Source organism: Pseudophryne corroboree, chromosome 1 (genome assembly GCF_028390025.1).
Source record: "Pseudophryne corroboree isolate aPseCor3 chromosome 1, aPseCor3.hap2, whole genome shotgun sequence".
In the NCBI taxonomy this organism is placed as follows: domain Eukaryota; kingdom Metazoa; phylum Chordata; class Amphibia; order Anura; family Myobatrachidae; genus Pseudophryne; species Pseudophryne corroboree.
Genome location: NC_086444.1, coordinates 565,469,683 through 565,541,771, shown reverse-complemented (window position 1 = coordinate 565,541,771; position 72,089 = coordinate 565,469,683). Strand labels below are relative to the sequence as shown.

The 72,089-nt window shown below is 48.0% G+C and overlaps 1 protein-coding gene across 2 annotated transcripts; it reads right to left on the bottom strand.

Moving 5' to 3' along the window:
* Positions 1-51,456: 51,456 nt before the first annotated feature.
* Positions 51,457-60,653, bottom strand: PLIN2 (perilipin 2). 2 transcript variants are annotated; one of them, XM_063914176.1, is made up of 9 exons: positions 60,538-60,653; positions 60,388-60,430; positions 59,593-59,788; positions 57,845-57,927; positions 57,489-57,741; positions 57,157-57,341; positions 56,507-56,641; positions 56,105-56,395; positions 51,457-52,423 (listed from the first exon to the last, which is right to left on the bottom strand). In XM_063914176.1, the coding sequence occupies exons 2-9, from the start codon at positions 60,412-60,414 to the stop codon at positions 52,298-52,300; spliced, it is 1,296 nt and encodes a 431-aa protein (XP_063770246.1). In that variant the 5' UTR covers positions 60,415-60,430; positions 60,538-60,653; the 3' UTR covers positions 51,457-52,297. The 2 variants fall into 2 exon arrangements, with proteins under 2 accessions (XP_063770246.1, XP_063770247.1); XM_063914177.1 differs by lacking the exon at positions 51,457-52,423 and having other exon boundaries at positions 55,754-56,395; positions 60,538-60,647.
* Positions 60,654-72,089: the final 11,436 nt, after the last annotated feature.

The window sequence follows — 72,089 nt, the reverse complement described above, 5'->3', positions numbered from 1 at the left end:
TGGCTGGAACCAGACTGTTGTTAGCACGGAGTGGATACTGGCTGGAACCAGTTAAATAATAAATGAACTTGGGAGCGATGAAATATGAACTGAAATGGAGAACTTGAGAGCGGAGAAATAATAATACCGGTGGAGAGTGGTAAAGTGTAGAAAGGACACCGGCCCTTTAAGGGAAGCTGTACTCTGCTGGAAGCTGAGCTGGAAGCAGGTTATGTTGTAGCTGGAAACAGATGAATCCACAATGGATTGGAGAGTCAGGCTACACCGCAGGTGGAATGCTGGTGCGGGTCTCTATGGTGGAAGTCTTGAGACAGGAGCTGGAACCTGGAAGACAATCACAGGAGAGAGACAAACAGGAACTAGGTTTGACAACCAAAGCACTGACGCCTTCCTTGCTCAGGCACAGTGTATTTATACCTGCAGCAAGGAAGGGATTGGCTAGGCAATTATGCAGATTATCAATACTGAGAACAGATTGGTGGAAATGATCAGCTGACAGAATCCAAGATGGCTGCGCCCATGCAGACACTTGGAGGGAAGTTTGGTTTGTAATCCATGTGGTAATGAAAACAGTAATGGCGGCGCCGGCCACCGGAGACAGGAGGCGCCAGGCTGACAGATGCACATCCAACCACGCGGACACAGCGGAGGCCGCGGCCGACGTAATCGCCACTCAGACACTCTGCATGCAGAAGTTCAGGGACGGCGGCGGAGGCCGCGGGAGACGCCATGCCAGGTGTAATATGGCGTTTACTGTGACAGCGTCCCAGAGTGACAGGAGAGGATACAGGAATGTACACATCAGGATAACAGATGGGATCCGGTCCTGGAGCGCTGAGCCAGCCTTAGGAGGCATCTGATGGGTAAGAAATGGCGTCCAGATACCCGGATCGTGACAGCACCCCCCCCTTTAGGAGTGGCCCCAGGACACTTCTTTGGCTTTTGAGGAAACTTGGAATGGAATCTCCGGACCAAGGCAGGAGCATGGACATCAGAAGCATTGGTCCATGAACGTTCCTCAGGACCATAACCCTTCCAGTCAATAAGATATTGTAGTTGACCGTAACGGTGACGTGAGTCCAGGATCTTGGCCACTTCATACTCAACGCCTCGTTGAGTTTGGACTTTCGGAGTTGGAGGAAGTGAGGAATGAAACCGATTCAAGATCAGCGGTTTCAACAGGGAAACATGGAATGTCCTGGGTATTTTTAAGAAGGGAGGCAACTGGAGTCTGTAAGCAACAGGATTGATGACTTGTTCAATCTTGAAAGGACCGATATAGCGAGGTGCAAACTTCATACTGGGAACTCTTAACCTCAAATTCTTCGTGGATAACCATACCCGATCACCCACCTTGAGAGCAGGAACTGCTCGACGCTTCTTATCCGCAAACTTCTTGTACCTGAACGATGCCTTGAGCAGAGCTGATCGTACGCTCTTCCAGATATTGGCAAACTGATGCAAGGTGATATCCACTGCGGGAACAGAAGTTGCTGGAAGCGGTTGGAACTCAGGGACTTTAGGGTGGAATCCAAAGTTAGTGAAGAATGGTGTTGAAGCAGATGAAGAATGATACTGGTTGTTATGACAGAACTCGGCCCAGGGAAGTAATTGAACCCAGTCATCTTGAGAGGAGGACACATAGATGCGGAGGAAGGCCTCCAAGTCCTGATTCACCCTCTCGGTTTGACCATTGGTCTGAGGATGGTAAGCCGTGGAAAACTTTAGCTTGACTTGGAGGACTTGACATAAACTTCGCCAGAATTTGGCTGTGAATTGAACTCCTCGATCTGAGATAATTTCTTCAGGAAGACCGTGGAGTCGGAAGATCTCTTGTATGAATACTTGAGCCAACTTGGAAGCTGACGGAAGACCGGTGAGAGGAATGAAGTGTGCCATCTTGGTGAACCGGTCAACTACCACCCAGATGGTATTGAACTTGTTGCACATGGGTAAGTCTGTAATGAAATCCATCGACAAGTGGGTCCATGGTCGACGGGGAACGGATAGTGGAACCAGTTGCCCCGCAGGCGACTGGCGGGATACTTTATGTTGGGCACACTTTGGGCAAGATGCAATAAACTCCAAGACGTCCTTTTTCAGAGTTGGCCACCAATAGGACCTAGAGATAAACTCCAGGGTTTTTTGGATACCTGTATGTCCGGCAAAACGGGAAGCATGGGCCCAATGCATGAGCTTCTTCCTTAGTATCGGCTTCACAAAACTTTTCCCTGATGGGGGCGTAGAGTCCATCCCTACCGTGGAGAATGCCAACGGATTTATAATAGGATGCTTGTCTGAAGACTCTGACTCATTTTCTTGCTCCCATGAGCGGGAAAGGGCATCGGCCTTGCGATTCTGAGAGCCCGGACAGAACTGGAGTTTAAAGTCGAACCTGGAAAAGAAAAGTGCCCATCTGGCCTGACGAGGGTTGAGACATTGTGCGCCCTTCAGGTATAAAAGGTTCTTGTGGTCTGTAAGTATGGTGATTGAATGAGAAGCTCCCTCCAACAGATACCTCCACTCTTCTAGAGCGAGCTTGATGGCTAGCAACTCCTGGTCGCCAATGGCATAGTTGCGCTCAGCTGGGGAGAACTTCCGGGAGAAGAAACTGCAAGGGTGTAAATGGCCATCTTTAGCCCTCTGAGATAACACCGCTCCTACTCCAACGGAGGAGGCATCCACCTCTAAGATGAAAGGAGAGTCGATGTCAGGCTGTTTCAGAACAGGCGCAGAGATGAACCTTTGTTTTAAAAGATGAAATGCTTGCATGGCTTCTTCAGACCACTTGGACGGGTTAGCACCCTTCTTAGTGAAAGCAGTAATAGGCGCCACAATGGTGGAAAAGTCTCGTATAAACTTTCGGTAATAGTTGGCGAACCCTAAGAACCTCTGGACCCCTTTGAGGGTTAAGGGTACCGGCCAATTTTGGATTGCTTGTAGTTTCTCAGGATCCATCTCTAGTCCGGAACCGGACACAATGTACCCTAGAAACGGAATGGACTTGACTTCAAAGACGCATTTTTCTAATTTGCAATAGAGATGATTGACACGGAGACGGGACAGAACCTCTTTAACCCAAAAACGATGTTCCTCTAAATCGTTGGCAAAAATGAGGATATCGTCTAGATAGACCACGACATGACGGTATAGAATGTCTCTGAAGATCTCATTGACAAAATGCTGGAAGACAGCTGGAGCATTGCTCAATCCGAAGGGCATGACGAGGTACTCATAATGTCCGTCACGGGTGTTAAAGGCGGTCTTCCACTCGTCACCCTCACGGATCCGGATGAGATTGTATGCACCTCGCAAGTCCAGCTTTGTAAAGATGGTAGCTCCGCTAACTCTGTCAAAGAGCTCAGTAATCAGGGGTAAAGGATAACGGTTCTTGATGGTAATGTCGTTCAAACCTCTGTAGTCGATGCACGGCCGCAGACCACCATCTTTCTTTTTTACAAAAAAGAAGCCTGCGCCGGCTGGAGAAGAAGAAGGTCGAATGAACCCCTTTGCTAGGTTCTCTTTAATATATTCCTCCATAGAATGCGTCTCAGGCAGAGACAACGGATAAGTTCGGCCTCGAGGTGGAACCTTCCCTGGAACGAGATCAATCGGACAGTCCCATTCTCTATGAGGAGGAAGGATATCAGCAGAAGCTTTACTGAACACATCCGTGAAATCTTGATATGGAGGAGGTGGAACATCAGACGACCTGGGGGAGGAAGAACAGACAGGCAATACTTTAAACAAACATGTCTCAGCACAGGAGGAACCCCATGCCAGGATTTGCGTAGTCGTCCAATCAATTGTAGGATTGTGAAGACGGAGCCATGGAAGGCCCAGGACCACAGGATGTGTGGCTCTTGGAATCACTAAAAGTGAAATAAGTTCGGAATGAAGAACTCCCACTCTCAGACGAACTGGTAGAGTCCTTAGAGCAATAACTGTATCAAAAATTTTACTGCCATCCACGGCAGTTAAGGAGATGGACGAAGGAAGTCTCTCGGTGGGTAGGGACCACCGTTTAACATAGGCTTCGGTAATAAAGTTCCCAGCTGCTCCGGAATCAAGGAGGGCAATGACGTTCCAATAACGTTGAGCAATTTGGAGCGACACTGGGAGATTACAATCATGAGGAGATGGAGAGGAGATCATTATTCCTAGCCGGCCCTCTCCTGGGCGAGCTAGGGTTTGGAGTTTTCCCGGACGTTCGGGACAGGCATTGATGGTGTGAGACGGAGCTGCACAGTAAAGGCAAAGAGACTCAGAGAGACGTCTTCGGCGCTCAGCAGGAGTTAAACGGGAACGGCCAAGTTGCATGGGCTCATCTTTAGATGGTGACAGTTGACGAGGAGGAGGAGCAGAAGATTTTGGAGCAGATGATCTTCCACGCTCAGTTGCTCTCTCTCTGAAACGTAAATCAACTTTCGTGCAGAGTGAGATTAGCTCATCTAACTTAGAAGGTAAGTCTCTGGTAGCTAACTCATCTTTAATACGCTCAGATAAGCCATGCCAGAATGCAGCATACAGGGCCTCGTCGTTCCATGCCAGTTCGGATGCCAGGATCTGGAACTGTATCAGATATTGTCCTACAGTACGTGACCCCTGGCGTAAACGGAGAATCTCGGATGAAGCTGAGGTTACCCGGCCTGGCTCGTCGAAGATGCGCCTTAATGTTGACACGAAGGCAGTGTAGGAAGATAGCAGGGTGTCGGACCTCTCCCATAACGGTGATGCCCAATCAAGGGCTGAGCCACTGAGAAGAGAAATAATGTAGGCAATTTTTGTACGGTCACTGGGAAAATTGCCAGGTTGTAGCTCAAACTGAATCTCACACTGGTTGAGAAATCCCCTGCAGAATCTTGGAGATCCGTCAAATTTTGCTGGCGTTGGAAGATGAAGACGTGGAGCAGAAGTGGGTAAGGTGGGTGGGGTTATAGCTGGAGTCACTGTGGTTGACGCACCAGACGCGCCTGATCCACGGAGAGTTGTCTGAATCCCATCCAGCCGAGTAGAGAGATCCTGGAGACAGCGGATGATGTGGCCCTGTGCAGCCTCCTGATGTTCTAGTCGGGCTGCCAGTTCTTGCATCGGCCTGGCCGCTTGATCCTGGTCTCCGGCTGGATTCATTAGGTCAGTGCTTACTGTCACAACTGAGGGCCTGAGCTGACGGGAGGCAGCCTCAGTTGTAGGGGCTGAGATGTACCGGAACCTGGGAGGTTGTATCAGACCCCTGGACATGTAAGTAACATGAATAATAACTGCCCGAAGGCGTGACCACGACAACTTGGATAAAAGTCAATGATGTTTATTATGACAACTCCGCAACACAGCAGCAGTAAAAGAAAACGTAAAAAGTCAGCAAAGAATAAATACAGTTCCTGGGTACTACAGGATGGCAGGAGCCACAGGGCACTGGTAGTGTGAGATAGTTCTTATGATCTTCTAGATGGAAAGTCCTTACCAGGCCCGACTGTAGCAATGGAGATAACCCAGGATTGTGCCAGCTGGTGTTCCAGGAAAAGCTGGGTTGCTGAAGATAAAACAGCTGCTGTGGATACTGGCTGGAACCAGACTGTTGTTAGCACGGAGTGGATACTGGCTGGAACCAGTTAAATAATAAATGAACTTGGGAGCGATGAAATATGAACTGAAATGGAGAACTTGAGAGCGGAGAAATAATAATACCGGTGGAGAGTGGTAAAGTGTAGAAAGGACACCGGCCCTTTAAGGGAAGCTGTACTCTGCTGGAAGCTGAGCTGGAAGCAGGTTATGTTGTAGCTGGAAACAGATGAATCCACAATGGATTGGAGAGTCAGGCTACACCGCAGGTGGAATGCTGGTGCGGGTCTCTATGGTGGAAGTCTTGAGACAGGAGCTGGAACCTGGAAGACAATCACAGGAGAGAGACAAACAGGAACTAGGTTTGACAACCAAAGCACTGACGCCTTCCTTGCTCAGGCACAGTGTATTTATACCTGCAGCAAGGAAGGGATTGGCTAGGCAATTATGCAGATTATCAATACTGAGAACAGATTGGTGGAAATGATCAGCTGACAGAATCCAAGATGGCTGCGCCCATGCAGACACTTGGAGGGAAGTTTGGTTTGTAATCCATGTGGTAATGAAAACAGTAATGGCGGCGCCGGCCACCGGAGACAGGAGGCGCCAGGCTGACAGATGCACATCCAACCACGCGGACACAGCGGAGGCCGCGGCCGACGTAATCGCCACTCAGACACTCTGCATGCAGAAGTTCAGGGACGGCGGCGGAGGCCGCGGGAGACGCCATGCCAGGTGTAATATGGCGTTTACTGTGACAGCGTCCCAGAGTGACAGGAGAGGATACAGGAATGTACACATCAGGATAACAGATGGGATCCGGTCCTGGAGCGCTGAGCCAGCCTTAGGAGGCATCTGATGGGTAAGAAATGGCGTCCAGATACCCGGATCGTGACACCCCTCTTCCAGGCTTGCAATGACCGCTCTGAGCGATTCCATTTTGAACTTGAATCTTTTCAGATAAATGTTCAGGGATTTTAAATTCAATATGGGTCTGACCGAACCGTCCGGTTTCGGTACCACAAACATTGTGGAATAGTATCCTCTTCCTTGTTGAAGGAGGGGAACCTTTACCACCACCTGCTGGAGATATAACTTGTGAATTGCTGCTAACACTACTTCCCTTTCTATGGGGGAAGCTGGCAGGGCCGATTTGAGGTAACGGCCCTGCCAGCTTCGGTCACTTCGAATTCCAGCTTGTATCCCTGAGACACAATCTGTATAGCCCAGGGATCCACCTGTGAGCGAACCCACTGGTGGCTGAAATTTCGGAGACGCGCCCCCACCGCTCCTGGCTCCTGTGGAGCCCCAGCGTCATGCGGTGGATTTAGTGGAAGCCGGGGAGGACTTCTGTTCCTGGGAATTAGCTGTATGGTGCAGCTTCTTTCCTCTACCCCTGCCTCTGGCAAGAAAGGACGCACCTCTGACCTTCTTGCTTCTCTGTGATCGAAAGGACTGCATTTGGCAATACGGTGCTTTCTTAGGCTGTGAGGGAATATATGGCAAAAAGTTTGACTTCCCAGCCGTAGCTGTGGAAACTAAGTCCGAGAGACCGTCCCCAAACAATTCCTCACCCTTGTAAGGTAACACCTCCATGTGCTTTTTGGAGTCGACATCACCTGTACATTGCCGAGTCCACAGGACCCTTCTGGCAGAAATTGACATTGCATTTATTCTAGAGCCCAGTAGGCAAATGTCCCTCTGGGCATCCCTCATATATAGGACAGCGCCTTTTATATGCCCCAGGGTCAGTAAAATTGTATCCTTGTCTAAGGTATCCATTTCCTCAGACAGATTATCTGTCCATGCTGCTACAGCACTACACATCCAGGCCGACGCAATTGCCGGCCTCAGTATAGTACCTGAGTGTGCATAAACAGACTTCAGGATACTTTCCTGCTTCCTATCTGCAGGATCCTTTAGGGCGGCCGTATCCTGTGACGGCAGGGCCACCTTTTTAGATAAGCGTGTCAGAGCTTTATCTACCCTAGGGGAGGATTCCCAGCGCATCCTGACCGTTGGCGGGAAAGGGTACGCCATAAGTAACCTTTTGGAAATCAGCACTTTCTTATCGGGGGAATCCCATGCTTTTTCACATAATTCATTTAACTCATGTGAAGGGGGAAAAGTTACCTCTTGCTTTTTCTCCCCATACATATACACCCTTTTGTCAGGGACAGGGTTTTCCTCCGATATGTGCAATACATCCTTTATTGCTATAATCATGTATCGGATGGCTTTAGTAATTTTAGGCTGCAACTTTGCCTCATCATCATCGACACTGGAGTCAGAATCCGTGTCGACATCTGTGTCAACCAACTTGGATAGTGGGCGCTTTTGAGACCCTGACGGCCTCTGAGCTGTAGAATCAGACACGGGTTGAGACCCTGACTGATTATCCAACCTTTTATGCAAGGAGCTTACGTTATCATTTAACACCTTCCACATATCCATCCAATCAGGTGTCGGCGCCGTCGTCGGCGACACCACAGTCACTTGCACTTGTTCTGCCTCCACGTAACCGTCCTCGTCAAACATGTCGACACAAACGTACCGACACACACACACAGGGAATGCTCTAATTGAGGACAGGACCCCACAAGGCCTTTTGGGGAGACAGAGAGAGAGTATGCCAGCACACACCCCAGCGCTATATAACCCAGGGATTACACAGTAACTTAGTGTTTACCCAGTAGCTGCTGTTTATGATAATTTGCGCCTAAATTTATGTGCCCCCCTCTCTTTTTACCCTTTTTCTACCTTGATACTGCAGGAGAGAGCCTGGGGAGCTTCCTCTCAGCGGAGCTGTGAAGAGAAAATGGCGCTGGTTAGTGCTGAGGAAGAAGGCCCCGCCCCCTCAGCGGCGGGCTTCTCTCCCGGGTCTGTGTAATAAAATGGCAGGGGCTCGTACATATATACAGTGCCCAGCTGTATATATGTGTCTTTTTGCCAAGAGGTATCCTAATTGCTGCCCAGGGCGCCCCCCCCTGCACCCTACAGTGACCGGAGTGTGTGGGTAGTGTGGGCGCAATGGCGCACAGCTGCAGTGCTGTGCGCTACCTCATGTGAAGACAGGAGACTTCTGCCGCCGATTTCGATGTCTTCTTGCTTCTGCCGGCTTCTGACTTCTGGCTCTGCGAGGGGGACGGCGGCGCGGCTCCGGGAACAGACGACAAGGTCAGGTCCTGTGTTCGATCCCTCTGGAGCTAATGGTGTCCAGTAGCCTAAGAAGCGCAACCTAGCCGCAGTTAGTAGGTTTGCTTCTCTCCCCTCAGTCCCACGTAGCAGAGAGTCTGTTGCCAGCAGAAGCTCTCTGAAAATAAAAAAACCTAACTAAAATACTTTCTTATTAGCAAGCTCAGGAGAGCTCACTAAAAGCACCCAGCTCTGGCCGGGCACAGATTCTAACTGAGGTCTGGAGGAGGGGCATAGAGGGAGGAGCCAGTGCACACCAGGTAGTACTAAATCTTTCTTTAGAGTGCCCAGTCTCCTGTGGAGCCCGTCTATTCCCCATGGTCCTTACGGAGTCCCCAGCATCCACTAGGACGTTAGAGAAAATCTATTGTTCAATTGCCATATATACGCCGGCCACCTGCATTCTGAAGCTATTCTTCCAACGGTTTAACATCTCAGAGCCTATATTGGCCACACACTTAGCAACTGTGTTTTGTTCAATAATTGAACTTCTACATATAGCAGTTTTGGCAACAGTGGCCCTCATTCCGAGTTGTTCGCTCGGTAAAAATCTTCGCATCGCAGCGATTTTCCGCTTAATGCGCATGCGCAATGTTCGCACTGCGACTGCGCCAAGTAAATTTGCTATGCACTTAGTAATTTTACTCACGGCTTTTTCATCGTTCTGGCGATCGTAATGTGATTGACAGGAAATGGGTGTTACTGGGCGGAAACAGGCCGTTTTATGGGCGTGTGGGAAAAAACGCTACCGTTTCCGGAAAAAACGCAGGAGTGGCCGGAGAAACGGAGGAGTGTCTGGGCGAACGCTGGGTGTGTTTGTGACGTCAAACCAGGAACAACAAGCAGTGAACTGATCGCAGATGCCGAGTAAGTCTGAAGCTACTCAGAAACTGCTACGAGGTGTGTAATCGCAATATTGCGATTACTTCGTTCGCAATTTTAAGATGCTAAGATTCACTCCCAGTAGGCGGCGGCTTAGCGTGAGCAACTCTGCTAAAATCGCCTTGCGAGCGAACAACTCGGAATGACCTCCAGTGTTCCCTAAGCATTGTAACAGATTGTTACACCTGAACTTTTTATTAGCTACTCCAGTCAGCTCCATTGCTTATAGTAATTATTGCAACAATTTATGCATCTTATGTGATTCTTATGTTTATACATGTGGCAACTCAGTGAGGATAGGGATTATACATTTGAATTACTTATGAGCTTGTTCTTAATAAGTTGTTTTTATTGATTCATCGTGATAATTAAACATTAATTTTATAATCCATTTGACTCTTCGGTTGGAATAGAACTCAGATTCCTACACTGGCGTCGACACTGGGGATTTGAGGGGGTAGATCCCAAACTGGCTAAGAGCATTCAATGTATGATAGTTGCTATAAAAGAGGTGTTAGAATTTCCTGACACAACACCTCCACCTGAGGAAAAAGATTATTTTAAATTAAATAAAAAACAAGTGGTGACTTTTCCTCCGTCTAAGGACTTAAATAAATTTTTTCAGGAATCCTGGGCTAACCCAGAAAATAAATTTGCTATCCCCAAAAGGTTTCAGGTAGCGTACCCTTTCCCAGAAGAGGATAGGCGTAAGTGGGAGTCACCCCCAGTGATAGACACCTCAGTTTCTAGGTTGTCAAAGAAAATCATTTTACCTGCCCCTGGGTCAGCTTCATTAAAAGAACCTGCTGACCGCAAATTAGAGACGACTTTAAAGTCCATCTATGTTGCTATGGGTACGTTACTCAAGGCCCACAATTGCTTCTGCGTGGGTAGGTAACGCATTAATTTGATTATTAATATTGACACGGTCGATAAAGATGACATGCTGCAAATTCTAGGTCATATAAAAGATTCTGCAGGTTATTTGGTTGAGGCTATGAAGGACGTAGGCTTACTGGGCTCACGTGCCTCTGCTATGGCGGTTTCAGCCCGCAGGGCACTCTTGAAACGCCAATGGAATGCTGACGCAGAATCCAAAAGAAATATTAAGGCACTCCCATACAATGGTGAGGCCCTCATTGGAGAAAAATTAGATGCCATGATATCAACTACTACAGCATTTCTGCCGTCGGCAGCTACACCGGCTAAAAAAGTATATCATTCTCATACTATGCAGTCCTTTCGGCCCAACAAGTACAAAAAGGCTAAAAGTACCCCTTTTTCACAGGAAAAGGGAGAGGAAAAGGTAGAAAAACTACAACACCCTCAGGCTCCCGAGAGCAGAAGTCAGCAGCTACTTCTGCAAAAACAACAGTATGACGCTGGGGCTCCTCTGCGGGAGTGCGATCGGCTGGGGGCACGTCTACTATTTTTCAGCCAGGTCTGGCTTCGCTCAGACCTGGATCCTTGGATTTTACAGATAATATCCCAAGGTTACAAGTTGGAATTTCAAGACCTTCCCCCATGCCAATTTTTATAATCAGCCTTACCAGTTTATGCTCAGGAGAGCGTAAATGTCCTGAATGCAATACACAAATTATGTCAGGACAACGTAATTGCCTTGGTTCCTGCTGAAACAAAGGAATCAAGGTTTTTATTCAAGCCAGTTTGTAGTACTGAAGCCGGATAGCTCGGTCAGGCTGATTTTAAACCTAAAATCTCTGAATCTTTATTTAAAAAGATTCAAATTCAAGATGGAATCCTTGAGAGCGGTGATTTCCAGTTTAGAAGAAAAGGAATTTCTGGTGTCAGTGGACATCAAGGATGCTTACTTGCATGTCCCCATTTACCCACCACATCAAGCATACCTGAGGTTTGCAGTTCAGGATTGCCACTACCAATTCCAGACATTACCGTTCGGGCTCTCCACGGCTCCGAGAATATTCACCAAGGTGATGGCAGAGATGATGGTTCTCCTTCGCAAAAAAGGAGTCAACATAATTCCATACCTGGACGATCTCCTCATAAAAGCGAGATCCAGGGACAAGCTAATCCAGAACATAGCGTTATCCCTGACGATACTTCAACAACATGGTTGGATCATCAACTTTCCAAAATCTCAGTTGGAACTGACGATGAGGTTATCATTTTTGGGAATGATACTGGACACCGAAGTACAGAGGGTATTTCTACCAGTGGAAAAGGCTCAGGAGATCCAGAGCTTGGTCAAACAACTTTTGAGACCAAAAACAGTATCAATTCATCAGTGCATTCGCCTGTTGGGGAAAACGGTAGCGGCTTACGAAGCGTTACAATATGGCCGATTCCATGCCAGGGTCTTCCAGTGGGATCTACTGGACAAGTGGTCCAGGTCGCATCTCCACATGCATCAAAAGATAATCTTATTAGCAAAAGCCAGAATTTCGCTCCTGTGGTGGCTACAAATGTCTCACCTCCTGGAGGGACGCAGGTTCGGGATTCAGGACTGGATCCTAGTGACCACGGATGCCAGTCTCTGAGGATGGGGAGCAGTCACACAAGGCGAAAGCTTCCAAGGAAAGTGGTTGAGTCAAGAAACTCACCTTCAAATAAACATTCTGGAGTTGAGACCTGTGTACAACAGTCTTCATCATGCGGCACACCTTCTTCAAGGTCGTCCCTTACAGATCCAGTCAGACAATGTGACGGCAGTGGTTTACATAAACCGTCAAGGCGGAACAAAAAGCTAGGCAGCAATGGCAGAGGTGACAAAGATACTCTTCTGGGCAGAAAGACATGCAAAAGCTCTGTCGGCACTTTTCATTCCGGGAGTGGACAACTGGGAAGCAGACTTCCTCAGCAGACACGATCTCCATCCAGGAGAATGGGGCCTCCACCCAGAAGTCTTTGTGGAGGTGGCAAGTCATTGGGGCATTCCTCAAGTGGATATGATGGCATCACGCCTCAACAAGAAGCTTCAGAAATATTGTTCCAGGTCGAGAGACTAACAAGCAATAGCGATAGATGCACTGGTGACCCAGTGGGTGTTTCAGTCGGTGTACCTGTTTTCTCCACTTCCACTTATTCCGAAAGTTCTCAAAATCATCAGAAGAACAAGAGTTCGAGCAATATTCATTGCTCCAGACTGGCCAGGGAGGGCTTGGTATCCAGATCTTCAAGAGTTATTACTGGAAGATCCTCGGCCTCTTCCTCTTCACGAACACCTGCTTCAGCAGGGGACGTTAGTTCATCAGGACTTACCGCGGCTGCGTTTGACGGCATGGCTGTTGAGCGCCAGATCCTAGCCCGTAAGGGTATTCCCAATGAAGTCATTCCCACACTTATTCTGGCCAGGAAAGGGGTAACATCCAAACATTACCATCGTATTTGGAGAAAATATGTATCTTGGTGTGAATCCAAGAAGTCTCCTGCGGTGGAGTTTAAATTAGGATGTCTTCTCCTATTTCTACAGGTGGGTGAGGATGCTGGCTTGAGATTAGGGTCTATCAAGGTCCAAATTTCAGCCTTGTCCATTTTCTTTCAGAAACAGTTGGCTTCCCTTCCTGAGGTCCAGACGTTCGTGAAGGGGGTTCTGCGCATCCAACCTCCCTTTGTGCCTCCTGCGGCGCCATGGGATCTTAATGTGGTGTTGCAGTTCCTTAAATCGGACTGGTTTGAGCCTCTACAAAGGGTAGAGTTGTAGTTTCTCACTTGGAAAGTGGTCATGCTGTTGGCCTTGGCCTCAGGCAGACGAGTGTCTGACTTAGGGGCTCTGTCACACAAGAGTCCTTATTTGATTTTTCATGAAGATAGAGCTGAACTGCGGACGCGTCAGCATTTTCATTCAAAGGTTGTGTCTTATTTCCATATAAACCAACCTGTGGTGGTGCCAGTGGCTTGTGACACCTCAGCCGTTTCAAAAGTCCTTGTATGTCGTCAGAGCATTGAGGACGTATGTTGCAAGAACGGCTCGGATAAGGAAAACAAATCTTTGTCCTCTATGACCCCAATAAGAATGGGGGTCCTGCTTCTAGGCAGACTATTGCACGCTGGATCGGAGGTACCATTCAGCACGCTTATTCCACGGCAGGATTGCTGTTACCAAGTTCGGTAAAGGCCCACTCTACAAGGAAAGTGGGTTCTTCCTGGGCGGCTGCTCGGGGTGTCTCGGCGTTGCAAATTTCCAGAGCAGCTACTTGGTCAGGGGCACACACGTTTGCTAAGTTTTACAGGTTTGACACCTTGGCTGCTGACGACTTTTAGTTTGGTCAGTCAGTTCTACAAGAACATGAGCACTTTCCCGCCCATACTGGGAGCTTTGGTAAATCCCCATGGTACTAAAATGGACCCCAGCATCCTCTAGGACGTAAGAGAAAATAGGATTTTAATTACCTACCGGTAAATCCTTTTCTCGTAGTCTGTAGAGGATGCTGGGCGCTCTTGAAATTCCAGCCTGTACCCTTGGAACACTATATCCTGTACCCAGGGATCCAGGCCGGATGATACCCAGATGTGACTGAAAAGTCTGAGTTTTGCTCACACCTGTCCGCTCTCCAGGCTGGGAGGTCCACCGTCATGCTGAGGATTTTGAGGAAACAAAATAATAAGATTTTACTCACCGGTAAATCTATTTCTCGTAGTCCGTAGTGGATGCTGGGGACTCCGTAAGGACCATGGGGAATAGAATGGCTCCGCAGGAGACTGGGCACTCTAAAGAAAGATTTAGTACTACCTGGTGTGCACTGGCTCCTCCCTCTATGCCCCTCCTCCAGACCTCAGTTAAGGAAACTGTGCCCGGAAGAGCTGACATTACAAGGAAAGGATTTTGGAATCCAGGGTAAGACTCATACCAGCCACACCAATCACACCGTATAACTCGTGATAAACTTACCCAGTTAACAGTATGAACAACAAACAAGCAACACTCAACTGATGCCACATAACATAACCCTTTAGTAAGCAATAACTATATACACGTATTGCAGAAAGTCCGCACTTGGGACAGGCGCCCAGCATCCACTACGGACTACGAGAAATAGATTTACCGGTGAGTAAAATCTTATTTTCTCTAACGTCCTAGTGGATGCTGGGGACTCCGTAAGGACCATGGGGATTATACCAAAGCTCCCAAACGGGCGGGAGAGTGCGGATGACTCTGCAGCACCGAATGGGCAAACTCAAGGTCCTCCTCAGCCAGGGTATCAAACTTGTAGAACTTTGCAAATGTGTTTGAACCCGACCAAGTAGCAGCTCGGCAAAGCTGTAATGCCGAGACCCCTCGGGCAGCCGCCCAAGAAGAGCCCACCTTTCTTGTGGAATGGGCTTTCACTGATTTTGGATGCGGCAACCCACCCGCAGAATGAGCCTGCTGAATCGTGCCACAGATCCAGCGAGCAATAGTTTGCTTTGAAGCAGGAGCACCCAGCTTGATGGATGCATACAGGACAAACAGCGAGTCAGTCTTCCTGACTCCAGCCGTTCTGGTCACATAAATCTTCAAAGCCCGGACTACGTCAAGCAACTTGGAATCCTCCAAGTCACCAGTAGCCGCAGGCACCACAATAAGTTGGTTCAAATGAAAGGATGACACCACCTTTGGCAGAAATCCGCAATTCTGCCCTATTCATATGGAAAACCAGATAGGGGCTTTTACATGACAAAGCCGCCAATTCTGACACACGCCTAGCCGAAGCTAAGGCCAACAGCATGACCACTTTCCACGTGAGATACTTTAGCTCCACGGTCTTAAGTGGCTCACACCAGTGGGATTTCAGGAAACTCAACACCACGTTAAGATCCCAAGGTGCCACTGGTGGCACAAAAGGGGGCTAAATATGCAGCACTCCCTTAACAAACGTCTGTACCTCAGGCAGTGTGTTAGGGTCTCCTGCCCTGTGCTGCCACGTCGTCATGGCAACCGGGAGACAAGTGCTAGCGGAGTGACCTGAGCGCAGCTGATACTCCGGTTCGGGTCTTTTGCTGTGCAGTGGTTATAGGCTCTGTGCATGGCAGGGGATCCGGTGCTGGTTTTTGTGCTCACAGTCTGTGAGGTCTGAGTGGGGCGTGGACAGCACCTGCTTTATAAGGCCTCTTCTCAGGGTAAGCAGATGCTGCTGAATCTTTTTTGGTTAGTCAGTTTCTGAAAGTTAGCCAGTACTGTGTAGCTTTGTATTTGTTTGTTGCTTACTGCAAATAGGCCTGGGGATTTGGTATTACACTCTGCCAATCCAGACCTAGCAGTAAGACTGGAGTCAGTCGTTTAGCTTGCTGGGGTTCTGTTACTACTCTGTGAACTTAGCAAGTTTGCGGCTGTATTCTAAGACTTGCCTGTCTAATCCTGTCTCACTGTGCTAGGTGTCAGGGGTCAGTTTAGTGGCAGTAAGCTGAACCTGTGCACTGCAAGTGAGAATTAGGATTGTGGAGACTCTCCTTGTGTCTATCATTCCATCTCTGACCAAGGAGTTTACTGCCACACCCGTTGGTAACCCTTTAGGGTTTTGCTGTTGCCCTTAGCAACAGCATTTCGGGTTCTCTACGTATTAAAACACAACATCTTGCTTTTCCCATCTGAGCAGTTCTAATACAAGGGAGATACCCAGTTCCTTAGCCTCTGGGCTTCTCTGTTCACTTTGTGTGTATTTTGTTAACCTATCACCTTTTGTGTACGTTATGTCATATTCCCCAGTCTGTCTGTAAGTCCATTTGTTTTGCATAACAGTTCAAACACCAGTACATTCCTGCAGGCACTGGAGTGCATAACAGTCCTGACACCAGTACTTTCCTGCAGGCACTGGTGTGCATAACATATTCAGCAGCCTAATACTCCTGTTGAAATTTTGTGGGAATATGGAGCATACCCCTCAAAATACGTTGCAACAGGTGGTCGATCAGGTGCAGGTCCTGACTCGACAATTTAATGATTTGTCCATTAAAATGCACACCTCCCAGGCTGCTGGCGGAGCTCCCGCAGCAGCAGCACCTGCAGGGGTTAAGGAGCCGAAAGTAAATCTCCCGGATCGTTTTTCTGGAGATCGCTCGCAGTTCTTTTGTTTCAAGGAGAGCGGCAAGCTATACTTCCGGCTTAGGCCTCAGTCTTCTGGGTCGGAGATTCAGCGGGTGGGCATAGTGATTTCCTTGCTACAAGGAGACCCACAGGTCTGGGCATATGGGTTGCAGCCTGACTGTCCGTCGCTTAAAAGTGTTGATGCTTTTTTTACGGCACTGGGCATGTTGTATGATGACCCTGACAAGACGGCCTCAGCCGAGGCTCAGATTTCGATCCTTAAGCAAGGGCGAAGGCCAGTTGAGGTTTACTGTACGGAGTTTCGGAGGTTGGCCCATGATACCCAGTGGAATGACCCAGCCCTGAGACACCAGTACCGAAGAGGTCTTTCTAACCAGATAAAGGACCAACTGGTACAATATCCCTTGCCTGATAGCTTGGATCAGCTCATGCAGTTGTCCATCCGGGTGGATAGACGGCTGAGAGAGCGTAGGCTTGAAAGGGAGACTGAGATTTCCTTCCTTCCCAAGGGAACCTCAGACTCTGAGGAATTTTCAGAGGAGCCTATGCAGATTGGGGCTACCCGCCTCTCCTCGCGTGAGAAGACGCGGAGGAGACAGCAGGGGTTGTGTTTGTACTGTGGGAATAAAGGTCATGTGGTAGTATCATGCCCAGAAAAGCCGGAAAACTTCAGGGCCTGAGGGTGATGGGAAATATCCTGTCAGGCCAGAAGTCAGAATTTCCCAAGAAGACTTTTATCATTCCGGTGACCTTGAAGATCCTCGGTCAAACTGTCAAGACTGAGGCCTTTGTGGACAGTGGGGCCGACGGGGTTTTTATGGACCGCCAATTCGCCCTGAAACACTCTGTTCCCTTAGTACCCCTGGCATCGGAAGTTGAGATTTGTGGGTTAAACGGGGAACCATTATCCCAAGGTAAAATTACCTCTTGCACTAGCCAGATTTCTTTGTTTATTGGAGCCACACACTCTGAAAAATTGTCCTTTTATGTGACTGTCTGTACTTTTGCCCCATTGGTGTTGGGGTTACCCTGGTTAAGGGCCCACAATCCTCAATTTGACTGGGTCTCTGGGGAGATTCTTAGTTGGGGTACTGATTGTTTCAGGAGTTGCTTGAGCCTTCCAGTCAGGCTCTCGCAGCTAAGTTTGCCAGGATTGCCAGGGTGTTATGCAGATTTTGCGGACGTGTTCTCCAAAAAAGTTGCAGAGGTACTACCTCCCCATCGCCCCTATGACTGTGCCATTGATTTGTTGCCAAATGCTAAGCTTCCCAAGAGCAGGTTGTACTCCCTGTCACGTCCTGAGACTCAGGCTATGGCAGAGTACATTCAGGAGAACTTGGCTAAGGGATTTATCAGACCTTCACAGTCTCCAGTTGGGTCGGGGTTCTTCTTCGTGGGTAAAAAGGACGGTTCGTTGCGACCCTGCATCGACTTCAGGGAATTGAACCGTATCACGATTAAAAACTCATACCCACTGCCTCTCATTTCGGTCTTGTTTGACCAGCTTCGTACTGCCACCATTTTTTCTAAGATTGACCTACGCGGTGCGTACAATCTAATCCGAATAAGAGAGGGGGATGAATGGAAGACTGCCTTTAATACCCACTCAGGGCATTATGAATATTTGGTGATGCCTTTTGGGCTCTGTAATGCCCCGGCAGTCTTCCAGGATTTCATGAATGATGTGCTCAGGGAATATTTGGATAGATTCTTAGTTGTATACTTAGATGACATCCTAATCTTCTCCCATTCCCTGGAGGAACATCGGAAGCATGTACGCTTAGTCCTCCAGAAACTCAGAGACCACCGGCTTGGGGCGAAGCTGGAGAAGTGCGAATTTGAAGTTCAGCAAATCGCATTTCTAGGATATATTATCTCCCCAGAAGGTTTCCAAATGGAGGGTTCCAAGGTACAGGCAGTCCTGGATTGGGTGCAGCCCACTAGTTTGAAGGCGCTTCAGCGTTTCCTGGGCTTTGCGAATTTTTATAGACGATTTATCACTGGATTTTCGTCTATAGTGGCGCCCTTGGTGGCACTCACTAAGAAAGGGGCGGATGTTGCTCACTGGTCTTGTGAGGCTAAAGCGGCTTTTGCCCGTCTCAAAAGGGCATTTGTTTCGGCCAAGGTGCTGCGACACCCAGATCCAGAGCGTCCTTTTGTGGTGGAGGTGGATGCCTCTGAGATGGGTATTGGGGCAGTGCTTTCTCAGATGGGAGTGTCTGATAATCGCCTTCATCCCTGTGCTTACTTTTCCCGTAAATTTTCGCCTGCCGAGATGAATTATGACGTGGGTAACCGGGAATTGTTGGCTATTAAGGATGCACTCGAGGAGTGGAGACACTGGCTTGAGAGGGCTAAGTTTGTGGTCTCAATTCTCACTGACCATAAGAATCTGTCATATTTAGAGTCAGCGAAGCGTCTCAATGCCAGGCAGGCATGATGGGCTTTGTTTTTTGCTCGCTTTAATTTTTTGATAACATATCGCCCTGGGTCAAAAAACATCAAGGCTGATGCGCTCTCGCGGAGTTTTGCTCCAATCCAGGAGACCACCGAGGAGCCGTTGCCCATTGTTTCCCCATCATGTATTAAAGTGGGCATTACCCAGGACCTCTTATCATTAGTCCTTAGAGCACAGGAGCAGGCTCCTCCAGACCTTCCGGTAGGTCTTTTGTTTGTGCCTCCTAGGTTAAGACAGCGAGTGTTCCTGGAATTCCATGCCAAGAAGTCTGCAGGTCACCCGGGTATTGCCAGAACTCGGGAGTTGCTATCTAGGGCGGTGTGGTGGCCCTCGGTGGCTAAGGATGTGGATCAGTGGGTTCGGGCATGTGACATCTGTGCCCGAAATAAGACTCCTAGAGGGGTTCCGGTTGGCCCATTACATCCACTCTCTATCCCATCTAAGCCATGGACCCACATTTCAATGGATTTTGTGGTGGACTTGCCCAAATCCTCGGGGATGACAGCCATCTGGGTTGTCGTTGACAGGTTTTCGAAGATGGCGCACTTCGTTCCACTGGTTGGGCTGCCATCGGCCAGACGCCTGTCTGAATTATTTATGCTGCATGTTGTGCGTCTCCACGGGTTGCCACTTGATGTGGTCTCTGACCGCGGATCCCAGTTTGTGGCCAAATTCTGGAGGGCATTTTGTTCCGATCTCCAGATTTCTGTCAGCTTGTCGTCGGGCTACCATCCGCAGTCTAATGGGCAGACTGAAAGGGTGAACCAGTCCTTGGAGCAGTTCCTCAGGTGTTATGTCTCCAAGTGTCAGACTGACTGGGTTGCTCATCTGTCCATGGCGGAGTTTGCCTATAACAACGCGGCTCACTCTGCTACAGGGATCTCTCCATTCCTTTGTGTGTATGGGCATCATCCTAAGGCCAATTCTTTTGACCCCCTGGACTCCACGCCTGGTGGTTCCTCTGTGGTTTCGGTCCTTAGAGGTATTTGGCGGAAAGTGAAGAAAGCCCTTGTGTCTGTGTCATTAGTGACCAAAAGGGTTTTTGATAAGCGGAAAAGACCCTGCAGCTTCACATTAGGAGACTTCGTCTGGTTGTCTACCAAGAATTTGAAGTTGAGACAGCCATCTCATAAGTTAGGCCCCCGGTTCATCGGCCCTTATAAGATCACCAGGGTTATCAATCCGGTGGCATTTCAGTTAGATCTGCCCCGTTCTTTGGATATCAATAAAACCTTTCATTGTTCCCTTTTAAAACGGGCGATTAGTAATCCTTCTTCCAGTGGAAGACCTTCCCCTCTTCTGATACGTGGCCAGAGGGAGTTTGTTGTTGAAAGGATTCTTGACTCCAAGGTGGTTCGGGGTCGGCTGTCATTTTTGGTGCACTGGAAGGGGTATGGCCCGGAGGAGCGGTCGTGGGTGCGCAGTTGTGATCTTCATGCCCCCAGACTGATACGCTCTTTCTTCTCGCAGTTCCCCGATAAACCCGGTGGTAGGGGTTCTTTGACCCCTCGTCAGAGGGGGGGTACTGTTAGGGTCTCCTGCCCTGTGCTGCCACGTCGTCATGGCAACCGGGAGACAAGTGCTAGCGGAGTGACCTGAGCGCAGCTGATACTCCGGTTCGGGTCTTTTGCTGTGCAGTGGTTATAGGCTCTGTGCATGGCAGGGGATCCGGTGCTGGTTTTTGTGCTCACAGTCTGTGAGGTCTGAGTGGGGCGTGGACAGCACCTGCTTTATAAGGCCTCTTCTCAGGGTAAGCAGATGCTGCTGAATCTTTGTTGGTTAGTCAGTTTCTGAAAGTTAGCCAGTACTGTGTAGCTTTGTATTTGTTTGTTGCTTACTGCAAATAGGCCTGGGGATTTGGTATTACACTCTGCCAATCCAGACCTAGCAGTAAGACTGGAGTCAGTCGTTTAGCTTGCTGGGGTTCTGTTACTACTCTGTGAACTTAGCAAGTTTGCGGCTGTATTCTAAGACTTGCCTGTCTAATCCTGTCTCACTGTGCTAGGTGTCAGGGGTCAGTTTAGTGGCAGTAAGCTGAACCTGTGCACTGCAAGTGAGAATTAGGATTGTGGAGACTCTCCTTGTGTCTATCATTCCATCTCTGACCAAGGAGTTTACTGCCACACCCGTTGGTAACCCTTTAGGGTTTTGCTGTTGCCCTTAGCAACAGCATTTCGGGTTCTCTACGTATTAAAACACAACATCTTGCTTTTCCCATCTGAGCAGTTCTAATACAAGGGAGATACCCAGTTCCTTAGCCTCTGGGCTTCTCTGTTCACTTTGTGTGTATTTTGTTAACCTATCACCTTTTGTGTACGTTATGTCATATTCCCCAGTCTGTCTGTAAGTCCATTTGTTTTGCATAACAGTTCAAACACCAGTACATTCCTGCAGGCACTGGAGTGCATAACAGTCCTGACACCAGTACTTTCCTGCAGGCACTGGTGTGCATAACACAGTGAAGCCAGTTCTTTTTGGAAGAAAATGGATAGGGCCGAAATCTGGACCTTTATGGACCCTAATTTCAGGCCCATAGTCACTCCTGACTGGAGGAAGTGCAGGAATCGACCCAGCTGGAATTCCTCTGTAGGGGCCTTCCTGGCCTCACACCAAGCAACATATTTTCGCCATATACGGTGATAATGCTTTGCTGTCACATCCTTCCTAGCCTTTATCAGCGTAGGAATAACTTAATCCGGAATGCCTTTTTCCGCTAGGATCCAGCGTTCAACCGCCATGCCGTCAAACGCAGCCGCGGTAAGTCTTGGAACAGACAGGGCCCTTTTTGTAACAGGTCCTGTCTGAGAGGCAGAGGCCACGGTCCTCTGTGAGCATTTCTTGCAATTCCGGGTACCAAGTCCTTCTTGGCCAATCCGGAACAATGAGTATTGTTCTCACTCCTCTTTTTCTTACAATTCTCAGCACCTTTGGTATGAGAGGAAGAGGAGGAAACACATAAACCGACTGGAACACCCACGGTGTTACTAGTGCGTCAACAGCTATCGCCTGAGGGTCACTTGACCTGGCGCAATATTTTTAGCTTTTTGTTGAGACGGGATGCCATCATGTCCACCTGTGGCAGTTCCCATCGATTTGCAATCTGCGTGAATACTTCTTGATGAAGTCCCCACTCTCCCGGGTGGAGGTCGTGCCTGCTGAGGAAGTCTGCTTCCCAGTTGTCCACTCCCGGAATGAACACTGCTGACAGTGCTAGTACATGATTCTCCGCCCAACGAAGAATCCTGGTGGCTTCTGCCATTGCCACCCTGCTTCTTGTGCCGCCCTGGCGGTTTACATGGGCCACTGCCGTGATGTTGTCTGACTGAATCAGCACTGGTTGGTTTCGAAGCAGAGGCTCCGCTTGACTCAGGGCGTTGTATATGGCCCTTAGTTCCAGGATATTGATGTGCAGACAAGTCTCCTGACTTGACCACAGCCCCTGGAAGTTTCTTCCTTCAGTGACTGCCCCCCATCCTTGGAGGCTTGCATCCGTGGTCACCAGGACCCAGTCCTGTATGCCGAACCTGCGGCCCTCGAGGAGGTGAGCACTTTGCAGCCACCACAGAAGAGACACCCTGGCCCTGGGGGACAGGGTGATCAGCCGATGCATCTGAAGATGCGATCCGGACCACTTGTCCAACAGATCCCACTTAAAGATCCTCGCATGGAACCTGCCGAAGGGAATGGCTTCGTATGACGCCACCATCTTTCCCAGGACACGCGTGCAGTGATGCACCGATACCTGTTTTGGTTTTAGGAGGCCTCTGACCAGAGTCACGAGCTCCTGAGCCTTCTCCTCCGGGAGAAACACCCTTTTCTGGTTTGTGTCCAGAATCATGCCCAGGAAGGGCAGACGCGTCGTAGGAATCAGCTGCGACTTTGGAATATTCAGAATCCAGCCGTGCTGTTGCAACACTTCCTGAGAGAGTGCTACGCTGATCAGCAACCGCTCCCTGGACCTCGCCTTTATGAGGAGATCGTCCAAGTATGGGATAATCGTAACCCCTTGCTTCCGAAGGAGCACCATCATTTCCGCCATCACCTTGGTAAATATTCTCGGTGCCGTGGACAGGCCAAACGGCAACGTCTGGAATTGGTAATGACAGTCCTGTACCACAAACCTGAGGTACTCCTGATGAGGTGGATAAATGGGGACATGCAAGTACGCATCCTTGATGTCCAGAGACACCATAAAATCCCCCTCTTCCAGGCTTGCAATGACCGCTCTGAGCGATTCCATTTTGAACTTGAATCTTTTCAGATAAATGTTCAGGGATTTTAAATTCAATATGGGTCTGACCGAACCGTCCGGTTTCGGTACCACAAACATTGTGGAATAGTATCCTCTTCCTTGTTGAAGGAGGGGAACCTTTACCACCACCTGCTGGAGATATAACTTGTGAATTGCTGCTAACACTACTTCCCTTTCTATGGGGAAGCTGGCAGGGCCGATTTGAGGTAACGGCCCTGCCAGCTTCGGTCACTTCGAACTCCAGCTTGTATCCCTGAGACACAATCTGTATAGCCCAGGGATCCACCTGTGAGCGAACCCACTGGTGGCTGAAATTTCGGAGACGCGCCCCCACCGCTCCTGGCTCCTGTGGAGCCCCAGCGTCATGCGGTGGATTTAGTGGAAGCCGGGGAGGACTTCTGTTCCTGGGAATTAGCTGTATGGTGCAGCTTCTTTCCTCTACCCCTGCCTCTGGCAAGAAAGGACGCACCTCTGACCTTCTTGCTTCTCTGTGATCGAAAGGACTGCATTTGGTAATACGGTGCTTTCTTAGGCTGTGAGGGAATATATGGCAAAAAGTTTGACTTCCCAGCCGTAGCTGTGGAAACTAGGTCCGAGAGACCGTCCCCAAACAATTCCTCACCCTTGTAAGGTAACACCTCCATGTGCTTTTTGGAGTCGGCATCACCTGTACATTGCCGAGTCCACAGGACCCTTCTGGCAGAAATTGACATTGCATTTATTCTAGAGCCCAGTAGGCAAATGTCCCTCTGGGCATCCCTCATATATAGGACAGCGCCTTTTATATGCCCCAGGGTCAGTAAAATGGTATCCTTGTCTAAGGTATCCATTTCCTCAGACAGATTATCTGTCCATGCTGCTACAGCACTACACATCCAGGCCGACGCAATTGCCGGCCTCAGTATAGTACCTGAGTGTGCATAAACAGACTTCAGGATACTTTCCTGCTTCCTATCTGCAGGATCCTTTAGGGCGGCCGTATCCTGTGACGGCAGGGCCACCTTTTTAGATAAGCGTGTCAGAGCTTTATCTACCCTAGGGGAGGATTCCCAGCGCATCCTGACCGTTGGCGGGAAAGGGTACGCCATAAGTAACCTTTTGGAAATCAGCACTTTCTTATCGGGGGAATCCCATGCTTTTTCACATAATTCATTTAACTCATGTGAAGGGGGAAAAGTTACCTCTTGCTTTTTCTCCCCATACATATACACCCTTTTGTCAGGGACAGGGTTTTCCTCCGATATGTGCAATACATCCTTCATTGCTATAATCATGTATCGGATGGCTTTAGTAATTTTAGGCTGCAACTTTGCCTCATCATCATCGACACTGGAGTCAGAATCCGTGTCGACATCTGTGTCAACCAACTGGGATAGTGGGCGCTTTTGAGACCCTGACGGCCTCTGAGCTGTAGAATCAGACACGGGTTGAGACCCTGACTGATTATCCAACCTTTTATGCAAGGAGCTTACGTTATCATTTAACACCTTCCACATATCCATCCAATCAGGTGTCGGCGCCGTCGTCGGCGACACCACAGTCACTTGCACTTGTTCTGCCTCCACGTAACCGTCCTCGTCAAACATGTCGACACAAACGTACCGACACACACACACAGGGAATGCTCTAATTGAGGACAGGACCCCACAAGGCCTTTTGGGGAGACAGAGAGAGAGTATGCCAGCACACACCCCAGCGCTATATAACCCAGGGATTACACAGTAACTTAGTGTTTACCCAGTAGCTGCTGTTTATGATAATTTGCGCCTAAATTTATGTGCCCCCCTCTCTTTTTATCCTTTTTCTACCTTGATACTGCAGGAGAGAGCCTGGGGAGCTTCCTCTCAGTGGAGCTGTGAAGAGAAAATGGCGCTGGTTAGTGCTGAGGAAGAAGGCCCCGCCCCCTCAGCGGCGGGCTTCTCTCCCGGGTCTGTGTAATAAAATGGCAGGGGCTCGTACATATATACAGTGCCCAGCTGTATATATGTGTCTTTTTGCCAAGAGGTATCCTAATTGCTGCCCAGGGCGCCCCCCCCTGCACCCTACAGTGACCGGAGTGTGTGGGTAGTGTGGGCGCAATGGCGCACAGCTGCAGTGCTGTGCGCTACCTCATGTGAAGACAGGAGACTTCTGCCGCCGATTTCGATGTCTTCTTGCTTCTGCCGGCTTCTGACTTCTGGCTCTGCGAGGGGGACGGCGGCGCGGCTCCGGGAACAGACGACAAGGTCAGGTCCTGTGTTCGATCCCTCTGGAGCTAATGGTGTCCAGTAGCCTAAGAAGCGCAACCTAGCCGCAGTTAGTAGGTTTGCTTCTCTCCCCTCAGTCCCACGTAGCAGAGAGTCTGTTGCCAGCAGAAGCTCTCTGAAAATAAAAAAACCTAACTAAAATACTTTCTTATTAGCAAGCTCAGGAGAGCTCACTAAAAGCACCCAGCTCTGGCCGGGCACAGATTCTAACTGAGGTCTGGAGGAGTGGCATAGAGGGAGGAGCCAGTGCACACCAGGTAGTACTAAATCTTTCTTTAGAGTGCCCAGTCTCCTGTGGAGCCCGTCTATTCCCCATGGTCCTTACGGAGTCCCCAGCATCCACTAGGACGTTAGAGAAAATCTATTGTTCAATTGCCATATATACGCCGGCCACCTGCATTCTGAAGCTATTCTTCCAACGGTTTAACATCTCAGAGCCTATATTGGCCACACACTTAGCAACTGTGTTTTGTTCAATAATTGAACTTCTACATATAGCAGTTTTGGCAACAGTGGCCCTCATTCCGAGTTGTTCGCTCGGTAAAAATCTTCGCATCGCAGCGATTTTCCGCTTAATGCGCATGCGCAATGTTCGCACTGCGACTGCGCCAAGTAAATTTGCTATGCACTTAGTAATTTTACTCACGGCTTTTTCATCGTTCTGGCGATCGTAATGTGAGTGACAGGAAATGGGTGTTACTGGGCGGAAACAGGCCGTTTTATGGGCGTGTGGGAAAAAACGCTACCGTTTCCGGAAAAAACGCAGGAGTGGCCGGAGAAACGGAGGAGTGTCTGGGCGAACGCTGGGTGTGTTTGTGACGTCAAACCAGGAACGACAAGCAGTGAACTGATCGCAGATGCCGAGTAAGTCTGAAGCTACTCAGAAACTGCTACGAGGTGTGTAATCGCAATATTGCGATTACTTCGTTCGCAATTTTAAGATGCTAAGATTCACTCCCAGTAGGCGGCGGCTTAGCGTGAGCAACTCTGCTAAAATCGCCTTGCGAGCGAACAACTCGGAATGACCTCCAGTGTTCCCTAAGCATTGTAACAGATTGTTACACCTGAACTTTTTATTAGCTACTCCAGTCAGCTCCATTGCTTATAGTAATTATTGCAACAATTTATGCATCTTATGTGATTCTTATGTTTATACATGTGGCAATTCAGTGAGGATAGGGATTATACATTTGAATTACTTATGAGCTTGTTCTTAATAAGTTGTTTTTATTGATTCATCGTGATAATTAAACATTCATTTTATAATCCATTTGACTCTTCGGTTGGAATAGAACTCAGATTCCTACACTGGCGTCGACACTGGGGATTTGAGGGGGTAGATCCCAAACTGGCTAAGAGCATTCAATGTATGATAGTCGCTATAAAAGAGGTGTTAGAATTTCCTGACACAACACCTCCACCTGAGGAAAAAGATTATTTTAAATTAAATAAAAAACAAGTGGTGACTTTTCCTCCGTCTAAGGACTTAAATACATTTTTTCAGGAATCCTGGGCTAACCCAGAAAATAAATTTGCTATCCCCAAAAGGTTTCAGGTAGCGTACCCTTTCCCAGAAGAGGATAGGCGTAAGTGGGAGTCACCCCCAGTGATAGACACCTCAGTTTCTAGGTTGTCAAAGAAAATCATTTTACCTGCCCCTGGGTCAGCTTCATTAAAAGAACCTGCTGACCGCAAATTAGAGACGACTTTAAAGTCCATCTATGTTGCTATGGGTACGTTACTCAAGGCCCACAATTGCTTCTGCGTGAGTAGGTAACGCATTAATTTGATTATTAATATTGACACGGTCGATAAAGATGACATGCTGCAAATTCTAGGTCATATAAAAGATTCTGCAGGTTATTTGGTTGAGGCTATGAAGGACGTAGGCTTACTGGGCTCACGTGCCTCTGCTATGGCGGTTTCAGCCCGCAGGGCACTCTTGAAACGCCAATGGAATGCTGACGCAGAATCCAAAAGAAATATTAAGGCACTCCCATACAATGGTGCCTGAATGCAATACACAAATTATGTCAGGACAACGTAATTGCCTTGGTTCCTGCTGAAACAAAGGAATCAAGGTTTTTATTCAAGCCAGTTTGTAGTACTGAAGCCGGATAGCTCGGTCAGGCTGATTTTAAACCTAAAATCTCTGAATCTTTATTTAAAAAGATTCAAATTCAAGATGGAATCCTTGAGAGCGGTGATTTCCAGTTTAGAAGAAAAGGAATTTCTGGTGTCAGTGGACATCAAGGATGCTTACTTGCATGTCCCCATTTACCCACCACATCAAGCATACCTGAGGTTTGCAGTTCAGGATTGCCACTACCAATTCCAGACATTACCGTTCGGGCTCTCCACGGCTCCGAGAATATTCACCAAGGTGATGGCAGAGATGATGGTTCTCCTTCGCAAAAAAGGAGTCAACATAATTCCATACCTGGACGATCTCCTCATAAAAGCGAGATCCAGGGACAAGCTAATCCAGAACATAGCGTTATCCCTGACGATACTTCAACAACATGGTTGGATCATCAACTTTCCAAAATCTCAGTTGGAACTGACGATGAGGTTATCATTTTTGGGAATGATACTGGACACCGAAGTACAGAGGGTATTTCTACCGGTGGAAAAGGCTCAGGAGATCCAGAGCTTGGTCAAACAACTTTTGAGACCAAAAACAGTATCAATTCATCAGTGCATTCGCCTGTTGGGGAAAACGGTAGCGGCTTACGAAGCGTTACAATATGGCCGATTCCATGCCAGGGTCTTCCAGTGGGATCTACTGGACAAGTGGTCCAGGTCGCATCTCCACATGCATCAAAAGATGATCTTATTAGCAAAAGCCAGAATTTCGCTCCTGTGGTGGCTACAAATGTCTCACCTCCTGGAGGGACGCAGGTTCGGGATTCAGGACTGGATCCTAGTGACCACGGATGCCAGTCTCTGAGGATGGGGAGCAGTCACACAAGGCGAAAGCTTCCAAGGAAAGTGGTTGAGTCAAGAAACTCACCTTCAAATAAACATTCTGGAGTTGAGACCTGTGTACAACAGTCTTCATCATGCGGCACACCTTCTTCAAGGTCGTCCCTTACAGATCCAGTCAGACAATGTGACGGCAGTGGTTTACATAAACCGTCAAGGCGGAACAAAAAGCTAGGCAGCAATGGCAGAGGTGACAAAGATACTCTTCTGGGCAGAAAGACATGCAAAAGCTCTGTCGGCACTTTTCATTCCGGGAGTGGACAACTGGGAAGCAGACTTCCTCAGCAGACACGATCTCCATCCAGGAGAATGGGGCCTCCACCCAGAAGTCTTTGTGGAGGTGGCAAGTCATTGGGGCATTCCTCAAGTGGATATGATGGCATCACGCCTCAACAAGAAGCTTCAGAAATATTGTTCCAGGTCGAGAGACTAACAAGCAATAGCGATAGATGCACTGGTGACCCAGTGGGTGTTTCAGTCGGTGTACCTGTTCCCTCCACTTCCACTTATTCCGAAAGTTCTCAAAATCATCAGAAGAACAAGAGTTCGAGCAATATTCATTGCTCCAGACTGGCCAGGGAGGGCTTGGTATCCAGATCTTCAAGAGTTATTACTGGAAGATCCTCGGCCTCTTCCTCTTCACGAACACCTGCTTCAGCAGGGGACGTTAGTTCATCAGGACTTACCGCGGCTGCGTTTGACGGCATGGCTGTTGAGCGCCAGATCCTAGCCCGTAAGGGTATTCCCAATGAAGTCATTCCCACACTTATTCTGGCCAGGAAAGGGGTAACATCCAAACATTACCATCGTATTTGGAGAAAATATGTATCTTGGTGTGAATCCAAGAAGTCTCCTGCGGTGGAGTTTAAATTAGGATGTCTTCTCCTATTTCTACAGGTGGGTGAGGATGCTGGCTTGAGATTAGGGTCTATCAAGGTCCAAATTTCAGCCTTGTCCATTTTCTTTCAGAAACAGTTGGCTTCCCTTCCTGAGGTCCAGACGTTCGTGAAGGGGGTTCTGCGCATCCAACCTCCCTTTGTGCCTCCTGCGGCGCCATGGGATCTTAATGTGGTGTTGCAGTTCCTTAAATCGGACTGGTTTGAGCCTCTATAAAGGGTAGAGTTGTAGTTTCTCACTTGGAAAGTGGTCATGCTGTTGGCCTTGGCCTCAGGCAGACGAGTGTCTGACTTAGGGGCTCTGTCACACAAGAGTCCTTATTTGATTTTTCATGAAGATAGAGCTGAACTGCGGACGCGTCAGCATTTTCATTCAAAGGTTGTGTCTTATTTCCATATAAACCAACCTGTGGTGGTGCCAGTGGCTTGTGACACCTCAGCCGTTTCAAAAGTCCTTGTATGTCATCAGAGCATTGAGGACGTATGTTGCAAGAACGGCTCGGATAAGGAAAACAAATCTTTGTCCTCTATGACCCCAATAAGAATGGGGGTCCTGCTTCTAGGCAGACTATTGCACGCTGGATCGGAGGTACCATTCAGCACGCTTATTCCACGGCAGGATTGCTGTTACCAAGTTCGGTAAAGGCCCACTCTACACGGAAAGTGGGTTCTTCCTGGGCGGCTGCTCGGGGTGTCTCGGCGTTGCAAATTTCCAGAGCAGCTACTTGGTCAGGGGCACACACGTTTGCTAAGTTTTACAGGTTTGACACCTTGGCTGCTGACGACTTTTAGTTTGGTCAGTCAGTTCTACAAGAACATGAGCACTTTCCCGCCCATACTGGGAGCTTTGGTAAATCCCCATGGTACTAAAATGGACCCCAGCATCCTCTAGGACGTAAGAGAAAATAGGATTTTAATTACCTACCGGTAAATCCTTTTCTCGTAGTCTGTAGAGGATGCTGGGCGCTCTTGAAATTCCAGCCTGTACCCTTGGAACACTATATCCTGTACCCAGGGATCCAGGCCGGATGATACCCAGATGTGACTGAAAAGTCTGAGTTTTGCTCACACCTGTCCGCTCTCCAGGCTGGGAGGTCCACCGTCATGCTGAGGATTTTGAGGAAACAAAATAATAAGATTTTACTCACCGGTAAATCTATTTCTCGTAGTCCGTAGTGGATGCTGGGGACTCCGTAAGGACCATGGGGAATAGAATGGCTCCGCAGGAGACTGGGCACTCTAAAGAAAGATTTAGTACTACCTGGTGTGCACTGGCTCCTCCCTCTATGCCCCTCCTCCAGACCTCAGTTAAGGAAACTGTGCCCGGAAGAGCTGACATTACAAGGAAAGGATTTTGGAATCCAGGGTAAGACTCATACCAGCCACACCAATCACACCGTATAACTCGTGATAAACTTACCCAGTTAACAGTATGAACAACAAACAAGCAACACTCAACTGATGCCACATAACATAACCCTTTAGTAAGCAATAACTATATACACGTATTGCAGAAAGTCCGCACTTGGGACGGGCGCCCAGCATCCACTACGGACTACGAGAAATAGATTTACCGGTGAGTAAAATCTTATTTTCTCTAACGTCCTAGTGGATGCTGGGGACTCCGTAAGGACCATGGGGATTATACCAAAGCTCCCAAACGGGCGGGAGAGTGCGGATGACTCTGCAGCACCGAATGGGCAAACTCAAGGTCCTCCTCAGCCAGGGTATCAAACTTGTAGAACTTTGCAAATGTGTTTGAACCCGACCAAGTAGCAGCTCGGCAAAGCTGTAATGCCGAGACCCCTCGGGCAGCCGCCCAAGAAGAGCCCACCTTTCTTGTGGAATGGGCTTTCACTGATTTTGGATGCGGCAACCCAGCCGCAGAATGAGCCTGCTGAATCGTGCCACAGATCCAGCGAGCAATAGTTTGCTTTGAAGCAGGAGCACCCAGCTTGTTGGATGCATACAGGACAAACAGCGAGTCAGTCTTCCTGACTCCAGCCGTTCTGGTCACATAAATCTTCAAAGCCCGGACTACGTCAAGCAACTTGGAATCCTCCAAGTCACCAGTAGCCGCAGGCACCACAATAAGTTGGTTCAAATGAAAGGATGACACCACCTTTGGCAGAAATCCGCAATTCTGCCCTATTCATATGGAAAACCAGATAGGGGCTTTTACATGACAAAGCCGCCAATTCTGACACACGCCTAGCCGAAGCTAAGGCCAACAGCATGACCACTTTCCACGTGAGATACTTGAGCTCCACGGTCTTAAGTGGCTCACACCAGTGGGATTTCAGGAAACTCAACACCACGTTAAGATCCCAAGGTGCCACTGGTGGCACAAAAGGGGGCTAAATATGCAGCACTCCCTTAACAAACGTCTGAACCTCAGGCAGTGAAGCCAGTTCTTTTTGGAAGAAAATGGATAGGGCCGAAATCTGGACCTTTATGGACCCTAATTTCAGGCCCATAGTCACTCCTGACTGGAGGAAGTGCAGGAATCGACCCAGCTGGAATTCCTCTGTAGGGGCCTTCCTGGCCTCACACCAAGCAACATATTTTCGCCATATACGGTGATAATGCTTTGCTGTCACATCCTTCCTAGCCTTTATCAGCGTAGGAATAACTTAATCCGGAATGCCTTTTTCCGCTAGGATCCAGCGTTCAACCGCCATGCCGTCAAACGCAGCCGCAGTAAGTCTTGGAACAGACAGGGCCCTTGTTGTAACAGGTCCTGTCTGAGAGGCAGAGGCCACGGGTCCTCTGTGAGCATTTCTTGCAATTCCGGGTACCAAGTCCTTCTTGGCCGATCCGGAACAATGAGTATTGTTCTCACTCCTCTTTTTCTTACAATTCTCAGCACCTTTGGTATGAGAGGAAGAGGAGGAAACACATAGACCGACTGGAACACCCACGGTGTTAGTAGTGCGTCCACAGCTATCGCCTGAGGGTCCCTTGACCTGGCGCAATATCTTTTTAGCTTTTTGTTGAGACGGGACGCCATCATGTCCACCTGTGGCAGTTCCCATCGATTTGCAATCTGCGTGAATACTTCTTGATGAAGTCCCCACTCTCCCGGGTGGAGGTCGTGCCTGCTGAGGAAGTCTGCTTCCCAGTTGTCCACTACCGGAATGAACACTGCTGACAGTGCTAGTACGTGATTCTCCACCCAACGAAGAATCCTGGTGGCTTCTGCCATTGCCACCCTGCTTCTTGTGCCGCCCTGGCGGTTTACATGGGCCACTGCCGTGATGTTGTCTGACTGAATCAGCACTGGTTGGTTTCGAAGCAGAGGCTCCGCTTGACTCAGGGCGTTGTATATGGCCCTTAGTTCCAGGATATTGATGTGCAGACAAGTCTCCTGACTTGACCACAGCCCCTGGAAGTTTCTTCCTTCAGTGACTGCCCCCCATCCTCGGAGGCTTGCATCCGTGGTCACCAGGACCCAGTCCTGTATGCCGAACCTGCGGCCCTCGAGGAGGTGAGCACTTTGCAGCCACCACAGAAGAGACACCCTGGCCCTGGGGGACAGGGTGATCAGCCGATGCATCTGAAGATGCGATCCGGACCACTTGTCCAACAGATCCCACTGAAAGATCCTCGCATGGAACCTGCCGAAGGGAATGGCTTCGTATGACACCACCATCTTTCCCAGGACACGCGTGCAGTGATGCACCGATACCTGTTTTGGTTTTAGGAGGCCTCTAACCAGAGTCACGAGCTCCTGAGCCTTCTCCTCCGGGAGAAACACCCTTTTCTGGTTTGTGTCCAGAATCATGCCCAGGAAGGGCAGACGCGTCGTAGGAATCAGCTGCGACTTTGGAATATTCAGAATCCAGCCGTGCTGTTGCAACACTTCCTGAGAGAGTGCTTCGCTGATCAGCAACCGCTCCCTGGACCTCCCCTTTATGAGGAGATCGTCCAAGTATGGGATAATCGTAACCCTTTGCTTCCGAAGGAGCACCATCATTTCCGCCATCACCTTGGTAAATATTCTCGGTGCCGTGGACAGGCCAAACGGCCGGCAACGTCTGGAATTGGTAATGACAGTCCTGTACCACAAACCTGAGGTACTCCTGATGAGGTGGATAAATGGGGACATGCAAGTACGCATCCTTGATGTCCAGAGACACCATAAAATCCCCCTCTTCCAGGCTTGCAATGACCGCTCTGAGCGATTCCATTTTGAACTTGAATCTTTCAGATAAATGTTCAGGGATTTTAAATTCAATATGGGTCTGACCGAACCGTCCGGTTTCGGTACCACAAACATTGTGGAATAGTATCCTCTTCCTTGTTGAAGGAGGGGAACCTTTACCACCACCTGCTGGAGATATAACTTGTGAATTGCTGCTAACACTACTTCCCTTTCTATGGGGGAAGCTGGCAGGGCCGATTTGAGGTAACGGCCCTGCCAGCTTCGGTCACTTCGAATTCCAGCTTGTATCCCTGAGACACAATCTGTATAGCCCAGGGATCCACCTGTGAGCGAACCCACTGGTGGCTGAAATTTCGGAGAAGCGCCCCCACCGCTCCTGGCTCCTGTGGAGCCCCAGCGTCATGCGGTGGATTTAGTGAAAGCCGGGGAGGACTTCTGTTCCTGGGAATTAGCTGTATGGTGCAGCTTCTTTCCTCTACCCCTGCCTCTGGCAAGAAAGGACGCACCTCTGACCTTCTTGCTTCTCTGTGATCGAAAGGACTGCATTTGGTAATACGGTGCTTTCTTAGGCTGTGAGGGAATATATGGCAAAAAGTTTGACTTCCCAGCCGTAGCTGTGGGAACTAGGTCCGAGAGACCGTCCCCAAACAATTCCTCACCCTTGTAAGGTAACACCTCCATGTGCTTTTTGGAGTCGGCATCACCTGTTTATTGACGAGTCCACAGGACCCTTCTGGCAGAAATTGACATTGCATTTATTCTAGAGCCCAGTAGGCAAATGTCCCTCTGGGCATCCCTCATATATAGGACAGCGCATTTTATATGCCCCAGGGTCAGTAAAATGGTATCCTTGTCTAAGGTATCCATTTCCTCAGACAGATTATCTGTCCATGCTGCTACAGCACTACACATCCAGGCCGACGCAATTGCCGGCCTCAGTATAGTACCTGAGTGTGCATAAACAGACTTCAGGATACTTTCCTGCTTCCTATCTGCAGGATCCTTTAGAGCGGCCGTATCCTGTGACGGCAGGGCCACCTTTTTAGATAAGCGTGTCAGAGCTTTATCTACCCTAGGGGAGGATTCCCAGCGCATCCTGACCGTTGGCGGGAAAGGGTACGCCATAAGTAACCTTTTGTAAATCAGCACTTTCTTATCGGGGGAATCCCATGCTTTTTCACATAATTCATTTAACTTATGTGAAGGGGGAAAAGTCACCTCTTGCTTTTTCTCCCCATACATATACACCCTTTTGTCAGGGACAGGGTTTTCCTCCGATATGTGCAATACATCCTTCATTGCTATAATCATGTATCGGATGGCTTTAGTAATTTTAGGCTGCAACTTTGCCTCATCATCATCGACACTGGAGTCAGAATCCGTGTCGACATCTGTGTCAACCAACTGGGATAGTGGGCGCTTTTGAGATCCTGACGGCCTCTGAGCTGTAGAATCAGACACGGGTTAAGACCCTGACTGATTATCCAACCTTTTATGCAAGGAGCTTACGTTATCATTTAACACCTTCCACATATCCATCCAATCAGGTGTCGGCGCCGTCGGCGGCGACACCACAGTCACTTGCACTTGTTCTGCCTCCACATAACCGTCAAACATGTCGACACAAACGTACCGACACACACACACACACAGGGAATGCTCTAATTGAGGACAGGACCCCACAAGGCCTTTTGGGGAGACAGAGAGAGAGTATGCCAGCACACACCCCAGCGCTATATAACCCAGGGATTACACAGTAACTTAGTGTTTACCCAGTAGCTGCTGTTTATGATAATTTGCGCCTAAATTTATGTGCCCCCCCCTCTCTTTTTACCCTTTTTCTACCTTGATACTGCAGGAGAGAGCCTGGGGAGCTTCCTCTCAGCGGAGCTGTGAAGAGAAAATGGCACTGGTTAGTGCTGAGGAAGAAGGCCCCGCCCCCTCAGCGGCAGGCTTCTGTCCCGGGTCTGTGTAATAAAATGGCGGGGGCTCGTACATATATACAGTGCCCAGCTGTATATATGTGTCTTTTTGCCAAGAGGTATCCTAATTGCTGCCCAGGGCGCCCCCCCCTGCACCCTACAGTGACCGGAGTGTGTGGGTAGTGTGGGCGCAATGGCGCACAGCTGCAGTGCTGTGCGCTACCTCATGTGAAGACAGGAGTCTTCTGCCGCCGATTTCGATGTCTTCTTGCTTCTGCCGGCTTCTGACTTCTGGCTCTGCGAGGGGGACGGCGGCGCGGCTCCGGGAACGGACGACAAGGTCAGGTCCTGTGTTCGATCCCTCTGGAGCTAATGGTGTCCAGTAGCCTAAGAAGCGCAACCTAGCCGCAGTTAGTAGGTTTGCTTCTCTCCCCTCAGTCCCACGTAGCAGAGAGTCTGTTGCCAGCAGAAGCTCTCTGAAAATAAAAAAACCTAACTAAAATACTTTCTTATTAGCAAGCTCAGGAGAGCTCACTAAAAGCACCCAGCTCTGGCCGGGCACAGATTCTAACTGAGGTCTGGAGGAGGGGCATAGAGGGAGGAGCCAGTGCACACCAGGTAGTACTAAATATGTCTTTAGAGTGCCCAGTCTCCTGTGGAGCCCGTCTATTCCCCATGGTCCTTACGGAGTCCCCAGCATCCACTAGGACGTTAGAGAAAATCTATTGTTCAATTGCCATATATACGCCGGCCACCTGCATTCTGAAGCTATTCTTCCAACGGTTTAACATCTCAGAGCCTATTTTGGCCACACACTTAGCAACTGTGTTTTATTCAATAATTGAACTTCTACATATAGCAGTTTTGGCAACAGTGTTCCCTAAGCATTGTAACAGATTGTTACACCTGAACTTTTTATTAGCTACTCCAGTCAGCTCCATTGCTTATAGTAATTATTGCAACAATTTATGCATCTTATGTGATTCTTATGTTTATACATGTGGCAATTCAGTGAGGATAGGGATTATACATTTGAATTACTTATGAGCTTGTTCTTAATAAGTTGTTTTTATTGATTCATCGTGATAATTAAACATTCATTTTATAATCCATTTGACTCTTCGGTTGGAATAGAACTCAGGATATTATAGTGTCTAAATGCAATGAGCGCCTCTATTCATTTCTTTTTCTGTTCCTGGGAACCTGCAGGTGCAGGCTTTCTGGATTTTCCCTGACCACCTCTGAAGAAAGTGGTAGGGGTTTTGGATTCCTTAACCTTAGCGGTCCGAAAGGACTGCATCGTAGATGAAGAAAAATATTTCTTTGGTGTTTGAGAGGCTGAGGGAAGAAAGGTTGACTTACCTACGGTTGCCGTGGAGATCCACGCATCCAAAGCTTCCCCAAATAGAGCCTGACCTGTGAAGGGTAGGTTCTCCACATAGACCATTGGCGTAGCCAGAGTCATCTGCGTGTGGAGACAGCCATGGAAGACGTCCTTGCATTCAGATGACCCAGGTCCTTCATGGAACCACACGAATCCTGTATGTGACGTAAGAACATTTCAATGTCACTTCTATCCATAGAATATAATTCCTCTAGTAATGTGCCTGACCACTTTACTATGGCTTTAGAAATCCATGCACAGGCAATAGTGGGCCTTAATGCCACGCCTGAAGCAGTGTATATGGATTTGAGGGTAGTCTCAATCTTGCGGTCTGCCAGCTCTTTTAACGCAGTAGACCCAGGAACTGTTAAAACCACCTTTTTAGACAGTCTAGATACAGAAGCGTCTACTATAGGTCGGTTTTCCCACTTTTTCCTATCCTCCTCAGGAAAGGGAAAAGCCACAAGAACCCTCTTTGGGATCTGGAATTTTTACTTGGATAGTAGAAATAGTAACCCAAGGATACAGGTTAGAGTTTCAAGACGTGCCCCCTCACCGATTTTTCAAATCGGCCTTGCCAGCTTCTCTTCTAGAATGGGAGGTAGTAAGCGCTGCGATACTAAAGTTGTGTCAAAATCAAGTAATTGTCACAGTGTCCCCGTCACAACAGGGGGAAGGCTTTTATTCGAGCCTGTTCGTGGTCCCGAAGCCGGATGGCTCAGTCAGACCGATTCTGAACCTAAAATCCCTCAATTTCTTTCTAAAAAAATTCAAATTCAAGATGGAATCTCTCAGAGCAGTGATCTCCAGGCTGGAGGAGGGAGATTTTATGGTGTCGGTCGACATAAAGGATGCCTACTTGCATGTCCCCATATATCCTTCACATCAGGCTTACCTGAGATTTGCTGTTCAGGATTGTCATTACCAATTTCAGACGTTGCCGTTTGGTCTGTCCACGGCTCCGAGGATTTTCACCAAAGTAATGGCAGAAATGATGGTTCTCTTGCGCAAGCAGGGAATCACAATTATCCCGTACTTGGACATTCTCCTCATAAAGGCGAGATCCAAGGAGCAATTGCTGAAAAAGGTTGCCCTTTCACTGACAATTCTGCAACAACATGGTTGGCTCCTAAATTTGTCAAAATCACAGTTGGATCCGACGACACGGCTGTCGTTCCTGGGTATGATTCTGGATACAGAATTGCAGAGTTTTTCTTCCAGTGGAAAAAGCTCTGGAAATACAGAACATGGTAAAAACAGATTCTGAAACCAGCAAAGGTGTCAGTTCTTCAATGCACACGGTTGCTGGGGAAGATGGTGGCGGCCTACGAGGCCATTCCGTATGGCAGGTTCCATGCCAGGGTGTTTCAGTGGCACCTGTTGGACAAGTGGTCTGGGTCTCACCTGGACATGCACCAGAAAATAATTCTATCTCCCAGGACCAGACTCTCCCTTCTGTGGTGGCTGCACAGTTCTCACCTTCTGAAGGGATGCAGGTTCGGGATTCAGGATTGGATCCTGGTGACCACAGATGCAAGCCTCCGAGGCTGGGGAGCAGTCACACAGGAAAGAAACTTTCCGGGAAAGTGGTCAAGCCAGGAAGCTTGTCTACACATAAACATTCTGGAATTCAGGGCCATTTACAACGGCATCCTGCAAGCAGAACATCTTCTTCGAGGTCTGCCTGCCTTGATTCAGTCAGACAACGTGACAGCAGTGGCGTACATAAACCGCCAGGGCGGAACAAGGAGCAGAGCGGCGATGGCCGAGGCCACGAAGATTCTTCGCTGGGCGGAAAGACATGCCAGCGCTCTGTCAGCAGTCTTCATTCCAGGAGTGGACAACTGGGAAGCAGACTTCCTCAGCAGACACGATCTCCATCCAGGAGAGTGGGTCTTCATCGAGAGGTCTTTGCAGAAGTGACGAGTCGTTGGGGAGTTCCTCAAGTAGACATGATGGCGTCCCACCTCAACAAGAAACTTCAGAGATATTGTTCCAGGTCAAGGGACCCTCAAGCGATAGCGGTGGACGCCCTAGTGACACCGTGGGTGTTTCCGTCGGTATATGTGTTTCCTCCACTTCCACTCATTCCAAAGGTGATAAAAATTATAAGAAGAACAAGGGTTCAGGCGATACTCATTGTTCCGGATTGGCCAAGAAGTGCCTGGTATCCAGATCTTCAGGAGTTGCTCATAGAAGATCCCTGGCCTCTTCCTCTTCTGGAGGACCTGTTGCAACAGGGGCCATGCGTGTATCAAGACTTACCGCGGCTGCGTTTGACGGCGTGGCGGTTGAACGCCAAATCCTAGCCCGAAAGGGTATTCCCAGTGAAGTCATTCCCACACTTCTTCAGGCTAGAAAAGAAGTAACGGCAAAGCATTACCACCGTATTTGGAGAAAATATGTGTCTTGGTGTGAATCCAAGAAGTCTCCTACGGAAGAATTTCACCTGGGGCGTTTGCTCCATTTTCTACAAGCAGGTGTGGATGCGGGCCTAAAGTTAGGCTCTATTAAAGTACAGATTTCGGCCTTGTCGATCTTTTTTCAGAAAGAATTGGCCTCCCTTCCAAAAGTTCAGACCTTCGTTAAAGGCGTGCTACACATCCAACCTCCATTTGTGCCTCCTGTGGCACCGTGGGATCTTAATGTGGTGTTGCAGTTCCTGCAATCGCATTGGTTTGAACCTTTGCGCAAGGTTGAGTTAAAATTCCTTACTTGGAAAAGAGTCATGTTGTTGGCCTTGGCGTCCGCAAGGCGAGTGTCTGAGTTGGCGGCTTTGTCTCACAAAAGCCCCTATTTAATTTTCCATGTTGATAGAGCGGAGTTGAGAACTCGTCAGCAATTTCTACCGAAAGTGGTTTCATCATTTCACGTGAACCAGCCTATTGTGGTGCCAGTGGCTACTGATGCCTTGGCGGATTCAAAGTCTCTCGATGTGGTCAGAGCTTTGAATATCTGTGTCGCCAGAACGGCTCAGATTAGGAAAACAGAGGCTCTGTTTGTCCTGTGGGCTCCCAATAAGATTGTGGCTCCTGCTTCTAAGCAGACTATTGTGCGCTGGATTTGTAATACAATTCAGCAGACTCATTCTATGGCAGGATTGCCGTTACCGAAATCGGTAAAAGCCCATTCTACCAGGAAGGTGGGCTCATCCTGGGCGGCTGCCCGTGGAGTCTCGGCGTTACAACTTTGCCGAGCTGCTACTTGGTCGGGATCAAACACCTTTGCGAAGTTTTACAAGTTTGATACCCTGGCTGAGGAGGACCTCTTGATTGGTCAATCAGTGCTGCAGAGTCATCCGCACTCTCCCGCCCGTTATAGAGCTTTGGTATAAACCCCATGGTTCTTGAAGCATCCCCAGCATCCTCTAGGACGTATGAGAAAATAGGATTTTAATACCTACCGGTAAATCCTTTTCTCTTAGTCCGTAGAGGATGCTGGGCGCCCGTCCCAGAGCGGGTTGTATCTGCAGTTTGGTTATAGTTAAGCTCATGTTGCGTTGAGTTCAGTCAATCTGTGACTGTTGTTGGTTATGCCGTTGCATGCGTTGTTGTTGAATGCCATGTTGTACGGCGTGTTGGAGGTGTGAGCTGGTATGTATCTCACCTTAGTTTAAAATAATTAAATAAATCCTTTTCCTCAAAATGTCCGTCTCCCTGGGCACAGTTCCTATAACTGGAGTCTGGAGGAGGGGCATAGAGGGAGGAGCCAGTTCACACCCATTCAAAGTCTTATAGTGTGCCCATGTCTCCTGCGGATCCCGTCTATACCCCATGGTTCTTGAAGCATCCCCAGCATCCTCTACGGACTAAGAGAAAAGGATTTACCGGTAGGTATTAAAATCCTATTTTCCGGACACTGCTCCCCAGCCCTGAAGACTGGCATCCTTTGTCAGGATCTCCCAATCTGGTATCCAAAAGGGTCTCCCCTTGTCTAGATGGGATGTCTGTAGCCACCAGGCTAATGACCTTTTTACCTTTACTGGAAGTACCATCATGTGTTTCTTTATTGTCTGATGTACTCCATTCCATCTGGTCAAAATCAGATGTTGTAAAGGTCTTGAGTGGAACTGTGCATATTCCACCATGTTGAATGTTGACACCATCAACCCCATCACTCACATTGCCGTGTGAACTGATATTGTTTGACTGTGCAACAATTCCTGAATCATTAACTGCACCTTGGATATTTTTTCCCGAGGTAAAAATATTTTCTGCAGACTTGAATCCAAAACAGCCCCTAAGTGAATCATCCGTTGTGACGGAATCAGAGACGACTTTGCCCAATTTATGAACCATCCGTGTTTCTGTAGTTATTGTCTATTGGAGATGACTCAAGAGCAATTCCTGGGATTGTGCCAGGATTAAAAGATCGTCGAGGTATGGAAAAATCCTTATTTCCTGCTTGCGGAGATAAGCTGCCATAACCACCATGATCTTGGTAAATACTCTGGGGGCTGTGGCTAACCCAAAGGGTAATGCCTGGAATTGAAAATGTTGGTGGAGGATAGCGAACCTGAGGTAACACTGATGGGACCCTATCCGTTTAGTAGATAGACAGTGTCTAGTTAGACAGTCAATAGATAGACACCATATATTAGACAGACATTAGGTCGACAGGGTCAAAAGGTCGACAGGTCAAAAGGTTGACAGGTCAAAAGGTCGACAGGTCAAAGGGTCGACATGTCAAAAGGCCGACATGTCAAAAGGCCGACAGGGTCAAAAGGTCAACATGATAATGGTCGACACAAAAAAGATAGACAAATGTGTTTTTTTAATTTTACATGTTTTTTGATTATTTCATACTTTCTCTATCCATGTCGGCATAGAGTTGGTCATAAACCTTGTGGCGAGCGCAGCGAGCCACTGTGCCCGAAGCTTGGCGAGCGAAGCGAGCCCCGCGAGGGTATGCCTTTCTGCAATTGGGGTGCCAGATGACAAAACTATCCACACAAAGCACAAAAATGCAAAAAACATGGTGTCTACCTTTTTAATGTCGACCATTTTCATGTCGACCATTTGACCCTGTCGACCATTTGACCCTGTCAACCTTTACACGTCGACCTTTTGACCCTGTCGACCTTTTGACCCTGTCGACCTAATGTCTGTCTAACATATGGTGTCTATCTATTGACTGTCTAACTAGACACTATCTATCTTTCATACCGGAACCTGACGGGACAATGCTATTGGCACATGCAGGTAAGCATCCTGTATATCCAGAGATACCATGTAATCCCCTGGTTCCATGGCCAAAACTATGGAGCATAACGTTTCCATGTGGAACCTTGGGACCCAAATGTATATGTTTAAGATTTTGAGATTGAGGATGGGCCGAAATGACCCATTTGGTTTCTGAACCAAAAATAGGTTGGAGTAAAACCACTGCCCCCGTTGTGCCGGGGGTACTGGAATAATTACCCCTGACTGAGGCAATTTCTGCACTGCTTCTTGCAGTGCTCTGGCCTTCGTCTCTATGTGAGACGGGCTGGTGCAAAAAAACCTTCGAGGAGGCTGCTTCTTGAAAGGGAAAACATAACCCAGAGATACCACTTCTTGCACCCAAGCGTCTGTTGTCGACTGCTGCCATATGTGTGCAAACTGAAGACGACGGCCCCCTACCTTGGAGTCCCCCAGGTGGAGGCCCGCACCATCAGGCTGATGGTTTCTGTTCCTGTTTGGAAGCTGGCCCTCTAGTGGCCCATTGCTTCTTTGCCTTACCAGACTTATTGTACTGGGTTTGCTTTGATTCATTTTTACCTTTTGTTTTACCTTGCCACCGAAATGGCCGAAATCTCGAGCCCTTAGGCTTAGGGTTATAACTGGCAGGAAACCTGACCTTCTTGGATTCAGCTTCTGACTCCAGAATATCTGTTAGTTTCTTACCAAAAAGAATGTTCCCAACAAAAGGCAAAGCTTCCAGAACCTTTTTGGATTCTGAATCAGCTTTCCATGTACGTAGCCAAATTGCTCTGCGAGCAGCTACCGTTAAGGCTGATGCTTTAGAAGCAATTGTACCCATATCCATTGCTGCTTCCTCTAGGAATAGTGCAGCATGTTTCATATGGGCTAAATGTGACTCCTGCTCCCTAGTAGGTGCTGAGAGACCATTTTCCAGTTCTTCAGCCCATTCTACTACCGCTTTTGCCATCCAGGCTGAGGCCATAGCTGGCCTTATGACTGCCCGACAGAGAAAATGTTTTCCAAAAAAATCAACTCTTCTGTCTGTGACATAATTTAATGACGTAGATGGCAAAGGCAAAATAGATTTTCGCACTAATCGAATGATGTGCGTATCTACCTTAGGAGGCACTTCTCTTTCCTCCATAATTTCTGTCAGTTCCTCTGACCCTGGAAATTCAACCCTGTTTTGGGACGTTTAAACACAGGTGCCTTAGTTTTAATTATTGGCTCAGCTGAATTAACTCAGCTATGTCCTCTGAGCTGAAGCCCTCCACTTGTTCTTCATATGGTGAAGTAGAGTATATGGAGTCATCATCTTTTGTATCATCCTGTGTAGCCTGTGAATTTGATTATATTTATCAGCTCGTTGATTAGTAGAAGCTGTAGGCACTATACCATAAGATGGAAGCTGCATGTATGGGTTAATAGTGTACCCTATTCCTGAGGTTGAAGCTGCAGGGCCCAACCTGTCAGCTATACTGGATAAAGTTTGTGCAAACATGGCCCAAGGTGGATCTACTTGTCGTTGAACAGGGATATGCCTTGCAATTTGCTGAAACGCAAAACAATTTGCACATAACCCATCGTGTGCCAGAGTTTGAGTTGATAACCCCACCTTGCAGGATAAACATGTTATGAGTGTTGGTGTTACTGTTAATGTAACCTCGTCACCTTTGCCGCTCTTAGACATGATAAACAATCAGCTTTTTCACAGTATACTACACAATTTGTGACTAAAAACACTTTACATGTATAACAGTGATATCAATCTGACCCCAACCCAAGCACCAGCATTGAGGTTCAGAAGAAAAATAGGATTTTAATTACCTGAAACGGTAAATCCTTTTCTCATAGTCCGTAGAGGATGCTGGGGTCCATATTAGTACCATGGGGTATAGACGGGTCCACCAGGAGCCATTGGCACTAAGAGTTTAATAGTGTGGGCTGGCTCCTCCCTCTATGCCCCTCCTACCAGACTCAGTTTAGAAACTGTGCCCGAGGAGACAACATACTTCGAGAGAAGGAATTACACAGATAGTGGCTAGATTCATACCAGCTCACACAAACATGAAAATCCGACCAACATGCCGGAACAACTCAGCAACAGCTGAAACAGTAAATAACGCAGAACTTACCTCGGAACCAGGTAACACTGAACCATAACCCATGCAGGAAAACGAAGCGCCGGGCGGGCGCCCAGCATCCTCTACGGACTACGAGAAAAGGATTTACTGTTTCAGGTAATTAAAATCCTATTTTCTTTTACGTCCTAGAGGATGCTGGGGTCCATATTAGTACCATGGGGATGGACCAAAGCTCCCAGTACGGGAGGGAGAGCGCGGAGGCTCCTGCAACACTGCTTGACCAAACTGGAGGTCAGCAGAGGCCAAAGTATCAAACTTTTAAAACTTGGCAAACGTGTTCGGCCCAGACCAAGTAGCTGCTCGGCAGAGTTGTATCGCCGAGACACCCCGGGCAGCCGCCCAGGAAGAGACCACTTTTACGAGTAGAGTGGGCCTTTACGGATTTCGGACACGGCAATCCTGCCGTGGAATAAGCATGCTGGATAGTGAACCTGATCCAGTGTGAAATCGACTGCTTAGAAGCAGGACATCCAACTTTCTTTGGATCATAGAGGACAAACAGGGAGTCGCTTTTCCTGTGACGAGCCGTCCTCTTCGCGTAAATCTTCAAAGTCCTCACTACATCCAAGGCCTTTGAAGTAATTGAGTCAGTAGCCACTGGCACCACAATAGGTTGGTTGATGTGGAAAGCCGACACAACCTTAGGTAGGAACTGTGGACGAGTCCTAAGTTCCGCCCTGTCCTCATGGAAGATCAGATAGGGGCTTTTACAAGATAAAGCCCCCAATTCCGACACGCGTCGTGCAGAAGCCAAGGCCAACAAGGTGACCGCCTTCCACATGAGAAACTTGAGATCAGCCTCCTGTAGAGGCTCAAACCAAGCAGATTGTAGGAACTGCAGCATCACATCAAGATCCCATGGAGCCGTAGGCGCCACAAAGGGAGGCTGGATGTGCAGAACCCCTTTCAAAAAGGTCTGAACCTCAGGAAGAACAGCCAATTGTTTTTGGAAGAAGATGGACAAGGCAGAGATCTGGACCTTGATGGAGCCCAGTCTCAGTCCCATATCCACCACTGCTTGCAGGAAAAGGAGAAAACGTCCCAGTTGAAACTCCACCGCCGGGAACTTCTTGGCCTCACACCAAGAGACATATTTCTTCCAAATGTGATGGTAGTGCTTAGACGTTACCCCCTTCCTGGCCTGTATCAGGGTAGGAAGGACCTCACTCGGGATACCCTTCCGAGCTAAGATCTGGCGTTCAACCTCCATGCCGTCAAACGAAGCCGCGGTAAGTCTTGATAAGCGAACGACCCCTGCAGAAGCAGATCCTCCCGAAGAGGCAAAGGCCGTGGATCTTCCAGAAGATCCAGCAGATCCATGTACCAAGCCCTCCTTGGCCAGTCCGGAGCAATGAGGATTACCAGAACCTTTGTTCTTCTCATGAGTTGAAGAACCTTTGGTATCAGAGGAAGTGGAGGGAACACATACACTGACTTGAACACCCAAGGTGTTACCAGTGCGTCCACCGCCACTGCCTGTGGGTCTCTTGACCTGGAACAGTACATCCGTAGCTTCTTGTTGAGGCGGGAGGCCATCATGTCTATATGAGGAACCCCCCACCAACCGGTTACCTCCTCGAACACCTCTGGATGGAGGCCCCACTTCCCTGGATGGAGATCGTGTCTGCTGAGGAAGCCTGCTTCCCAATTGTCTACGCCCGGAATGAAGATCGCCGACATCGCCAACGCGCGCCTTTCTGCCCAGATGAGGATTTCTGACACCTCTGCCATGGTAGCTCTGCTCTTCGTTCCGCCTTGTCGGTTTATGTAGGCTACTGTGGTCACGTTGTCCGACTGCATCTGAACAGCCCGATCCTGTAGAAGGTGTGCTGCTTGCAGAAGGGCGTTGTAAACGGCCCTGAGTTCCAGGATGTTTTTTGGGAGAAGTGACTCTTGATCCGACCATCATCCTTGAAAGGTTTCCCCCAGAGCGACCGCTCCCCAACCTCTTAGACTTGCATCTGTGGTCAGAAGGATCCAGTCTTGAATTCCGAACCTTTGCCCTTCCAGAAGGTGTAGAAGTTGCAGCCACCAGAGGAGTGAAATCCTGGCTTTTGGAGACAGGCGTATTCTCTTGTGCATGTGTAGGTGAGAGCCTGACCACTGGTCCAAGAGGTCCAGTTGAAAAGGTCGAGCATGAAACCTGCCGTACTACAGAGCCTCGTAGGCGGCAACCATCTTCCCCAGAAGGCGTATGCATTGATGAACTGATACCCGGGTAGGCCGTAGGACATCCCGGACAATTGTTTGAATCACCAATGCTTTGTCGGGAGAAATACCCTCTGCACTTCCGTGTTGAGGATCATTCCCAGGAAAGACAGCCGCCTTGTCGGCTCCAGATGAGACTTCGGAAGGTTCAGGATCCAACTGTGCTTCCTGAGCAGCTGTGTCGTGAGCGCGATGGACCGCAACAACCTCTCCCTGAATGACGCCTTCATCAGAAGATCATCCAGACATGGAATTATGTTCACCCCCTTTTTGCAAAGGAGAACCATCATCTCCGCCATCACCTTGGTGAAGATCCTTGGTGCTGTTGAGAGGCCAAACGGCATCGCCTGGAACTGATAGTGATCGTCCATCAGCGCAAACCTGAGATAAGCTTGATGCGGTGCCCAAATGGGAATGTGGAGGTAAGCATCCTTGATGTCTAGGGACACCAGGAACTCCCCCTCCGACAGCCCTGAAATGAGAGCTCTCAGAGATTCCATCTTGAATTTGAACTCCTTGAGATAAGGGTTCAAAGACTTTAAATTTAGAATAGGCTGTACCGAACCATCCGGTTTCGGTACCACAAAAAGGTTCGAATAATTACCCTTGTTCCGTTGCTGAAGAGGGACCTGAACAATGAAACTCCAGTCTGTACCCCCTGGACACTATATCCAGAACCCAGGGGTCCAGACCCAACAACACCCAGACGTGGCTGAACTGCCGGAGTCTCGCCCCCACCTGACCTTCCTCCAGGCCTAGCTGTCCACCGTCATGCGGAGTGGCATGCTCAGTCCTAGCCACCCTATCAGAAATCTAAGAAATAGTCCCCCTCAGAGAGACTAACCATTCTGGCTCTCTAGTTGGGTTCTGGGCTAAAACAGTGCAATCCTGATTACATGGAATGGAGTCTTCCTGGGAAGACAAATCCTCCGCAGCATATGAAACTGTGTGTGTGTGCACACACAAACACCCCACAAACACACAGGGTATTTTGAGGACAGAGTTTCCCCCCCAAGAATGGCAGAGAGACACAGAGATTGGAGCCAACCCCCACACAGCACTTTTCAGGCAAAGGTAGTCCCTTCCCATCGCTATCTGTGTCCCTTAATAGGTGACACAGCCTTTAAGCAGCCCCCCCCCCCCTCTTCTCCAGCCCCCTGGTACCGTACAGACTGCTGAAGAAAGCTCTGGAGGGACCTGGATCCAGTGAACCGTGGCTGCAGGCAGGAAAAATGGCGCTGAACGCTGCTGGGTCCGCTCTGAGAAGCTCCACCCCCTTTCATGGCGCTGTCTTCCCGCTCACAAGATGATTATACTGGCCGGAGGAATATGCTAACCTGGGTCCGCAGACCCCGACACGCTGAAGAAAAACAGTGCAGGGTCCGGAGCTGGCCCAGGGCGCTCCCTCCCAAGCGCCGCACCGAGGTACTGCTGAGCCTTCCAGGAGCGCGGGAACAACCGCGCTCCTGACCCGTAGCCGCCCTCTTCACACTGTCCCCCCGCTTGCAAGGGGGGACAGCAACTGACTCGCCACACTTCAGCTTCTGAGGGGGTGGCGGCCTGCTGCCGGGGTGAGCGTTCCCCTGCGACGGGGCGCGATCAGACCCCTCTGGAGCCACCGTCCAGTCAGCGGACGCAGTGGCTCAAGACCCCGCAGGGCGGACACTGCTCCCCTCCTTCCAGTCCCATGCTGCAGGGAGGCTGTCGCCAACAGCCTCCCTGTAAAATAAAAAAACCTGAAAGAAAAAATTACTCTTTGCCAGAAGAACTCTGTAGAGCTCCCCTAGCTGTGACCGGCTCCTCTGGGCACATTTTCTAAACTGAGTCTGGTAGGAGGGGCATAGAGGGAGGAGCCAGCCCACACTATTAAACTCTTAAAGTGCCAATGGCTCCTGGTGGACCCATCTATACCCCATGGTACTAATATGGACCTCAGCATCCTCTAGGACGTAAGAGAAACACTGACAAACATATATAAAGTCAGCAATCACACTAGCAGTCAGTCACGTTATATATTAGTCATATATTTGTCATATGAGCATATTATCAACTACGAACACATTTCAAGTACGTAGGAGTACATCTACTGTATTCTGTTCTAGAAAGTTATCTTATCGTATTCAGACGCAATTGCGGAGAAAACCACAGTATTGTACATCAACTCATATGCAATAGGCACTAAACTTAACTATTCGTACTGATAAAAGGTAGATAGAAATTTAGTACTGTATAACCTTTACTCTGTAGAGTGGGATACAGGGAGACTCACCCTACTTCCAGGATCGATCAATACATTAGCAAATGCTGAGTGGATCCAGGCGCTACTAGTGTACACTGCCGGTCAGTGAACGTTAGTGCATGCAGATGCTCATGTCTGCAACCTGGTCTCTAGCGGTAAACTTTAGTGTATACAGACGCAGCTGCCTATGCTGCGACCGAGTCCCCTCGTGGTAGCGTCTGAGACGCAAGTGATGCAATCAGTTCATGGCGGGAGACGCATGGTAACTGGTCATGAACTGGGGGGAGGAGAGGAGAGCGTCTGACTCCCCACCGCTGACATCAACCCTAGGGATCGCAGCCTCAAACTAATCCTGGTGCCTACTGATCCCTATGGCCTAGCGCTGGAGCATTCATTTGACTGAGTCGGTGGACGGGATTATATGGACGAGCCCGTTGCATCCTGGGAGGCCAGAAAGCTTGTGATCATTTGGTGCCAATCCGCTGTCGCTCATCATATCCCAATGTTATCCTATTGATAACCTGTGGACCCTGCCGGAGAAAAGGGAAAGTAATAAAAATGCAGTGAGAGATGTAAAAACCAAGCATCAGCACTAGCATAAGTCACATACAATGCAGAATATTCAATTTAACTGCCATGGGCACTGATATCAACTACAGAGCTCTGTGGAAGAGGCTGGTAGGATGCAGCGCTGAGTATATCCTGCTATGTGGAAAGGTATACAGGGAGAATCAGTCCACAGCTCCCAGACACCTGCACAGCGTCATTATGTGAAGAATGCTGAGGGAGGAGCAGCCCATGGAAGGAAGACCACAGTTGAATGGAAACCTGGGCTACGGGAGGGGCCGCTGGGGAAGCGCTGACCTTCCCAATGCTGAATTTCACCACCGATTCTCCTGGCCATCAAGGGTCCCCAGCGCCAGTGTACATTACAGCCCTGGTGTTCTAGTGCGGCTGCGGGAACACTTAATGGTCCAGGAACACATCAGCGCCGCAGGCCATCTCCCAGGACTGGCGGTTTATGGACTGCACTATACACGGAACCCGCCTTGCCTGTCCCCCAGTGTTATCCGGATGCAGTCCTGCGTGCCCTTGTGCCTCTGCTAAGGTGATTGCCAGGGGTCCCACCAAAATATCCTACCCAGTCGTGATGTTGTGGCCGGTGGGAGTGTTGGAGCATCAGTGCTGGCGTCCTCTGGACTGCCAGGTGCTGATTGCTCAAGGAAAAAATAAAAATCTAAAATAATAAACTGATAAAAAAAATATAACAGCTTGGGATGCAGTCTGCAGCCCCTGTTCAGTGTGACCAGCTCCTGCTGGCAGCAAGAAAACCTGAAGTGCCTGAGAATGGGGGCTGGGTATGAGGGGAGAGGAGCCCAGTGCATCCTGGGTGACTCTCAAGCTTTATTGTTCGATGCCAGTCCTGGTCTCCACCAGCCATACCAAAGGTTAACCCCGTGGTGACCATTGACCCTGAAGAAGAAGAATATATTAAGGGGCCAAAATATTTGTAAATTAAATAACAGGCAGTAATATTTTCATATTAATTGAAGCATATTGATAATGGAAGCACCAATAATATTGCACACTTGTAGCACTTTGAAGTGCTACAAAAATGTATTATTGAGGCACTTGTTGCAATAGGCAATATGGAGCCTAAAGCAGAAATAGGTGCTGGAAGTCCTTCATGTAGAACCAGCCTCAATCTTAAAAAAAAAAAAAAAAATATCAGTGTAGCTGATCTCCAGGTAGTATGTGATTATGTGATAGCTGGCTAAAACAATTATATAGAGGAAGCATAGATTGAAAAAAAAAAAAAAAAAATATGACACCAAGTGTAGTCTGTAGGATATGATTACTGAAAGTTACATTTTATGCATTTTAGGGCACAATTTCAATTTAATTACTGCAACAAAGTTTAACTTGAAATAGACCAAAAAAATAAATTAAAAAAATCCTAAAAACACAATGATGCCTTGGAATGTTTTAGGGCATATTCTACTCAGTGCATTGTTAGGGGTCCAGACCTAGAGTATAATCGTTATGGGTTTGGTATGTTTTGTTCACAGGGACACCATGTCAACATGTTCATAATGTCAACCACAATGTTGACTTGTAACATGTCAATACCGCCAAAATGTCAACTCCCTATTTTAACCTTAACATTTCTATTATAGGCCTTTTGATTGTTGACTTGCTGACTACATCCCATTAGTATGCAGCCAAGATTTGGAGCTGTATGGTGATTTATCACTTAAACATCAAGTACCACATTCCATAGCAGCTCCTTCTTCTGCTCAAATATCAGATACCTACTTAAAATGTGAAAATTAATTTATGCACATTTGTACCACTGCTCTGCATAAAGGTTTACCAGAGTTACAGCAATTGCCTAGGTTATAAAATACAGCAGCCCGTATTCTGGACTCAGAATACATCTAGGGGTTAAAGTAATTGTATGCAAGTTGTGTGAAACATGGCAATTTGGGCAAACTCTGCTACAGATTTAAAGCAGCAATAATTAAAAAGCAAAAAACCAAGCCGGTTTTACATTTAAAATGATTGCCCATGTAAAGCTGCAGCCAAAAATCGCACCCGATTACATAAACTCCTTACAGTCCATTTGGTTATTGCACCGGTCTGAATATTTGGCAGCGCAAAATTATACTCCATTTATATTATGTAATAGTTCAGGGTAAACCTGCTAGCAGAAAATAAACAAACTACAAACATTTGCTGTGAACACACACTTTATTAAAAAAGAGCAATATAACAAAATGTACAATCAGCTAACAAATCACCAAATTCTAACCGTGTGAACATTAAAGGCACTGGCATAAATACAAACCACATATTTATGACTATTTGGCAACTGTGATGTCATGCCATATACAACATTGTTATTTCATGTTCTTTCTTGCTTCTAGCGTCAGGCTAGGGCCACACATAGCGGCCAAGCGGGTCCCGTTCAGTGGGACCTGCTTGGCTGGAAGGAGACTACACATGCAGGCACCCACACATATGCACCAGTCACGCTGCTGCTGGATCCACGGTTGAGCTGGATGACAGGACGGCAGGATTTCAATGTGAATATATGCATTTCAATGTATGTGCCCACAGTGTGTTCTATTGAAATCCTGTGTGTCACTGGCCGGATCCTGTTCTGCGGCATCTCACAGAACAGGATCCGTGTGAACACAAAACCCCCTTCCTGGCCAAGTAGGTCCCTTTCAGCAGGACCCGCTTGGCCGGTATGTGTGGGCCCCAGCCTTATAGCAGAAAGAAAATACCCTACACAACACTCATTAAAACTTCCCATACACCAGCTAATAAACAAGCTATGAAGCAACATAGTTCCTGCTGCAACAGCTGTTAATTGTTGTACATTACCATAAGCACAGGCCAAGGGCCCTTATTGGAGCTTTATTTTAGAAACTGAAAGCTAGATAGACACAAAGGTCTCCATCACCACAGGTTAGTTTTGTTAATAAAATTCCATTGTCAGTGTAAAGCAGAACATATCTACTGAATGGCAAACATGTTTACATTCACTAATGAGTAAAAGGTACGCTATTACAAATCCCGGTTTATTACTCCCCCATTCGCTCGGGAAAAGTCTTGCTTCTCCTCTTCGATAACCAACTCATCTAGGTTATCGTCCACCTCTGAGGAAAGGTCAGTGATGCTGAAGTCAGGCACCTGTAAGAGAAATTGGGTTATTAGAATGCTGCAAGTTTACTGGCCAACCATAACATGATCCTGGAATGGATTTAAACTCTCCCACAGTAAAATAATGCTACACACTCATTACCAAATCCATCCTAAACTACAGAATCTGACAGAGCAAAACCAGTTACCAGGTTTTATAAGACACCACATTTGAATGTGGTCACTTCTACAGATGTGTAACTTGCTAACTTAAACTGTAGTGAATCTTGTAAGTCCACAAAACTTTGTAGAAATGAATAAATTTACTATGGATGTATTCTATTTAGACAGGGTTAGCTCAAGTTACTAGTCTAAAATCTATGACACGGCTTTCCAGGGAGTAACCAGTCCAAGCCCTGAAGGGGTTCCTGCACGTACAGCAGCATCTGTGTGGTTCACAGTGGGATCCAAGTGTGACCACTGCTCTTCCAACAGAGCTCTGCAGCACATCAACTGCAGTTAATTTGCTCTGTCCCAGGAGCCATGCTAACACCTGCAATAGGTGACAGGATGGCCCCTGCCCAGTACCACAAAGTCTGTGCTGCAGCAAGCAATGGCACATCAACTGCTGCTGGACTGTGAGGGGAGACACTGGTGAATGCTCATTCTGCAGACATCAAGAGTCTAACACTGACCGTTGTTACACAGCATAGTTGGAACCCTACCAAGTTATTGCGGGCTCCTGTAGACTGGCTGAGAACTTTATATAAATTTTCATATATACAGGGGAAGGTGGTCTGGTGGGAGCACCAAACTCCATCTTGACTCCAGGTGACTGGAATGAACTTACACTCCTGATGCTTTCTATGGCAGTAGGTTATATATTTGCTGTATACAAACATTTAATAAAGGCTGTGTAATGAAACTTACTTTGCCCATTTTTAGTCTGAAGACTAAAGCTACCATGCACCAGACCAACATCATCTAACCAACTGATTGGAATAAAAGTCTGGTAGCACACGGTATGTGGTGACTGCAATTTGTTTACTGATGGGGGAGGGGAGGAGAAAAAAAAAATGGTGATTTTAGTCAAGTTGTCTAGCACTATGTGACATAAGCCTGTCTGCAGGACAGTTTCAGTGTTTGAGAGCAAGTGGCTAATCATAATTTGCTCCCATAAGTGAGGTCAATGGCTGGTGAAGCACTGGCTAGCATCAGAGCCAGATTTACACACGATTTGCTGGAGAGTTTTAACTATAAAAATTTGAGTAATGCAAGGAGGATAGTTATACATTTTAACATCCAATATTTTTTACTCTGGCTTTAACTTAGAAGTCTGGAGTGTGGCTGTAGCAGGTGAGGCTCTAACTTCCCTGTCTGCATGTCACTGGAATGCAAGTTGGTAATGTATAGGAGCCAGCCAACTAGTTGGATTAAAGATTGGTCTTCTGTATTGCAAAATTGGCAGCTGTGAGATAGTTTTCAGACAGCAACAGAAAGGTTAAGCCAGACTTGCTTAGCACTTCTATTGCAGTGTTAGGGCTAGTGATCAATACTGTTTGACCAGTAGCTTTCACCACCAACTTAAGTCTATAGCTACCAAAGTGATTAAACATTTACTTGTGCTAGTTCAATACAGGTCATACAGTGGTGGCACATTAACACTAATTTTGGGTATTTGATGGAAGTGTAGTTGGGTGTTATCAGAAAACTTAAGGCTTGGTTAACAGAAATCTATGTAAATATAAATTGGCATATTGGGCATAGCCAAAACTATGCACAGGTGGTTTGTGTAATCTGCTTTTATAGTGCTGTATAGGAAACATCTAGAAATATTGCAGAGCTTCCTCAATGAGTCTAACATAACAGAACCCTGCAGGTAATTGTAACTGGAGTACACTTACAACATAGGGCTTGATTCAGTGTTATATACAAAGCTGGACGTTTGCATACAACTGATGAGGGGTTGAGCACACATGCCGTGATACATCTTTGGATGCAGTATAAAGGGATACGGTCACCATTTTCTGGGCCAGATACTGCTACCATTTTCCAGACATACCAAGCTCTTCTGCAGGTTTACTTACCTAGGCAGCAAAGTTTGCATGGCTGTTCTGAGTAATCTTATTCAGAAGGCTGCAACTTCTGATGCAGCACTTGCTGCCAGCATTGCAGACCCAAGTCTCATCTACTCAAATGCCTCTAGGTGGCACTAATCTATTTTCCCCATTGCTGTTGCACCACAAGTAGTTTACAACTTGTAATCAGGCCCATAATATGGACTGAAGTTGGTGGCAACGGTTACATGCCACGAATGACTGTAAACTGGCTGATTGTTGCACTTTACTTGTGACACAACCAACACTGCTCTGGTAAACTGGGCTGAATTAGCTACATAGGGCAGAGCAATTAAAGTACCCTGCGAACCATTATTGGATGACCCTAGCACGGTAAATCTTTATTAGATTAATCTCCTTTAGTTGTGTGGTATACTTTGTGCACACTATTTGTCAAGGACAGTGTATTTAAGTCTCGATACCAATTATCTTCTAAAATTGACCTACATCAATGCAGAAGTCCAAGACCCAGTGAGCCAAGTCATGTGGAACAGTGCAAAAAATAAAAATTATACAAAAACCCCCATTTTCTAGAACATAAGTAAAGTATATTAGGGGCTGCAGACCAAAGGCCCGTTTGTGTAGTGACTTACCTCTTAAGCATTGCACCCACATGATTTGTACTAGATTATGAAGCCACAATTTAATGTGCGTTAGTCGCTTTACACATTATCCAAGAGTAGCAATTGCTATGAAGTACCAGCAAGCTGAACATTTATCCAGTACCATTAGATTTTTGATTACAACTAACAGAACCGTAGAGGAATCTGCAATGTTTGGTTACTGTGGTTAAATACCCCCATCCCAAGTAACTTACTGTCTAGCAGTTGAATTCATACGCAACTAAGGGGTATATTCAATAAGAGCCAGGTCCATTTCGACATGCAGGGGGCAGATTGTGCAGCATGAGGCAGCTGCCCGGAGCCAACAGCGGGCATGATGTCTGCAGCAGCGGAGGAGGCACTACTCATCCCCGTAGCCCGCCACACCACTCCCTGTCTCCTCACCTCAATCAGACTTCAGTTTGTCAGAAAGGGGGCCTCAAAACCTATCAGATTTGGCCCCATTTCCGACTGCAGCGGGTGGATCGGTGAGTTTCCCGACTTGTTAGAAAAAAAAATGTGCTCCTATTGAATAGGTCAGAACCCCTTCCGACCTATTCCAGTCAGAAACTGCCATCTTTCCAACAAGACAGCAGTTTCTGACTTATTAAATACAGCCCTAAGTAGAATTGGGATTTAAAAGCTTAATCATAAACAGACCATTATTGCAGAAATATTTATTCATGATACAAAAGTGCACAAGATAACAGACAATGTGTAGTGGCCTAAACATAATAAGTATAAAGTTTAATTTAGTAATATTTGTAAGGTATCCAGCACATAACATGTAAGAGTTCTGTAGTGCATTGTCAGGACTACTGGTGCCTCAGAGGAGACAGGCAAGTATACAGTAAAGCTGCTACTTCACAATGGTGATAGCCTACTTAAGTGAATTTGGTACAAAGTGATTTTGTAGACTGAAGCATGATTCAATCCTCGTTAGCAGAGTCAGCCACATCAGCTTCTTGCTCCCCATGTGGGCAGCCAGCCATCTGTGGGTAAAAAGGACCTACCAGCCAGTTTAGTGGTGTGTTGTTAACCAAGTAGTCCATTACATCATCCATAGAATTCTTCATTTTTGTAAATTGCTCCTTGCTAGTGGTTAAGAGGCCATCAGAAATTTCTCTGAAGGAAGAGGCAGAACGGAAGTTCTGATAGACATCTGCAGCCATGGCACTGATGTTGTGAGCTTTGTTCTGGATGTTTTGTGGAAGGCCTTGAACACTGGTCACCAGGGAAAGACATGTGGTTTGTAGTTGTTGGGTCAAATTCTGGACAATAGTCAAAGTGCGTGATTCAATTTGCTGTGGAACAGAAGTTTGTATTAGAGCATCATAATCACTTTAAGGGTGTAAGCTATTGAGTACTTCTCAGACACGTGGCATTTACGCTAGACTCCTGTTATGGTACTTTACCTCTGTGCTTTCATTCTCCCCACTAGCTTGCTGTCCTGTGTTTTTTGTCCATTCCACCCACGCATTATACATCTTATCCTGTGCATCATGGATTTTCTGATTGGCACCATTCATGTTCTTTCTTGCAAATTCAATCTGGGAAAATAAAGTGCCTTTAAGAGTTCAGTGGCATATCAATAATCGGTATAGTGCGGCACACAGGACAAGGGGGCCCACACTGCATTTTTTTTTTTTTTTTTTAAATACTCCTCTACAGGGCCCCTTGCATCCCAGGCAGTAGCATCTCCTAACACCTCTGGTAAATGGCACAGCAGTAATGAGTTTATATATTTGCATATGCACAGTAAGAAAATCTCTGGGAAAAATAGCTGCTGCATCATTTACCTGGAGATTTGTGCATACATAGAGTATCCCTCTGGGGCTCAGATAATATTGGACTGATTGATGCTTGTTGCAGAGGAGGGAGCCCCAATGGAGGCTAGATGCAAGCCTACTGTTACACACCAGTGGCTCAGTCCCTCACCTTGAAATATTCTAGCTGTTGCTTTTTAAAGAAAAAGTCCTTTAAAGCTGTAGGTATTACAGCAAGAGCTACTGGCAGGTGGTGGTCATGTTATTTATGGTCACAAATCATATCATTCACAACTAACCAAATAAACAGTATTATGCAGCTGAATAATGGCTTCCTGGCTTCTGCATTTAGCATCCTTCATTAGTGTCAGGGCTTGCTGATAACCACGTTTACGGGCCTTGGTAGAGAGTGATCCCAAACGGACATAATAACTTGGTTTTCCAGTTGCCAATTCAAACCCCTCTGTTTTTGTTGCTTCCTTGGCTGCAAAGTAATTACGAAAAGCTGGTCAGTGGTACAATAACAACTGTATGGTTATAAAAGAATACTTTGTGGTTCGTTAGGCAAAGTGTCATACAAAATACATCAATGGTCTCTACTATGAATGTACTTCTCTCAGCTTCAGCTTACCCAGCTCTTCATCAGTTGGTGGCAGGTACTGTTCTAGAAGCGTTTCAGACTTTGTCAGTGCAGTATCAACATGGCTGCTCACCATCTGTACTACACTGCTCCCCAGAACGGTGTTAATGCTGCCATTCACAACAGCCTTTGTCATCTCTACACTTTCCTGCACAGCTCCTTTAGTTTTACAGACTACTCCTGAGATACTCTGTAGGACAATATCCTTTGCACCAAAAACTGCCTCAGAGACATTGGAGACAACCTAAAAGGAAGATTACTGAAAGTTAGATGTTAAACACAACATATCTGTTAAGAGTAATATGCTTATTTTAAAAAGTTGTTATACTATTGTGCTGTAACGTTACCTTGTCAGTAGGCTGATATAGAATTGTCAGCTTCACCTCTATCTTATCCAATCCTATACATGCAATGTTGTTAGCAATAGCAACTAAACAGGGGAAAGAAAGAACAAAAAAAAAAACCCAGTCATTCTGATGCAACAGTACATTGCAATAAGTGTGCCAAGTTCATGGTGAACACAAAGCAAGCATCTGAAATAGACGACATTTAACCTACTTCCTATGCTAGTAGCTAGGATAATGTAAGCAGGCTTGTTCCTTGCACAGAAAGGAATGCTGTTGAACAGTGGCTCTACTTTAAAACTTCTACTGGGAAGGAAAGATGGAAAGATTATATCACATAAGGTGGAAGTCATTAGCATGCCTTCCAATTGTTGGGACTGTCCAGCTGTCCCACCGTAGGAGAGGGTGCTTTTAAGATATTCACTTGATGCTGGCTGTTTATCATGCCCATTAAGTGTTGGGTTTAGCTGCATAAAGCAGCTAAGCCAGACGAAACAAAGGGGTGCGATCATGAAAAGTGCTGTTTGAGCACACAAACAGGTCACTTTTTCATACAGGGGGCTGCAAGCTGAAATGGTCTACCCCATGGCTCAGCACACCTGAACAGAACAATTTAATTACTTCACTGGGCGCCATGTAGTGGTGACTGTATGGAGAAAAATGAATTTACCAAAGTTTTTTTTTTTTTTTATTATTTATATTAAGGAAATACTAGATTGAACAGACTTCAGTATTTGACAGTGTGAAAGAGCACAGGGAAGTCAATGCACATGAGACTTTACGTACTAAACCTTGGAGAGCAATAAGCTGAGAGGGAAAGTACCAACCAGCTCCTGTCATTTTCAAAACACAGCCTGTATGAAGACAGGAGCAGATTGGCAGGTACTTTCTAGTCCCTATACCTTGTTCCTCCTCATTCCACTCCCCTTGCACCCACAGGTTGTAGTGACAGTGTAAAAGAGATTAGTTACATCACATTATTATGACCACCTCCTACATTTGAGGTCAGCAACACAATCCTTAAAGTCAGCCACATGCCATGCACTGGCTTGGTTGGTGTATCGTGACTGGACAAACAGCACCATTGCAAATAACCAACGTGGAAACTGCAGAGCACCACATTCCATTGATGCAGGAGATGAACATTAGCTATGAAGGCCAACCAACACTACAGTTGAGCAACGCATCATCAAAACGAACATAGGGCTACCAGACGAGTCTAAAGTGACAGTTCTGCCCATCTAGCTGCTGTCCATGCTGCACACAGCAGTTATGCTAAGATCAGTCAGCAAACGATAATAACAAGATATTAGCAGTCTGAGAAATACACTCGGATACCCTGGTGAGAAGGGTCGTGCACGGGCGCATGTCTCACAAGCATTCTGCTTAGCATCACTCAACTCCTGTCGCTCCAACACCCGACAAAACACTTATGTCCGTGTCCGCCAGCACAACCCTTCTCTCTACAAGACTTTCACTTTAAGGAGGACAGGACAACCACACCAGGGATTGACTCCCTCATCAGTGCCTGCTATAACATCTACAACACTGCAGCAATCTAACCCTACATCAGCAGGTAGTTGGGGTGGCTGCAGTCATTGCACCCACGTCAATTACACAGTATGCAAAGCACCTTCTGCAGTACCCTAGTTACAGCCCGGGTACTTTATCTCTCGCCAAGGCTTAATATAACTGCCCATGGAGCCAACATTTGCAGATTAGAGTAACCCAAATAAGAGTGATAAACATACTCTGAGGCTCCAGTCTCTGCAGGATTGGCATGGCACTAGTCACAGCCACCGACGTGATGGTCGTCACACTTATTTCAGCAACATCACACACGGATTTCAAATACGGATGATTATCTTTGGTGTGTATATAAGCAGAAGACACCAGGTCATACGTAGAGCTCACCAAGGGGAGATTAATCAGCCTTGCCACCACATTCTATGGGAGAAACAACCATGATTAGTACACTACAGTCCAGTTCTTCACTTAACCTGGGGGGGGGGGGGGGGGGGGGGGGATCAGGTGGGAGCGCTATTATTTCCATTATAGTTAGAATTTATTTAGATTCCATCTTTAAGTAAACATTGTTTTGTTATCACAGCCATAAACAGATTTGTAATTAAAACCGAGACTTGAGTTATAGCAGTGTGGTAAACTAACCATTTGCACCAGTCATATGCAGGACGCCAAGTGACCCAGAAACTGCAACAAACACACACGAACTGGCTGCACTTTAAAGGGGGATGTATTTGCAGAAGCCCATGACCATTACACAGGGGGGAGTGGGGACTGGGGCTAATATCCCATCTGTACATATGTGAAATTCCCAGACTGCAGTTACGGATAACGCTAGTAATACATACAACGCACATCTCCTTCCCTGAATACCCAGTATAAACATTAGGTAGACCAGTGAGGAACAGCGAGGAGTATACTGTACGGAGACGCGATAATCACAGCACTTCCACACTACAGGCATTCATGATACCCATTCTCCAGTAACACCGACAGTATATGGAGTGTGTGCACATAGTTACCTGTTGCTGCTGTACGGTATCAGCCATATCGAGAGTCAACAACCTAGGGAACATATCATACAGACATGTGAGAGCATGGAACGCAGCGGTCACTGCTACACACGCCACATGGGCACTATAAGACAGGAGGCAACACCTGCGTACACTCACCTCACCCAAAAAGCACAACTACAACCGCTCAAGAACCGAATAACACAGTACGCAGGAGTCGCTAATTTATAGGACGCTAGGTCACGCCCAGCTCTCACAAGCCCGTCACCTCGAGCCTTCCCGGCTATCAGCTGACTAATGAGACAGTCGTGGTGATGTCACCCAGTCTGCGCGTCTCACTCCGCTTTACTGATGGAGTCGTTAGGAAGGAGGTCGGCGGTCTCGCTGGCAGGCTAGAGACCAGCACCAGTCAAGGGTCAAGGATAATATACAGACCCTCCAACATGACCTGCCCCACTAGGTACAAAATGCTCTGTTTCTGGACTTCCCTCTTAATTTATGATTTCCATCACCTGTGTTGAACTAGTTAAACGGTAAGAAAGCTGTTTCTTCACAGGTGATGGCAATAATAAATTAAGAGGGAAGTCCAGAAACAGAGCATTTTGTACCTAGTGGGGCGGGTCATGTTGAAGGGTATGAATATAGTCAGACTACATGTCTACAAACACGAGTTATATAAATATAATGTGAAACTGGGACTCATTTTTGTAATAGAAGATAGCAGTAGTTTATCCTTCCACTTTCTCCAAATTCGGGACTCTTGTGAGACAGAGCCGTCTTTTCGTAGGGGCACAATGGGCAGTTGCCCAATGGCCCAGGAGTATAAGGGCCCTAGGCTGATAGCTGAGGGCACCCTTTTTCCAAGGGTGCCAGATTTATGAAAATCGACCCTGGGGATCTGGAGATATCTGACTTCAAAGCAGTGGTCCCCAACCGAGCATGTTAATTGCTCTTCCCAGCCAGATATCTCAGGTTCTGTCTGATTTATGCCTAATGGGCCCTACACACATACTGATCCGCCACCGAGCTGCCCGACGGCGGATATGGCGACCCGAAGGCGGGGGGGAGGTGACGGGGGGAGTGAAGTGCGCGCTAATATGGACAATCTCGTCCATATTGGCCTACATGCATAAGTGACGGGGCACCAACGATTAACGAGCGCAGGGCCGTGCAACGTTAATCGTTGGTGCTTACACACAGAACAATATGAACGAGTTCTCGTTCATTTATGAACGAGAACGTTCATATCGTTCTGTTTTATCTGCCAGTGTGTAGGGCCCATAATACACACTGGGCAACTTGTCCTGTGTGCTAAGCAGTTTAGGTTAGCACAGATCGCTATACACACAGCGATGTGTGCTGAGCGAGATGTGCTGACCAGTGATCTTTATGCACATGCTAGGTGATCTAACTAGATCTTGCCTGCATGTGCGGGTGAATACGACGCTCAGGACTGCGCCTCACCATCGCTATGGGGTGTACACACGAGGCGATCCTTATTTAATTTCTAAGCGATCTAGACAGATCGCTTAGAAAATAGGCAAAAATTTCCCCATGTATATGGGGCATTAGAGTTGTTCTGAGGGTATACTGCAAAAGCTGTGACTCTCCCCTTTGGTAGACATTGGCAGCTTGTCTCTACTATGCCCAGAACCAGAGATATTAGCCTTCCAGCAGCTGGTCCTGCTCCAGCTCCACACGCCTGGTGTGCAGTTTTATATTTTCTCTTACATCCTTGGGGTTACTGGGAATCCATTTAGTACCATGGGGTATAGACGGGTTCACTAGGAGCCTTGGGCACTTTAAGAAATTGATAGTGTGCGCTGGCTCCGCCCTCTATGCCCCTCCTACCAGACTCAGTTTATAAAATGTGCCCGGAGGAGCCGGTCACGTCGCTGGAAGCTCCTGAAGAGTTTTCTGCATTTATTTTGTATGTTTGCTATTTTCAGGCAGGACTGGATGGCACCAGCCTGCCTGCTTCGTGGGACTTGGGGGGGGGGGGCAACCTCTTGAAGGGTTAATGGTCCCGTTCCCCGCTGACAGGACACTAGCTCCTGAGGGAACTATTCGCAAGCCCCACCAAGGCGAGCCAGAAGATAGAAGAGTGGTAAGTACTAAGCCGGCGCCCCGGTTAGCGGGTGGCCTGACATTATGGCGGCATGAGGGTATGGAGACGCACGGCTTCTACGTGGGGCGGCTGGAACTCCAGACTCAATACACAGTGCAGAAGCACTGCTTCTGAGGGAGCGAACTGAGTCTAAGTACACTGCGTGTGTATGCAGTACACAGACTGGCATTACAGACTTAAAAGGGGGGCTGACTCCATTTTAATAACTAAAATTACCTCAGCCAGTATACAAAAATGCGGGAAGACCGTGCGCCATTGGAGGGGTGGGGCTTCACTATGAGAGGATCCAGCAGCTCACCAGCGCCATTTTCCATCTGCAGTGGACACAGACGCTGACTGACAGGGACGTGCAGCTCCTCCGGAGAGACTCCAGATTACCTCAGCGGTACCAGGGGGTCAGAGCAGGGGGGGAGCGCTTTCTAGTGTACTAAGGGGGTCATTCCGACCTGTTTGCACACTACCGTTTTTCGCAGCGATCAGGTCACAACTGAACATGCGTATGCACCGCAATGCACAGGCGTGTCGTACGGGTACAAAGCGGATCGTTGCTGAGCAATGGATTTAACGAAGAATCCATTCACACAGCTGATCGCAAGGAGATTGACAGGAAGAAGGCGTTTATGTGTGTCAACTGACCGTTTTCTGGGAGTGTTTGGGAAAATGCAGGCGTGTCCAAGTGTTTGCAGGACGGATGTCTGACATCAATTCTGGGACCAGACAGGCTGAAGTGATCGCAAGGGCTGAGTAAGTTCAGACCTACTCAGAAACTGCACAAAATGTTTTTGCAGAGCTCGGCTGCACAGGCGTTCGCACACTTGCAAAGTGAAAATACACTCCCCCATAGACGGCGACTATCTGATCGCAGCGCTGCAAAAAGTAGCTAGTGAGCGATCAACTCGGAATGACCCCCTTAGTCCCCAATCTGTGTACTTAGTTTGCGACCAGTAGCGGAACTTGCTACGGGCAAGCAGGATTTTTGCCCGGGGCACCGCCTTCCGGAGGGCGCCACCATGGCAAGATCCGCTACTGGTGCCGCCTGGTGCTGTGTAGATGCGGTGCTGTGCGGTGCGCAATGAAGTCATCATGCACCGCACTGCATTATGGGAGCGGTACATAGACGCTAGAGGTCATAATTGATCTCTAGTGCCTATGCGGTGCTATGGGAGAGACGTCATGAGATGGAGGGCAGCAGCGGCCGGGAAGCAGGAGCGGGGATTGTGAGTATTCATTTTTTTAAATTTATTTTTTAAGCGGCGCAACTAGGGGGCACAACTCTACAGGGGGCACAGTACTGGGGGCAATACTACTGGGGGGCACAACTCTACAGGGGGCATAGTACTGGGGATAATACTACTGGGGGCACAACTCTACAGGGGGTACAGTACTGAGGACACAACTACTTAGGGCACAGCTACAGGGGGCATAACTTACCACGCCCCTATTTTTTCGCTTTGGGCGCCACAAGATCTAGATCCAGCCCTGTCGCGACACAGCTAAGCTTGGCATTAGCAGTAAGGGCGCTGTGTGCTGGCTCCATCTTATCTCTGTGTCTCTCTGGTAGGGCTCTTTGTGGGTTAATTGTGCATTTAACCTGTTCCTGTGTGTGTGTGCTATCACTGTCACAGTATGTCAAAGAGTGTGTTCCATGTAAGGCACAGTATTCCTCTTCTCCAGGGTGTTCACTGCAGTGTACTCAGTGCAGTGTACCCTCCCATTCTAGCGGGGCAGAGCCAGCTTGGCTTGATTCCATTAGGGTAATGATTTCCAATATTTCTTCTAAATTGTCCCGCAATGAGAAAGAGACGCAATACTTAAGACAATCAATGACTGAGTTTATGAACTGAAACTCAGTACCCAAATCAGCGTCTCAGTCCCCTGCCATTTGTCCGCAAAAATGTCCCTTGGCCCATATCCTGCAGTCTGTCTCTGATGATGACGGGTCAGACATGGAGGAGGGGGAGGTGGACTCAGAGGATAGAAGCTATCAGAGACGTTCTGCATATCCCTGATAAGGTAACAGAGGAGACTGAGGAATCTTATTTTAATATAAAAAAAGAAATCCTCAGCCACTTTTCCTGTGTCAAAGGAACTAAATACCCCGTTTGAAGAACCGTGGGTAAATCCTGATAGGAAATTTCAAGTCCCTAAAAGGTTGATATCATATTTTCTCTGACGTCCTAAGTGGATGCTGGGGACTCCGTCAGGACCATGGGGAATAGCGGCTCCGCAGGAGACAGGGCACAAAAGAAAAAGCTTTAGGATCAGGTGGTGTGCACTGGCTCCTCCCCCTATGACCCTCCTCCAAGCCTTAGTTAGATTTTTGTGCCCGGCCGAGAAGGGTGCTCTCCTAAAGAGCTGCTTAGAGTAAAAGTTTGTTAGGTTTTTTATTTTCAGTGAGTCCTGCTGGCAACAGGCTCACTGCTACGAGGGACTTAGGGGAGAGAAGTGAACTCACCTGCGTGCAGGATGGATTGGCTTCTTAGGCTACTGGACACCATTAGCTCCAGAGGGAGTCGGAACACAGGTCTCACCCTGGGGTTCGTCCCGGAGCCGCGCCGCCGACCCCCCTTGCAGATGCCGAAAAGTGAAGGTCCAGAAACGGCGGCAGAAGACTCTTCAGTCTTCATAAGGTAGCGCACAGCACTGCAGCTGTGCGCCATTGTTGTCAGCACACTTCATAGCAGCGGTCACTGAGGGTGCAGGGCGCTGGGGGGGGGGCGCCCTGGGCAGCAATGATAGTACCTTATTCTGGCTAAAAATACATCACATATAGCCCCTGGGGGCTATATGGATGTATTTAACCCCTGCCAGGTCTCAGAAAAACGGGAGAAGAAGCCCGCCGAAAAGGGGGCGGGGCCTATTCTCCTCAGCACACAGCGCCATTTTCCCTCACAGAAATGCTGGTGGGAAGGCTCCCAGGCTCTCCCCTGCACTGCACTACAGAAACAGGGTTAAAACAGAGAGGGGGGGCACTTATTTGGCGATATGTATATATATATTAAAATGCTATAAGGGAAAACACTTATATAAAGGTTGTCCCTGTATAATTATAGCGTTTTTGGTGTGTGCTGGCAAACTCTCCCTCTGTCTCCCCAAAGGGCTAGTGGGGTCCTGTCCTCTATCAGAGCATTCCCTGTGTGTGTGCTGTGTGTCGGTACGTGTGTGTTGACATGTATGAGGACGATGTTGGTGAGGAGGCGGAGCAATTGCCTGAAATGGTGATGTCACTCTCTAGGGAGTCGACACCGGAATGGATGGCTTATTTAAGGAATTACGTGATAATGTCAACACGCTGCAAGGTCGGTTGACGACATGAGACGGCCGGCAAACAAATTAGTACCTGTCCAGGCGTCTCAAACACCGTCAGGGGCTGTAAAACGCTCATTTACCTCAGTCGGTCGACACAGACACTGACACTGACTCCAGTGTCGACGGTGAAGAAACAAACGTATTTTCCTTTAGGGCCACACGTTACATGTTAAGGGCAATGAAGGAGGTGTTACATATTTCTGATACTACAAGTACCACAAGAAGGGTATTATGTGGGGTGTGAAAAAACTACCTGTAGTTTTTCCTGAATCCGATAAATTAAATGAAGTGTGTGATGATGCGTGGGTTTCCCCCGATAGAAAATTATTGGCGGTATACCCTTTCCCGCCAGAAGTTAGGGCGCGTTGGGAAACACCCTTTAGGGTGGATAAGGCGCTCACACGCTTATCAAAACAAGTGGCGGTACCGTCTCCAGATAGGGCCGCCCTCAAGGAGCCAGCTGAGAGGCTGGAAAATATCCTAAAAAGGTATATACACACATACTGGTGTTATACTGCGACCAGCGATCGCCTCAGCCTGGATGTGCAGCGCTGGGGTGGCTTGGTCGGATTCCCTGACTGAAAATATTGATACCCTTGACAGGGACAGTATTTTATTGACTATAGAGCATTTAAAGGATGCATTTCTATATATGCGAGATGCACAGAGGGATATTTGCACTCTGGCATCAAGAGTAAGTGCGAAGATGTTTATGGACACGACAGTGGTCAGGTGATGCAGATTCCAAACGGCACATGGAAGTATTGCCGTATAAAGGGGAGGAGTTATTTGGGGTCGGTCCATCGGACCTGGTGGCCTCGGCAACAGCTGGAAAATCCACCCTTTTTACCCCAAATCACATCTCAGCAGAAAAAGACACCGTCTTTTCAGCCTCAGTCCTTTCGTCCCCATAAGGGCAAGCGGGCAAAAGGCCAGTCATATCTGCCCAGGGATAGAGGAAAGGGAAGAAGACTGCAGCAGGCAGCCTATTCCCAGGAACAGAAGCCCTCCACAGCTTCTGCCAAGTCCTCAGCATGACGCTGGGGCCGTACAAGCGGACTCAAGTGTGGTGGGGGGTCGTCTCAAGAGTTTCAGCGCGTAGTGGGCTCACTCGCAAGTGGACCCCTGGATCCTACAAGTAGTATCCCAGGGGTACAGACTGGAGATTCGAGACGTCTCCCCCTCGCAGGCTCCTGATGTCTGCTTTACCAACGTCTTCCTCCGACAGGGAGGCAGTATTGGAAACAATTCACAAGCTGTATTCCCAGCAGGTGATAATCAAAGTACCCCTCCTACAACAAGGAAAGGGGTATTATTCCACACTATATTGTGGTACTGAAGCCAGACGGCTCGGTGAGACCTATTCTAAATGGGAAATCTTTGAACACTTACATACAAAGGTTCAAATCAAGATGGAGTCACTCAGAGCAGTGATAGCGAACCAGGAAGAAGGGGACTATATGGTGTCCCTGGACATCAAGGATGCTTACCTCCATGTCCCAAATTGCCCTTCTCACCAAGGGTACCTCAGGTTCGTGGTACGGAACTGTCACTATCAGTTTCAGACGCTGCCGTTTGGATTGTCCACGGCACCCGGGTCTTTACCAAAGTAATGGCCGAAATGATGATTCTTCTTCAAAGAAAAGGCATCTTAATTATCCCTTACTTGGACGATCTCCTGATAAGGGCAAGGTCCAGAGAACAGTTGGAAGTCGGAGTAGCACTATCTCAAGTAGTTCTACGACAGCACGGGTGGATTCTAAATATCCAAAATCGCAGCCGTTTCCGACGACACGTCTGCTGTTCCTAGGGATGGTTCTGGACACAGTCCAGAAAAAGGTGTTTCTCCCGAAGGAGAAAGCCAGGGAGTTATCCGAGCTAGTCAGGAACCTCCTAAAACCAGAAAAAGTGTCAGTGCATCATTGCACAAGAGTCCTGGGAAAAATGGTGGCTTATTACGAAGCGATTCCATTCGGCAGATTCCACGCAAGAACTTTTCAGTGGGATCTGCTGGACAAATGGTCCGGATCGCATTTTCAGATGCATCAGCGGATAACCCTATCTCCAAGGACAAGGGTGTCTCTCCTGTGGTGGTTACAGAGTGCTCATCTTCTAGAGGGCCGCAGATTCGGCATTCAGGATTGGATGCTGGTGACCACGAAGGCCAGCCTGAGAGGCTGGGGAGCAGTCACACAGGGAAAAAATTTCCAGGGAGTGTGATCAAGTCTGGAGATTTTTCTCCACATAAATATACTGGAGCTAAGGGCAATTTACAATGCTCTAAGCTTAGCAAGACCTCTGCTTCAAGGTCAGCCGGTATTGATCCAGTGGGACAACATCACGGCAGTCGCCCACGTAAACAGACAGGGCGGCACAAGAAGCAGGAGGCAATGGCAGAAACTGCAAGGATTTTTCGCTGGGCGGAAAATCATGTGATAGCACTGTCAGCAGTGTTCATTCCGGGAGTGGACAACTGGGAAGCAGACTTCCTCAGCAGGCACAACCTCCACCCGGGAGAGTGGGGACTTCATCGGGAAGTCTTCCACATGATTGTGAACCGTTGGAAACCAAAGGTGGACATGATGCCGTCCCGCCTGAACAAAAAACTGGACAAGTATTGCGCCAGGTCAAAAGACCCTCAGGCAATAGCTGTGGACGTTCTGGTAACACCGTGGGTGTACCAGTCGGTGTATGTCTTCCCTCCTCTGCTTCTCATACCCAAGGTATTGAGAATTATAAGACGTAGAGGAGTAAGAACTATACTCGTGGCTCCGGATTGGCCAAGAAGGACTTGGTACCCGGAACTTCAATAGATGCTCACAGAGGACTCATGGCCTCTGCCGCTAAGAAGGGACTTGCCTCAGCAAGTACCATGTCTGTTCCAAGACTTACCGCGGCTGCGTTTGACGGCATGGCGGTTGAACGCCGGATCCTAAGGGAAAAAGGCATTCCGGAAGAGGTCATTCCTACCCTGGTCAAAGCCAGGAAGGAGGTGACCGCACAACATTATCACCACATGTGGCGAAAATATGTTGCGTGGTGTGAGGCCAGGAAGGCCCCATGAAGAAATTTCAACTCAGTCATTTCCTGCATTTCCTGCAAACAGGAGTGTCTATGGGCCTCAAATTGGGGTCCATTAAGGTTCAAATTTCGGCCCTGTCGATTTTCTTCCAGAAAGAATTGGCTTCAGTTCCTGAAGTCCAGAAGTTTGTCAAGGGAGTACTGCATATACAACCCCCTTTTGTGCCTCCAGTGGCACTGTGGGATCTCAACGTAGTTCTGGGATTCCTAAAATCACATTGGTTTAAACCGCTCAAATCTGTGGATTTGAAATATCTCACAGGGAAAGTGACCATGCTGTTGGCCATGGCCTCGGCCAGGCGAGTGTCAGAATTGGCGGCGTTTGTCTCAAAAAAGCCCATATCTGATTGTCCATTCGGACAGGGCAGAGCTGCGGACTCATCCCCAGTTTCTCCCTAAGGTGGTGTCAGTGTTTCACCCGAACCAGCTTATTGTGGTACCTGCGGCTACTAGGGACTTGGAGGACTCCAAGTTGCTAGATGTTGTCAGGGCCCTGAAAATATAGTTTCCAGGACGGCTGGAGTCAGGAAAACTGACTTGCTGTTATCCTGTATGCACCCAACAAACTGGGTGCTTTTGCTTCTAAGCAGACGATTGCTAGTTGGATGTGTAGTACAATTCAGCTTGCACATTCTGTGGCAGGCCTGCCACAGCCAAAATATGTAAATGCCCATTCCACAAGGAAGGTGGGCTCATCTTGGGCGGCTGCCCGAGGGGTCTCGGCTTTACAACTTTGCCGAGCTGATACTTGGTCAGGGGCACACCCTGACTGAGGAGGACCTGGAGTTCTCTCATTCGGTGCTGCAGAGTCATCCGCACTCTCCCGCCCGTTTGGGAGCTTTGGTATAATCCCCATGGTCCTGACGGAGTCCCCAGCATCCACTTAGGACGTCAGAGAAAATAAGAATTTACTTACCGATAATTCTATTTCTCGTAGTCCGTAGTGGATGCTGGGCGCCCATCCCAAGTGCGGATTGTCTGCAATACTTGTACATAGTTATTGTTACAAAAATCGGGTTATTTTTGTTGTGAGCCATCTTTTCAGATGCTCCGCTGTTATCATGCTGTTAACTGGGTTCAGATCACAGGTTGTACAGTGTGATTGGTGTGGCTGGTATGAGTCTTACCCGGGATTCAAAATCCTTCCTTATTGTGTACGCTCGTCCGGGCACAGTATCCTAACTGAGGCTTGGAGGAGGGTCATAGGGGGAGGAGCCAGTGCACACCACCTGATCCTAAAGCTTTTACTTTTGTGCCCTGTCTCCTGCGGAGCCGCTATTCCCCATGGTCCTGACGGAGTCCCCAGCATCCACTACGGACTACGAGAAATAGAATTATCGGTAAGTAAATTCTTATTTTCCTTTTCCTCCTGAGGATAGGAAAAAATGGGAAAATCCACCGATAGTGGATGCATCAGTATCCAGGCTGTCACGGAAAATTGTACTGCCTGACCCGGTTTCAGTTTCCCTAAAAGACACGGCTGATCGTAGAATTGAGTATACACTCAAATCTTTGTATATAGCTGCTGGGGTGGCCCAGAGACCCACTATAGCATGTGGGTGGATTACTAAGGCCATTGCTAAATGGTCGGGTAACCTAATTGAGGGGTTAGGTACCTTGCCTCAGGGGGAGATTATTTTACACCTGCAACATATACAGGACTCTGCAAATTTTATGGTGGAAGCCATAAAAGAAATAGACTTGCTTAATGCACGCACCACTGCTATGGCAGTGTCAGCATGCAGAGGTTTATGGCTATGCCAGCGGACTGCTGACACGGACTCCAGGAAAGGCGTGGAAGCCCTACCTTTCACAGGAGAGGCCTTATTTGGAGATGAACTAGACAAATGAATCTCCAAAGATACTACGGATAAGTCCACGTATCTTCCTTCTGCAGCTCCACCAGCCAGGAAGGCCTACTCGGGACCTAATCTACAGTCCTTACGGACAACCAAGTTTAAGGGCAAGACCAGAGGTTCTTCTACAGCCACCATAGGCGCTAGAGGTAAACCACGCAAACCAGCAACTGCCGGTTCACATGGACAGGGCTCAAGCTCTGCTTCCTCAAAGCCTTCAGCATGACGGTGGACCACAATGCCTGGAAGACTGGCAGGTGGGAGCCCGACTAAAATTTTTCAGTCACCTCTGGACAGGTTCGTGCCATAAATCTTATTTCCCAGGGCTACAGACTGGAGTTTCAGTAGCTCCCACCTCACAGATTTTTCAAATCAGGCTTACCAGTTTCACAAGAGGCAAGTATAACCTTACAGGACACCATTCAAAAACTGGTACAGACTCAGGTCATTGATCCAGTTCCACCTCATCTGCAAAACAAGGTATATTGGCCCTCATTCCGATTTGATCGCTTGCTGCCATTTTTCGCAGCGCAGCGATCAGGTTACTACTGCGCATGCGTATGGACCGCAATGCGCACGCACGTCATACGGGTACAAACAGCATTGTTGCTGTGCAATGCTTCTAGCGACGAATCCATTCGTACAACCAATCGCAAGGAGATTGACAGGAAGAGGGCGTTTATGGGTGTCAACTGACCGTCTTCTGGGAGTGGTAGAGAAAACGCAGGCGTTTGCAGGGCGGGTGTCTGACGTCAATTCCGGGACCGGACATACTGAAGTGATCGCAAGGGCTGAGTAAGTCCAGAGCTACTTAGAAACTGCAAAAAACGTTTTCGTCCCGCTCGGCTGCACAAGCATTCGCACACTTGCAAAACGAAAATACATTCCCCTAGAGGCGGCGACTATCTGATCGCTACTCTGCAAAAAATAGCTAGCGAGCGATCAACTCAGAATGAGGGACATTATTCCAACTTGTTTGTAGTACCGAAACTGGACGGTTCGGTAAGTTCGATTTTGAACCTCAAGTCGTTGAACCTGTACTTACGAGTGTTCAAACTCAAGTTGGAGTCTCTGAGAGCAGTGATCTCAGGTCTGGAGGAGGGGGAATTTCTAGTGTCTCTGGATATCAAGGATGCGTACCTTCAAATACCGATCTGGCCGCCTCATCAGGCTTATCTATGGTTTGCACTGCAGGACTGCCACTACCAGTTCCAGGCCCTGCCATTCGGTCTCTCCATGGAAGCGAGAGTGTTCACCAAGGTGATGGCAGAGATAATGTTTCTACTCCGCAAACAGGGAGTGAACATAATTCCATACCTGGACGATCTTCTGATAAA

What these genes read in the sequence shown, in the direction of transcription:
- PLIN2 (XM_063914176.1), bottom strand. Translation starts at nt 60,414, where the DNA reads ATGGCTGATACCGTACAGCAGCAACAG. An exon ending in ATACCGTACAGCAGCAACAG is followed by an intron (nt 59,789 to 60,387) that starts GTAACTATGTGC and finishes TTTCTCCCATAG; the next exon opens with AATGTGGTGGCAAGGCTGAT. An exon ending in TATATCAGCCTACTGACAAG is followed by an intron (nt 57,742 to 57,844) that starts GTAACGTTACAG and finishes TCTTCCTTTTAG; the next exon opens with GTTGTCTCCAATGTCTCTGA.